This window comes from Myodes glareolus, chromosome 27, assembly GCF_982192425.1.
Source record: "Myodes glareolus chromosome 27, mMyoGla1.1, whole genome shotgun sequence".
NCBI classification, from domain to species: domain Eukaryota; kingdom Metazoa; phylum Chordata; class Mammalia; order Rodentia; family Cricetidae; genus Myodes; species Myodes glareolus.
The window spans coordinates 16166281-16238369 of NC_142052.1; the positions used below are offsets into that span (position 1 = coordinate 16166281).

A 72089-nucleotide genomic window follows, 5' to 3' on the forward strand; every position below is an offset into this window, starting at 1 on the left:
GAGATCAAGGGGATTCGAATTAGAAAGGAAGAAGTTAAACTTTCGTTATTTGCAGATGATATGATAGTGTACATAAGCGACCCCAAAAACTCTACCAAAGAACTCCTACAGCTAATAAACACTTTTAGTAATATGGCAGGGTACAAGATCAACTCCAAAAACCCAATTGCCCTCCTATACACAAAGGATAAAGAAGCAGGGAGGGAAATCAGAGAAACTTCACCTTTCACGATAGCCACAAATAACATAAAATATCTTCGGATAACTCTAACCAAGGAAGTGAAAGACCTATTTGACAAGAACTTTAAGTCTTTGAAGAAAGAAATTGAGGAGGATACCAGAAAATGGAAAGATCTCCCCTGCTCTTGGATTGGGAGAACCAACATAGTAAAAATGGCAATTCTACCAAAAGCAATCTATAGATTCAATGCAATCCCCATCAAAATCGCATCAAAATTCTTCACAGACCTTGAGAGAACAATAATCAAGTTTATATGGCAAAACAAAAAACCCAGGATAGCCAAAACAACCTTATACAATAAAGGAACTTCTGGAGACATTACCATCCCTGACTTCAAACTCTATTACAGAGCTACAGTATTGAAAACAGCTTGGTATTGGCATAAGAACAGAGAAGTCGACCCATGGAATCGAATAGAAGACCCGGATATTAACCCACAAACCTATGAACACCTGATTTTTGACAAGGGAGCTAAAGGTATACAATGGAAGAAGGAAAGCATCTTTCACAAATGGTGCTGGCATAACTGTAGAAGAATGAAAGTAGATCCATATCTATCACCATGCACAAAACTCAAGTCCAAATGGATTAAAGATCTCAACATTAATCTGACCACTTTGAACCAGATAGAGGAGAAAGTGGGAAGTAGTCTACAAGACATAGGCACAGGAGACCACTTCCTAGGTAGAGCCCCAGTAGCACAGACAATAAGAGAATCAATGAATAAATGGGACCTCCTGAAACTGAGAAGCTTCTGTAAAGCAAAGGACACTGTCAGTAAGACAAAAAGGCTACCTTCTGACTGGGAGAAGATCTTCACCAACCCCTCATCAGACAAAGGTCTAATCTCCAAAATATACAAAGAACTCAAGAAACTAGACACTAAAACTCTAATTAACCCAATTAAAAAATGGGGTACTGAACTGAACAGAGAATTCTCAACAGAAGAACTTCGAATGGCCAAAAGACACTTAAGGTCATGCTCAACCTCCTTAGCGATCAGGGAAATGCAAATCAAAACAACTTTGAGATACCATCTTACACCTGTCAGAATAGCTAAACTCAAAAACACCAATGATAGCCTATGCTGGAGAGGATGTGGAGTGAGGGGAACACTCATCCATTGTTGGTGGGAATGCAGACTTGTGCAGCCACTGTGGAAATCAGTGTGGCGGTTTCTCAGGAAACTGGGAGTCAACCTACCTCAGGACCCAGCAATTCCACTGTTGGGAATATACCCAAGAGATGCCCTATCATACTACAAAAGTATTTGTTCAACTATGTTCATAGCAGCACTATTTGTAATAGCCAGAACCTGGAAACAACCTAGGTGCCCCTCAATAGAAGAATGGTTAAAGAAGGTGTGGAACATATACACATTAGAGTTTTACTCAGCGGTAAAAAACAATGACATCTTGAATTTTGCATGCAAATGGAAGGAAATAGAAAACGCTTTACTGAGTGAGGTAACCCAGACCCAAAAAGAGGAATATGGTATGTACTCACTCATAAGTGGATTCTAGCCATAATTAAAGGACGTTGAGCCTGTAATTCGTGATCCTAGAGAAGCTAAATAAGAAGGTGAACCTGAAGAAAATCATATAGTTATCCTCCTGGATATTGGAAGTAGGCAAGATTGCCAGGCAAACTTGAGTGAACGAGGCGTGGGGGGTGGAAGTAAGGGGAGGTGGTTAGAGAGAAGGGAGAAGGGGAGGATTAAGGATAGCTTGGGGGAATGGGATGGGAGAGGGAGGACGGATGGATATGGGAGCAGGGAAGTATATATCTCAACTAAGGGAGCCATTTCAGGGCTTGCAAGAGACTTGATTCTAGAGGGCTTCCCAGGTCCAAGGAGAGGTCCCCAGATGTTTCCTGGGCAGCAGAGGAGAGGGTACCTGAACTGGCCTTGTCCCATAGCCATACTGATGAATATTTTGTATATCACCATAGAACCTTCATCTGGCAATGGAAGGAGATAGAGATAGAGACCCACGTTGGAACACTGGACTTAACTCCCTAGGTCCAAATGAGAAGCAGAAGGAGGGAGAACGTGAGCAAGGAAGGCAGGATCAGAGAGAACCTTCATCCATTGATTGATGGAGAATGAGACAGAGACTCACACTGGAGCACTGGACTGAGCCCCCAATGTTCAAATGAGGAGCAGAAAGAGGGAGAACATGACCAAGGAAGTCAGGACCGCGAGGGGTGCGTTCACCCACTGGTACAAGGGTACTGATCTAATGAGAGCTCACCAAGGCCAGCTGGACGGGGACTGAACAAGCATGTGATCAAAAGGGATTCTCTGAATGTGACTGACACGGGGGCTGTCTGAGAAGCCATTGATAATGGCACTGGGACTTGTTTTGTCTGCATGTACTGGCTTTTTGGGATCCTAGTCTGTTTGGATGCTCACCTTCCTAGACCTGGAGGGAGGGGGGAGGAAGTTGAATTTCCCACAGGGCAGGAAACCCTGACTTCTCTTAGGACTAGAGAGGGAGGAGGAGAGGGAGTGGGAGGGGGAAGGAGAGGGACTGTGGGGAGTGGGAGGGTATAGGGAGGAGGGGAGGAAGTGGAAATTTTTATAAAAAAAAAAAGCCACTCCTGCAAAAACATCCGACACTGTTGATCCAGATGCAGCAGCAGCTCCCCTGCCATACCAGCTTGTCCTGATCCCAGTGGAAGAACTACAGGAAATCTCTAGCTGCTGAGGGAGGGAGAGACCATTTTCTTTAGAAACAATCCTGATTGGTTGTCCATGTCCAAGTGGTCAGTTTATACCAATAAGGCAACACTTACTAGACTCAGTAGGATGTGTTTATGTGTGTATGTGTGTGTATATATATGTATGCACACACACTTACATGAATAATAATTATAAATGGGGACATGAATTTGAAGGAACACATGGAAAAGTTGGGATTGGGAAGGAGGGGTGGGTATGATAAAAATACATTGCACTAATGACCAAAAACCAACCCGAGTGTAGATGTGCCCACCTATAATCTCAGCACTCAGGAGATAAAGAAATGAGATTTAGAAGGTTATGATTGTGCTCAGATACATGTCAAGTTTGAGGGCATCCTGGGAAATATGAGTCTACCTAAAAAAGGAATGCTTACCGTTTTTAGTAGAGTTTATTTGAAAGGAATGAAAGTAAGTTGTTGTTTTTTTTTTTTAGCTAACATGCAATTTTGCCATTTCCAAGAGGAACACACATTGGGGGGCAGAGAGACAGAGAAAGAGATAGATGCAGAGAGAGTGGGAGGGCAAGAACAAGAGGGCAAGGATTATGAGATTCTGTGAACACTGAGATTGATGATGGTTTAGGATTCTATTTGCCAGGGCTAGTTCTTGGAATTTGAAAATAGCTCTCTTATAGAAGAATCTAAGCTTTGGATAATAACAAAACTTCACTGAAGTGACAACTTGGATGGATTTCATGTGCTTCCAATGCCACGTTGAGAAGGGTTCTGACTCTTAAGTTCAGCTCAGGAGGGAGGAGTGCTGATTAATCACATCTGTCTTCCACAGGACAGTGGGGGGAAGTGTGATACATGAGTCATGACTTATTAGTGTCTGAAAATCTCTTGGTAATTTGTTTATTGATGTGTTTACTTTCACCCTACTATCAGGGTATAGTTCCAAGATCATGTGGGCCCTGTCACCTTTTTTCCTCCTAAGATTGATTGATTGTGTGTGTGTGTGTCTGTGTGTCTGTGTGTGAATATAGGTGTTGATGAAGGGCAGAGGCATCATATCTTCTGGAGCTGCAGTACAGGAATGTGAGCCATCCCACATGGGATCTGGAATTAAAACTTGAATCCTTTGCAAAAAGAGCAAGTGTTCTTAAACTGCTGAGCCATCTCTCTAGTCCCATTCACTCTTCTCTTTAAGGATCTATCTTTAGAACATGGAACAATATCTAGGTTCACAACATACTGATTTTTTTTCTGAATATACTTTTCTTTTCAAAAACATTTATTTGTGTGTGTGTGTGTGTGTGTGTGTGTGTGTGTGTGTGTGTGTATGTGTAGGTGGTGGCCAAGATTGTAGAACTCTTAGAAAGGGAAAGGAGGAGAAAATGAGAAGGTATTTAATGGAATACTTCTGAAATGAAGGCAGAAGCAGTGTGAGAAGAGGTGGGTACTAAAGGGAGGAGGAGGGGAAGCTAAAGGGGATGGGGAAAATGGGATAGGAGTTGGGGATGAGAATGAAAGTTGTCAAGAGAATGTCATAGTGAAATCTGTTATGCTGTATGATCACTTAAAAAAAACTAATGGATGGGGTTGGGTATTTAGCTTAGGAGTAGAGTGCAATGCCCCAGGTTCCATCCTCAGCTCTGGAAAAAAAGAAAGAAAAAGAAAAGAATGAGACAGAAATAAAGAAGGATAATGGTTTGACTTTTTAGCATTTACCACAGTGATCAGTGACATTCTTCTCATTTTACTTCAAAAAAATTTATTTTTATTTCTGTATTTGTGTCTGATTTTCCAAGACAGGACTTCACTGTTTAGCTCTGGATGTGCTGGAACTTGCTTTGTAGGCTGGCTTCGAATTCACAGTGATCCACTTGCTTCTGCCTTCTGAGTGTTGGAATTAAAGGCGTGCACCACCTCTGCTCGGCTCTCATTTTACTTTTTAAGACATTACTATAATGGAGAGAGAGAACCCTGCACCTTACCTGGGTAAAATAGTAGAGCTGGCTCTGGTGTTGTGAGTGTGTGTGACCTGGATCTGAGAACCTGAGAGCAGAAGAACAGGTCTCCCGCCTTGCTGCAGGCTGCTTTGAGTGAGATAGCTGAGGCAATGCTGAAGCTGGCCGGCTAACCATCCCAGCTACCATCCAGATCCAGAGTAAGGGATATGAGTTGACTCACTCCAACATCCATCTCATCTATGACCTGTTGGAGAAGGTGAAGGGAATGAATCTACAGATCCTAAACAGCGGACTCACCATGACACAGTACAACAACAGAATATTCAAGAGGCGCCCCAGTGAGAGACCATTCTGTGTGCCTTAGCAGAAGCCAGTGACTTTGAGCCAGACCAATGATTCATTGTAATGAACACTTGCTACTAAAGATTAATGAACGAAAAAGTAAACTGTTCTTTTTTGTTTTTTAAATTTGTTTTCTTTAGTATTTGTTTTTTCTTTTAAGTTTTGTTTTGGAGGAAGATTGGTAAGGGCAGAGGGTGTGTTTGGGGGACAGGGGGTTGAAACGCATGATGTAAAATCCACAAAAAATCAATATAAGTTAAAAAGACATTGCTATGGACCCATAAATTTTTGTTGTTCCTTTGATTTAATTTCTTTTTTTAAAAAAGATTTATTTATTTATTATGTCTACATGTTTGCCTGCCCAACAGAAGAAGGCATTAGATTTCATTATAGTTGATTGTGAGCCACCATGTGGTTGCTGGGAAATGAACTCAGGACCTCTGCAAGACCAGCCAGTGCTCTTAACTTCTGAGCCATCTCTCCAGCCCCTGATTTTATTTTTTCCAGGACAGTATTTCTCTGTATAGCCCTGGTTGTCCTGGAACTCAGTCTGTAGACCAGGCTGGCCTTGAACTCAGAGATCTGCCTGCCTCTGCCTCCTGAGTGCTGGGATTAAAGACATGTGCCACCACTGCCTGACTGACCCATGGGTCTTTAAAAAATTGAGACATCAGTTTACATCGATATTCCTTTTACTGTGCAGCTGATTCCATCTTGGGAGAGTGAGAATTTGATAGGTTCTTTAATTTCTAGAGTAAAAGATTATTTTGTATATTTCTCTCCCAAATCTTAGAGTCACCATGTTTTCAACAAGCTGTGGTTGCTTTTAGTAGAAAGTGGGATTTGAGTAACAAAACCCAAATGCTTGAAATGGAGAATTGTGGCTCACTTAGTCATTGTTTCTCGGTTCTTTCAGAAGACATGTTAGGAGGTACATGCTTTAAAGTTCATACTCATATTTCCATGTCAAATTCAGGTTTATTCCTGCTTTTATCTTTTTCTCATTGACACAGTTTTGGTAACATATATACATTATACTCCTACATATATGTGAATGTTTCAGATTAATAAAATGGATACTGAATTTTAAAGACACACCAGTGGTGGTGCATACCTTAATTCCGGTATACCAGAGACAGAGGCAGGCAGATCCCTGTGAGTTCAAGGCCAGCCTGTCCTACAGAACAAGTTCCAGAACAGAGGAACCCTGTCTCTGAAAATAAAAAAAAAGAAATCTGTTTAACAATAACATTTAGTATCCAGACTCTCTGTGTGTCTTTTCATCTTTATGTGGCTTTATTTTAAACTCTATTTTTTTTTACTTTTAATTTTTAGCTTTTTGAGACAGGGTTTCTCTGTATATCTTTGGTTGTCCTGGAACTCACCCTGTAGACCAGGCTGTCCTTGAACTCACAGAGATCTGCCTGCTTCTGCCTACCAAGTTCTGGGATAAAAGGTGTGTGACACCACACCAAGCTACTGTCTTTCTTTCTCTTTTATTTTAAAGACTTTATCATTTTTCTTTTCTTTCCCAAGTCTACATATATTTTTAAATATGTTGTAAACCATTTAGAGGTTTTCTTCACTTAAATCTATCTTTATTTCTCTTTTTCTGACCACATGAGTCTTTAATTTGCTAAGCGATATGACTAGGATTAAAACTGTGGCTTTGACAGCTGGATCCACCCCATTCCTTAGTTTTCTGAGAGTCTAGCCGCATTGCAGAAGTACTGGCTGGAGCCATGTTTATTGCCACAACTCTATGGAGTATCAAGGTCCCTATCACCATCAAAAAGCATGCAGTTGTCTATTCATCAACACCATTTAAGTGTTTCATGGCAGTGCTTCTTAAAAGAGCTGCAAGTTTTGGCAGCTAAAGCTGAGTCAGGAAGCTTCTCCTAAATGAGACCCATTTGCCTCTAGCAAGCAAAGCGAGCCCACCTGAGAAAATGCTGCTATCAAGAAGCCATGCTTAACTCTGTTCTTTTGTGTCTAGAATTACTTCCCAAGTTCTCTCAGGTTTTCTGTGGATGTAGTTCTCCACGTTGGCGCCATTCTGTTGACGGAGGTTTCTGTCCCGCCTGGTCTCATAGCTGTTCATCCCAAAGAACAACAGAGATCTACATTAATTATAACCTAGTTGGCCTAGTATCTCAGGCTTTTATTATTAACTCTTATAACTTATATTAGCCCATAATTCTTGTCTGTGTTAGCCATGTGGCTTGGTACCTTTTATTAGTAAAACCTTCTCATCTTGCTCTCTCTGCATGTGGGTGACAACTGCAGGTCACACAGAAGAGCCTCAAAAGCAGCCACCACAAAGACCAGGCATAGACCACAACTCTGAAGCACCATCAGCAGGACCTTCCCACAGATCTGCTTCTCTCACTGTGGTCTGCATGGCAACTGAAGCAGCTCCTTTCCTTGAGAACTTTGGTACAAGAAGAAGAAGATAATATCAGTTGCAAAAGGGTCAGAGCTCATAAAGCTGCAAGCCTTGCATCATTATATGAGTTTAGATTTAAACGTATATAACATAAAAAGGGGGAAGAAGAGGTGAAGGGAAAGGAGGAGGCAAAAGAAGACAGCAGAGAATGGGGTGAACCTGATCAAGGTGCCATTGTGTACATATTGAAAATGCTACCAACTAACCACACTTGCCAGCACATGCCTATGATCCTAGAATTTGAGAGGCAGAGCAAGGAGGATTAGGAATTTAATGGCAGCCTGAGTTACAGATTAAGTAGTAAGGCTAAACTAAGGAAGTAGGAAGTCTAAACTAAGACCCTACCTCAAAAACTAATAACTCAAAACAAACAAAAATCTCCAATAAAAGTCAAAACTCACAAGTGAAAAATATTATTAGAAAAGAAAAAAATATGAAAACTGTTTGAGTAGTTGGTCTACCTTGCTTCTCCACCAAGGACCCCAGGCAGTAAAGGAAGCAGGATACTTTTGGATCTCTTATCTTCATGACGCCAGGATGCTGACGTGTCCATGTTTGCTGCAGGAGAAAAACTTGAAATCTGTGTAGGCTTTGTCACAGGAGCCCCAAACCCCCATGCTATCATCACTTATCTTGATAAGACCCAGGATGTCTTAAACAATAGCACCTTTTGTGTCTAAAGGTGAGGAAACCAGAAAGGACAGAGAACCTGGGATGGAGGGCTTCAGAAAAGACAGAGATGTGGAATGGGGGCGGGAGCTTCAGAAAGGATGGAGGTGATCTGTGTGACCACCATAACCAACACAGCATCTAGCCAAGTGAAGAAAGAAAGAAGTCTGGTTCAACATGAGTCAGTGTTCGTTCAGAGTCTGACACCCGAAAGTTTATTTTAAGTATATTTAAGTACAGCACAATTTGGAAAAAGTTTTCTGGTGATAATTAACTCAGTCCCATGTGCACAATAAAGTTTAAGGTATAACTTCACCAAAAAAATCCGTTTAAAGATAAAATGTGCCACAAAATGGAAATTAAGAATGTATATATAAGTAAGATGTCTTGTTCTGCTAACTAATGTGCTATGGTGAGCTTTACAGCAACCACACAGACTGGAAGATTCTGGGGTTTCCTTTACCCTTTCAAAATTATTTGCATTTTCATTTTTTTAAATGAAGGGGTACTATATGATTTGTGTGAGTTTCCTAGGTCAGCTATAACAAAGTGACTCAAAAAAAATTCTTGTCTCATACTTATGAAGGGAAGAGCTTTGGGGGAATTCTCAGTCTGTACACTAGAGGGGAGAGATCTTCTTTTGCCTTTTCCAGCTTTTGAAGTCTAAGGCTTTAAAATTCTGTTTCGGTTTTACAATTTTCATGTAGTCTTGCATGTGTGTGTATATGTTTGTGCGTGTTTGAATGCATTATTGTGCATGTATTTATGTAGGTGGGTGTACATGAGCATGCAATTATATAAGTATGCATGTGCTTATGGGAGCCAGAGGTTAATATTGAGTATCTTCTTTGATTTTTCTCTACCTTAATTTTTGAGACAGTCTGACACTGACTGAACCTGGCTCTCACTGACTCAGCTACACTGGCCGGCAAGTGCAGGCATGTGCTGCCACACCTAGCCTTTTACAGGTAAATTCTGGAGGATTGAAATTGATTCCTAATGCTTGTTTGGCAAGTACTTTACTGACTGAACCATCTCCTAGCTGTGTACTTCCTTTTGTATACATTTGTGTTTGTGGCCAATTTCCCAATTTCATGTGGATATCAGTTAGGGTAGATTAGAGCCCACCCAAGCAACTTCATCTTAACTTCATTATATCTTCAAAGACCTTACTTCTAAGTTAGGCCACATTATTTTTTGTTTTTTTTTCTATTTTTTATTGATTTTTATTGAGTTTTACATTTTTTTCCTGCTCCCCTCCCTGCCTCTCCCCTCAACTTTGATACTCTCCCAAAGTCTCCATGCTCCCAATTTACTCAGGAGATCTTGTCTTTTTCTACTTTCCATGTAGATTAGATCTATGTATATCTCTCTTAAGGTCCTCATTGTTGTCTAGGTTCTCTGGGATTGTGATTTGTAGGCTGGTTTTCTTTGCTTTACAATCTGTTTTTTTTTTTTATTTTACATACCAATCCCAGTTTCTTTTCCTTCCCCTTCTCTTGCTCCCCCTAACTTCTAGCTCCCTCACCACCCATCCACTCCTCAGAGAGGGTAAGGCCTCCCATGGAAGTCAACAAAGTCCATCATAACACACTGAGGCAAGACCAAGGCCCTCACCACTGTATCTAGGTTGAGCAAGGTATCCCTCCATAGGGAATGGGCTCCAAATAATCAGTTCATGCACTAGGAATAAATCATGATCTCACTGCCAGTGGCCCCGCAAACCACTCATCCACATTCAGATAGCCTAGTTTGGTCCTATGCAGGTTCCCCAGCTCTCAGTCCAGAGTCAGCTCAGGTCAGCTGTTTTTGTGGGTTTCCCCATCACGGTCTTGACCCCTTTGCTCATATTATTGCTCCTCCCCCTCTTCGACTGGACTCCAGAAGTTTGGCCCAGTGCATATTTGTGGATCTCTGCATCTGCTTCCATTAGTTACTGGATGAAGGTTCTATGATGACAATTAAGGTAGTCATCAATCTGATTTCAGGGGAAGGCCAGTTCAGGCACCCTTTTCACTATTGCTTAGAGTGTAAGGCCACATTTTTAAGTATTGGGTTATAGGATATCAACATATTTTTGGGGAGGGAGTACATATTTTAATCCATAATACCTTGAAACTTTGGACTCATTGTTTCAAACCCAACACTTGGCCACACTTGCTTGTTAGCTATCAATCAGCTTTTAAACTAATCAACCCTGAACCTTGACGTAGGACAATACGCTTTATGGAGGTCAGAAGGAATCAGAAGACACTGATCAGGCACCTGGATCTCTATGATACCATAAAAGAGGACAGACAGTGAACTGGGTCATAAAACAGTGATTTGTGAGTAAGGTATGAGTCGGATGATCCACCTCTGAGTAATGCAGAGTGAAGTAGATTTCCAAGATACAGTTCAGTTTTATGCAGCACAAATTTCATTCTCACATTCGATCAAATCTCACCAATAATGGCTTAAATACAAGATAATTTAGTCTCTCTGTTAGTTTTAATCTTTTAAATTTTTAAAAATTTTTTTTTATTTTTTTGGTTTTTTTGAGACAGGGTTTCACTGTAGTTTTAAAGCCTGTCCTGGAACTAGCTCTTATAGCCCAGGCTGACCTTGAACTCACAGAGATCCGCCTGCCTCTGCCTCCCGAGTTACAGGTGTGCACCACCACCTTAGTCTCTGTGTTAGAAATGGCTGATGGTAATGCTGCCGAACTTTTCCTCTTTGGTCACGTCTTGAACCTGCTGCAGCTCAGCTTACTCCCTTAACAGCCTGGTTTGATTCTCTTCTTTTTGGTTCTGATCTGGTTTACTTCAAGCTGAAGGTTAGATGGTGGGACTAAGGAAGCAAAACTCAACTATTTCTGTTGCATATAAACAAATTAAACTTTAATAAGAGAGAAAGTATACCTTTATTGACCAGCTATCAAGGAAAAGCCACACATATTTTAAAATGAATCTTAAAAGTATAGAGAATAAAAGTGATTGAGAAAAAGGAAAAGGGAATCATGAAATACTTATTTAAAAACTCAGAAAAATGGACAAAGCATGAAAAGAAAATGAATACAGTACAGGTTTTCCTCATAAGTCCAACACTAAAATGGGCATTTTTATTGTGCATTACCAGAAATACAGATATAAATGTGTTTTTTACAACTTTGGTATTCTACTGAATATTGGGTTTATAGCCCACTCTTTTAATCTGATGACATATTATAAATACATTCTCATGATTAAGGACTTTTCTACAGTATCATTTAATTTCATAGTAAAAATTGCATTTCTTTGAAGGGCTACACCGAAAGAAATTGAATGAATTCCCTCATAAAAGACATCCTCCTAGTGTTTTTGTTCAAAGGTTTTGTGTTATAGTCAATGGTGCTATGAATAGGGTTGCAGCTAATCTTTGGGCTGGTTCATGCTTGCTTATTTCCACAGCATAAATCCCCAGCAGTAAAGCAGTGAGTTTAATTTATGCACAATTGACAGCCTGTCCTCTGGATAGACTGGATCAATACCTACTCCCCAGTAGTATTTGAGGCATGTTTGACAACAGGACATAGGAGGAGAAAACAAATCCTTCCCAGATTTAAAATGTGATAGCTCTATGCTTGCCTAGTGTACTCAAATCAATTGGTTAAATTCCTTGAATTGCAAAAAAAAAACCCAGATATTTTTATTTGTATTTGTATAATCATTGTGTTACCTCCAATTGATCAAAGGAGTAAATATAGTGTATAAAATTATCAAGGAAAATAAGCCCTATTATGTGGTTTCCAATTAGGAGTAGGTAACTAACACAACTACCCCTGCATTTGGAAAAAAAGAAAAATTCTCTTGAAATGTTGTCATAAATCTGCTGGCCAGTCATAGTTTTAGTTTTGAAATTGCTTCCTTATGCTCTTTAACAACCTCACTTTCTTTCTTTCTTTCTTTTTTTAATTTTCAAGACAGGGTTTCTCTCTGTAGCTCAGGTGGTCCTGGAACACATTCTGTAGATTAGACTGGTCTCGAACTCAGAGATCCTCCTGCCTTTGCTTCTGGAGTGCTGGGACTAAAGGCCTGGCTGCCAACTTCACATTTAATGTGACTGCATTCTTTAGAAATAAGTACTCTTTGATGTTGCAATCTTGAATTCCTTATATTTTCACAAATAATGGCAATATTTTCTCAAAGTTTACATGTTATTTTAACTTATTTATAGATTTTGTTTGTTTTGAAGGGGTCTATGTTGCCCAGACTGGCCTTCAACTTACGGTGCTCATGGGATTTCCCTACTCCCTGGCTCTCAAGTATCTGGGACTTCAGTGGTTCATGGATTTTTTTATTTTAATGAAGAAATTTGAAAAATTGTTTTTCACAGGCCTGGAGAGGTGGCTCAGACAGTAAGAGCATATACTGCTTTTGCACATGACCCGAGTTCAGTTCCCAGGGCCATGTCAGGTAGTTAACAACTGTCTATGACTTCAGCCCCGAGGTGATCCAAAGCTTCTAGCCTCTGTGGAAGCCTGAACGTATGTGCACCCTACCACACACATAATAGACAAATCTTAAAGATAAAAATTATGTGTATTTACTTACGTGTGCATGTGCATATGTATATATACATGCATTTATACTATACAAAGAGGTCATAGGGCAATTTGTGAGAGTCAGTTCTCTCTTTTCATTCCCCTAGGCAGATCCTGGGGATTGGACTCAGGACATCAAGTTTGGGGAAAAATTGCCATCTCACTGGTCCAGATAATTTTTTAAATGGCTTTTATTTTTATATCCACTGACTGTCTTTATTCTGGATGCTGCCTTGACAGGGATTTTGAGTGGGGCTGTAAATGTAGATCAGTGGTAAAGCACATGAGGTCCTGTTCTCTTTCTCTAGTAGTCCCCCCCCCCCCCCCCCCCCCCCCGCTTCACACAGCTTCCTGTGTTTGTCCTCTGCTGCTGCTCTGATTTGACTGTGGAGCCAGGCTGCATTGTTGGGGGTAGGGAAACAGCTACGAATGACTCCAGCTCCCATCCATGGCCTCCTTGGACTGTGCTATTCCTCTTCTTTTAGGGAGAGGCAGACAGTTTTCCCTTTTATTTCCTATAATCTTTCTCCCATCAAAATATGTAAAGGCATAAAGCCTATCTTCTCAATTGATTAGTATTAAGAGATGTCGCAAAGGGCCTTTTAAAAAGAGGTGTGGACAGTAAAGGTCTTACATTCTAAAAACTAAGATATTAAGGGACTATATGGAAATCTGGGAGATGGGCTGGAGAAAGGCTCACTGGTTAAGAGCATTTGCTGATATTGCAGAGGACCCAGGTGCCTAGCACTCATGTCAGGCAGCTCACAATTGCTTATGCTCTAGTTACAGGGGATCTGAGCCATCTTTTGGCCTCCATGAGCACACATGTGTGCATTCACATGTGCACAGGGAGGAGAGAGAGAGAGAGAGAGAGAGAGAGAGAGAGAGAGAGAGAGAGAGAGAGAGAGACTTTTTTAAAATTTTTTTGTTTTTTGTTTTTTGAGACAGGGTTTCTCTGTAGTTTTGGAACCTGTCCTGGAACTAGCTCTTGTCGACCAGGCTGACCTTGAACTCACAGCAGTCACCCTGCCTCTGCCTCCCTAGTGCTAGGATTAAAAGCATGTGCCACCATCACCCGGCAAGACTTTTCTTTTTTTAATGCTGAGAGAGAGCAGGGGAAAGTCAGAGGATCTGAAGCCTATTAACTGTGGTGATATATACCTACCTACAATCCCATCATTTTAGAAGATGAAAGCAGGAGAATCAGGAACTCAAGGTCGTCTTTCAATATAGGAAGTTCAGAATTGGCCTGGGCTACAAGGTATTATCTAAAGAAGGTTTTTGGGTTAGGGGATGCCTTTAATCACAGCACTTAGAAAGTAGAGGCACGCAGATCTCTGAGTTCAAGGCCAGCCTAGTCTATATAGCAAGTTCTAAGTCAGTGAGAGGTAGCTAGTAAGATCCTGATCAAAAATAAAAAAATAGAACCGAAAGTCTCATAGAAATATATGAGTTGGCTTTAGGATCTTTTCCATTCCAAAACCTCATTGCTAGTCAAGCATTAAAGGTTTCTGTGAAGAAGAGTCCATCCATGTGTGGTGGTGGTACATGCTTTAATCCTCAGCATTTGGAGGCAGAGGCAAGTGGTTTCACTTTGAGTGGGATTTGATTCCAGCCTGGTCTACATAGTGAACTCCAGATGAGTTGAGACTACATAGTAAGACCAGTCTCAAAAACAATAAAACCCCAAACAACAACAACAACAACGAGAGTCCAATAAACCCTAAGATTCTTAGGGTTTTATCTGAATGTTTAAAAAACTTTTTTTTCACACCTCTGACAGAAGCAAAGGGAAGTCTCTTAGTTCAAGGCCACTTTGGACTACACAAGATTTAAACTGTCTAAAAGAGAAACAGAGCTCACACAAAGATGATCCCAGCACTTGGGATCACGTGCTTTTAATCCCAGCACTAGGGAGGTGGAGACAGCAGTGATATGATTGAGGAGAGAGAGGAATACAAGGTGGGAGGAGACAGGAGCTTAGTGTAGTCTGAGTTTTGGTGAAGACAATTGCAGTCTGAGGATGCAGTCTGAGGATGCAATCTGAGGATGCTGTCTGAGGACAGGATTGCCTCTTTGGTCTGAACATTGGTAGAGGTAAAAGGTCTCTCTAGTGGCTGGTCGCACTGCCTTTCTGATCCTTCAACTTTCAGTCCTTAATATCTGGGTGTTTATTAAGAACAACTAAAATTCATGCTACAGTTAACAGTGCCCACTAGTTCAGCCACTGTGAGGAGAAGACACCCACAGCAATAACCCTTCTACAGATGTAAATGCTAGACACCGGGCCCAGCTCCTTGTCCTAGGCAGTCACTTCAATGAGCAATAATCCTGCTAGTGGAAGTCTCTCCTTTTCCTGGAAGTTCCCAGGAATTCCATTCCAACATGGTTTAAAATATTTTAGTCAAATTTACCAATCTCTTCCTATGATACCATTTTCAATTATTAGTCTTAAACTTTCTTTTATGGGTCTAAAATTATTTACATATGCTTCTAATACTTTTATGGTTTTTCTCATATATTTTTTTCCTTAACCTATTTGAGTATAATTTTGAAAACATGAAGTCTTAACCTAGTATAACAAGTTGTCCTGCTAGTCTGCTTTTTTTCCCACTGGAAATTAGATACTAGATACTAGAGCTAGAAATTAGATACTAGAATCTATATTTATATATTTTGATTCAATTAGTCCTAAGATCTATTATTTCACCATGCTGTTTTAAATGCTATAACTTATCACATTTAAAAATACATGTGAGTAGCCAGGTATTGGTAGTGCACACCTTTAATACTAGCACTCAGAAGGTAGATGTAGGCAGATGTCTGTGAGTTTAAGACCAGCCGGGCTACAGAGATAGTTCCAGGACAGCTGGGGCTACACAGAGAAAACTTGTCTTGAAATTAACCAAATAATCAACCAAACAAAGGCCTGTGTGACCCTTGAGTGGAAATGATACACATCAACTCATTCATCTTCAAATGCCAGAGAAAAAGCAATAACATGCTGGTTGTAGTGCCTCACACTCCTTCTATCCCAGCACCTGGAAGGCTAAAGCCAGCTTGGGATACCTACCAGCCAAACAAACTATAATAACAAACCTCCAACAATGATTTTTTTTAATGTTAGCCTTAAAATTTGTGTTTTGTTAAATAGCCATGCTTGTTTGAAAGGTTCTGCTTCTTCTCTACTTAGACATAATGGTCATTAAACAACAACAGGAAGGCTAGATGATAGTAGAAAACACTCTGACTAGGGAGAGCGTCTAGGTTTGAAACCTGACTTTGTTATTTGTTAGCTGTGAGCTGCTGGCACAATGATGAACCTTTAAGATTCCTAGTTCAGCCACTGATAAAGATGGAGCAACAGTAACGTCATGCCTTTTTCCCAGGTCAGTGAAAAGGATTAGAAAGGAAAAATATGTTTACTAACACAGAGACTATCACCATTAGCAGAAGGGTTGAAAAAAATGTCAGGTTGACTTCAGTTCTGGTCCAGGGTCAATTGTGGTATCATTTACATATACATCATCTCATTTGACTCATAGACGTCTTGAGTCACCAATGATCATATGACTTCTGTGGTATTGAATTAGATAATGATTTAATAAACTATGATGATACAATGGATATTAAATGGCGAACTTAAACAACATTGTTTTTAAACTAAACTCATTATTAAAACCTTTGCTGCATTCTTAAATATGAAATAATCTTCAATAATGGTTTGGGGCAGAAATATTTTTAAACTTCTGAACCTTTAACCTTTTAGTATATAGAAATAGGAATACGTGGTGCACAATTATTGCCTAGTCTATAAAACAACCCTTCCCTCAGTATGCAATATATTTATATTCTAACTTAACCAGTTTCAATTGAGTTAATAGAATTTGATTTCTATTACATTATGCACGACTTTTAATTAGAAAATAAGAATTTAACTTTTTTCTTAGAGTCAAGTGACAAACTAAACTGATATTAAACTGCTAGTCTGTATATATAACAACTTTAGAGAAAAATATGTAAGACAGTATAACTTACCATTAGCCTTAAAACTCTTTGGAGCCTTTCAGACTTGAATTAGAAGCTGGGAAAGTTCCCGTTCCCTAACCTCTTTCAGTTCCAGCCTCTCATGTGTAACATAGAAGTAGCACTGGTGTCCACAAAGAAAACTGTTACGAGGGGAATTAATATTAGCCAAGCATTAAGTATGGCAAGTATTCACTAAATTATTGTGACTAATAGGGAATGGCAATATTAGAGAATCATTTGGTAAGAAAGAATTTTAAACAAATTAAAGAAGTAACAAAGTATCAAAGAGTAAACTCATAACAAATGTAGTTTTATTCTAAGCAGACAGATAATAGTTTTGGTTGTTTGTTTTAATGTGAATATATGTTTGGGTAGAAAGAGAATATTATTTGAAAATATTTTCTTGGTTTGTGGATGTAGCTCAGTGCTAGAGCACTTGTATAACATCCCATGGTTTTGATTCCCACAATTAAAAAAAGTAATAACAGAGATATTACTACACTGTGCTAGAACTAGAAATAATGAAAAACAAGCTTAAAAACAAAATCTTATTACAAATATCCATATATTCATTGACAGATAAGACTTAATGAATCAGAGTGCAGAGGTTTGGGATGTTTAAAAGTCAAAAAGCAAGATCTTTTGATTTATATACAAAGACTTTGTATATAGATCCCTCTTTCAATGTTTTCAGAAACTGTCAGCTGAACTATTTAGGATATTGAATTCCCTGGATATTCTTCAAGCTATTACTTCTATATTTAAGCCTTATGTGAGAAGAAGATGTAGTTGAAGTTAAGAGGATCTCTTGATTTTAAAAATCTCTGGAGAATTTGGCAGGGGCCAAATATTGATGTCTGCATTATTGTTTTTAGTGGCCTAAAACATGTTCAGTTTAATTAGGCCTTAGAACTGATGTACATGGAGCTATTGAAATGATCTAACTCCACAACACAAAGCATACTTCCTCGGTTTTGTTTCCTGTGTTATCTGCTTTGTGTCTCAAAAATCAGCAAATTTCTTAGCCATGTGAATATGCAATTCTTTTCTTAGATAAAGAGAAATACTTTGCTCATGTGATTTGAAAAGGTTCCCTTTCCTGGTTGTTTTCAGAGTGGGAGGCATTCCATTCTGAAGGTCAGAGAAGTCATGACACATTATGGGTAAGCTCATCTCTTACTTCACAGTGAGTTCAGAAGAGAATGATGCATGCAGCAAAGTAAGCCACGGTCATGATGTTCTGTGGCAGAACATTTGGGTTTCCCTACAGGTGGAATCAGTATGAAGTGAGTCATTAGTCATCACATTTTCTGGAAGAGTCAGAAGAGAAAAAGTTTAGAGTGAAATTGAATACAGACTTATAATTCACTTCTGTCATTCACAAGGGAGGATGATGTTCTGCATTAAACTTGCTCACCAAAAAGGTTCACAATAGTCTGGTTCTTATGCCAAGTGCCAACTAGAAAAGAATACAAAGAGAACACAGGGTTCTTTGAAATCTTTATTGAATTTTACTTATGTTAGGAATGTGTAAAGATGCTTTGTTCAAACATGTCCTTTGTGTATGATTAAAAAATCTGATGTAGAAGGGCATGGGGACAGTGCTGGTAATGAGCAATGTGAAGAGCTAAGTAGTTAAAGGAAAGGAACTCAGGGAAATTATGAGTGTTGTAGATGACTGGGTGAGGAAAAAAGGAGTAGAAATCTCCTTACCTGGGAAACTGAGTCCCACTTCACACTGATCTGCATAAAGGCAAAAGATAATTTAACTCACCATGGATTTGATGGATTCCCATTCAACAGATTCCCCAGTTGGAGATGGTTCAAAGAGCAAGAATATGATGATAGAAAATACCCTGCAAATGCTATTGTGTTTGTTAATGGGAAACAACCTGTAAATTCAAATTTTCAACAGTGGTCATATTTCAATACAAAAATCTACTTCTTTGAAGGTTAAAAAGTTATTTGAATTGAGTGTTAACTCAATGTTCAAGGTTCCCATGTTAGAAATGCAGATGTGTCGGGAGAAACGATTGAGGGAAATGTTAACCTGATTTTTAGTTTGTTCACTGTTTTGGATCAAAACTTGTTTTCACATCCGAAGAACTAACACTGCAAACAGGACATAACACATTAGAAATTTGAAATTAAGGGTTTTTACTAATTACCAATAAACATTTCTGAAAATTTCTTTCCAGGTAGGTCAGAGGGGCAGGGTGCTTAGATTCAGGTACCTTCAGTCAATGCCTGTTGCAGGGCAATGGTGAGAGCTTGTATTTGAAGATTTCCAGACTCTTCCATCTTTTCTATGATAATATGATTGCTAATGTAACATTCCTGGCTTTCATAGTCTGGAGAGAAATGGCCAGCCTGGGAAATCTACCAAATTGTGAGGATGAAGAAGAATGAATAATCTGGAGAGAAGGCTTTCCAACTCTTTGTGCTATCTAACTTGAAAGTTTGACACCTTCCCCATTTGCATTTATATATAGAATATCTGGAAATTCTTCATGTTCTTTACAGAGTCACTCATAGGAAGATACAAAATCCATTTGGGATAGAAATTGGGTTAAAAACAAAATAAAATCAAAAAAGTCTTTCCTCTTCCATAGTCTCCTCTCCTTTTCCCTATTCTTCTCAGAAACAGCTATTTAGTTGAGGGTCCCTTGAATTTGTGCATAGGCTCCTTCCTGTGTCTCGGTCCAAGTTGCCAGGTGTATGCCTAGTTAACAAGTCTATATTCCAGTGTTTGCTGCACACCAGTCAGTGTGGATAGTGTTGGGGGAGAAGCTTTCTTGACTATTTTATAGCTGATGGTTGCTTACTGCATGTAGGTTCAAAACTCCAAACTCAAAAGTCTTCTAGACATAGCATTCCTGAGATTAGCTCTTGTGAGTGATGGTTAGGGAGCCACCCTTGGTCTTTGAGACATCACCCTCCATTCAAGTAAAGAGGGTTCCAGCAAATGGATTTTACCAAGTGGGATGCAGTCCCAAATTTACACAGCTCTCAGAACCTCAGCTTGCAGCTTCTCATTTTTTCTCTCACATCCTCCCTCATTTCTCATCAACCAAGGGTTCAGCCTTCTACTTTTCTTCCAATATTTCTGACCAAAGGCCAGATATCTCAATATTCAAAATGCTTCCCTGATCTCCAGAGGCAAACCTCTTCTAAATAAAGATGACTATTGGCCACAAAATTATCTGCAGAAATGAGCCTGTTTAGGCTTGAAGGTTTTAGCCCTTGGATCACTACTGGGCAGGGCTTGGTATACTTTTGATGGTACACAGAAAAACAAGGTCTCTGGAGTTTATCCATCAAGAATCTCAAATTCTCTATTGAGTTTTTCACTATAGTGAGGAGAATCGACCTCAACTCATGTGATTTTGGGGTGTTGGGCCCAGAGTAACTTCTGAGGGTACCCAGGCTCAGTGAAGAAGACTGGCACAAGGCCAGTGAACTGACACACTTCAAGGCTTGCTTATTTTTCCTGTTTGTGGTTTCTTCCTTTAGCAGATCTTGAAGTCAACAAAACTCCCCACATGGTGGCTCTCTTGACTAAAGTTGGGCATTGAGCAGTGAATTTTAAACAAGTAGTCTTGGAGATTTAAAAATATTTTTCCAGATTGAACTCATTTCAGAATTCAAGTGGGAGGCAAAAATAAGGATTTTAATGTGGTTCACCTTTGACTTGCAGAGAGGTAGAAGTCAGGAAAAGCCAATGTAGGCAATAGCTCTGGGCCAGTTTGTTAAGAAAGGCTGCTCTGCTGGATTATTCATCTTATTCACTGCAGGCTCTTTGTGTAAGGGAAGGCAGCCACCAAGCATGTAATATAGGCACGTAGACACTCCTGCAGACAGATGTAATACAACACAGAGAGAAATGAAACGTCTCCCACGTAGAAGTAGTTTGTTGAAAGTAGGCTATCTAAAGCTAGAAGGAATCTAAGAGGAAACAGGTAGCTTTGGATCATTCATAGCCAGACAATAAGGAAAAAGTTTGATTCTTGGAGGAAGAAATAAATCTCAAAAAGTGGAAATAGCATTAAAGAGGAGTGATTCATTTTTGTCCTATGCCTTTGAAAAAGTATACAGGACCAATGGCATATTTAAACATCAATCCCAAATCACACTAACAGAAAACACTCCTGCTTAATTGTAATTTCCTCTAATTTTTGTGTGTATAAGATCCAAATAGTTAAAATGCACACTAATGGTTATTGATGCTTCTATTCCTTTTGAAAAGAAAGACACTCAAGATCTTTGTGGACCAGAAAGTTACTAATCTGGAATTACTCAGGGGCTTAGAAAGTTCCCAGTGAATGTGGTGTTTCCTTATTGCTTTCTTCTTCCCATTTTATTTTTTAGTTAAAAATATTAACTATTCCCAGGGAAGTGTTCCTGGTAGCAATCTTCATCAAGAAAACTTGGGCTAGGAATCCTCCTGCCTTCCCAGTCTATATTTCCCTAAACAGAATTCAACTTGTGAGAGAAGTGTAGGACACCCATTTCTCACTCTCACATTCTTAAAATTTCAGTTCTTGCAGAAAACACAACACCGTGGTTTCATTTTTTAAAATCAGTAAGAGCCACAAAGCCTGTGGAACTGTGCAAACAAGGAAGGTAGAAATCCAAATACCAGGACTAACTATAAAGAAAAAGCTCCACACTGAAATCTAAGGCAGAGATTAATAAGGTTCTGAGCATCGGGATATTTGTGGACACAGGATGCAAGGGGAGATGGATCTGAACAGCAGGGCGATTTAGACAATGAAATGTCATAGTAAGAACACCACTGTCAAACCTTCAAATTTAGAGACTGTGGTGAAAATTAAGCCAGTGGCAATTTTCAATGCTTGTAGCATCTGCGCCCAACAGTTCAGCACCCAGAGCCTGGACAGCGCCACAGACTTTGCTCCCAAGGCAGCCTTCCCGTCTCATCAATCTACTCAGAGACAGACTGTCAACACAGCCAGACTCATTAGATAGTTACTGAAAATCCTCTAAGACTTCCCTTTCAAACGCAAAACGACTTCCACATTTAATTGCCTATCTGAAAAAGCACAAGCAAGAAATTAAAGAGATCGAAATTAAATTTATTAATGGGAGAGCTTGATGGTATTTAATTCTAAAGATCAGACTTGTCCTTGATGGGGCTTGAGAAAAAAGTATAAAGAAGAGACACAATAAAAACATGACTTCACCATCCCATAAATTCCACGAATTCTTCACTTGTCTTTGAGAAATGGGTGAAAACCATCAAAATAATTGAACTTCTTAAAAATTGGATTGTGCAAGTGAAAGGTGTTTATGAGAAGCTGATGACTCCGGATCTTATCATCCTGGAGGACAGCACAGAATAGTTAATATGTTCCTTGAGGGACTAGGATGCTGACGTCTTTTACTGATACCGGATCATTACGTGACTGAGGAAAAAAAAAAGGAAGTCATATCATGAATAAAAATCGGAGCACTACATTGTAACCAAAATATTCTGTACTTGAAGGCAATTGCAGACAGATGTTGACAAAGAGGTGTCTCTTGAAACCATATACGGATAGATTTTTTTATTAACTGCATATATAAATACGAGCAGAAGGCCAGTCAGCTCTGTCAGCATCAGCAGAAGCCCCATCTTCAAACGCAGCCTGAGACCTCGGAACAGAGAAGGTGCCTCTGACTCTTGCAAGCTGCCGGATCATCTCCCACAGAGGCCGGCAGCCCGGGCTAGCCCTCTCCTTTCCCATTCTCCCTTCTTCCTTGACTTTCACTCTTTTTCTTACCCACTAGCTTCTTTCCCCAGGCGGACTTAAGGCCACTCTCCTCCCCCTCCCTTTGGCTGCTCGCCTACTCTGTCTTCTACATCTCTCTTCTCGCCCACTTCCTTCAGTGTCACGCTCCTTCCTAATTCTGTGCGTCTACAAAGTTTTGAGCGGAATTTTAGCCTCGGCAAACAAGTCCCCCCAGCTCCTCCAGCTAATTCCTGCGGCTTCTCTCCAGACACCAGCGCCAGACAGTGAGTGATGCCTCTTGGGTTGTGATTCCAGCCCGGAAACTCGAAGGAGCCCTTTGCCCTCCGTCCTACTTGGCAGCCAACACTCTCATAGCAGCGGTAAGAGTCAAGTAGTAGGGGGGAGGGGGGCTTTTACCATACCATACTAACCGATTCATTTACTATAGGCTCCCTCCCGCGTGCTGGCAGCAATATCAGTGTACGAGTTAGCTTTCTTTAGTTCAAGGTCTGGCTAGTTACTGGGTGCACATACACAGCTATTTTTTTTTTTTCCGAATTATACCAAGGGAGAAGTGGCCAGACGCACCAGGGTGGCTAAGTGGCGTTCAACACAAGGAGCCGCAGCTTCTCTTGCTCCCCCAGCTCCCAGGAGTTTTTTTAGGTTAGAAGGTGGAAAACCAGGGGCAATCTCACTTACTGCGTGCCCTCTTTTCCCTCCTGCTTTGTAGAATGACCATGTGTAGCGGAGTGAGGCTGGCCTTGCTGGTCTACGGGATAATAATGCAGAGCAGCGTCTCCTGCTCACCTGCCGCCGCTGGACTCCGTTTTCCTGGGATCAGGTAGGTGCTAGCCTAGGCTGAGCTAGATTTTTCTGTCGCCAGACACCACCTCCCGGTCGCCTCCCTACAGTTCTGGATCACGCGCTGCTAAGCATAGCTTCCTGCGCAGACAGGGCATTTCTACTGCCTTTGACTAGGTACCAGGTCCCTAGCTGAGTCTGGGGGGTGGGGGCTGGTCAAGGAAGCTGTAGTACAGCGAGCCTCACTCCTTCCTCATCAGTGGAGCCCAGGAACCCACATAAAGGGAGTGAGTTTCCGACCCTTATAGAAACCCTCCTCCAACTTGTCCAAAGGAAGGGTCAAGGTGCCTCTCTCCGCTTGGCTTCTTTTACCTTTTCTTAGGTAGAGTTGGAGAACTTCCGCTCCCAGAGCAAAGCCTGGGGCTAAGAGTGAAGCTCGCTCCACTTTGCTTTGTTACTGCCCATTCTGGACTATTGGGGCGGGGTCTCTCGTTCCTCCGCCCTTCCTGTTGTCTCATTCGAATTCTTTTCCACTGGAACAGCTTTCTTTCAAATGAATCCGTTTCAACTAGAGTTTGAGCCCTAAACGTCTTAGGGGTGGGGGTCTTGCCCAGCCAAGGTTAAGGAAAAGCGACTTGAGAGACGGAAAACACAAGAAGGAAACAGCGAGGGAGGGGGAAGAAACGGATGTTAAGGAGAGAAAACCAGCAGGCTGGAGGGGTTGGGAGAACAACCTAGCCCACTTGAGGATGCAGAAAACCGGGCTTTTTGTCTTGGCATCTGCTTCTAATCGTGCGGCGCTGCCCGGGCTCCCTACTTCAGCCCCAGAGCCCACTACTTGTATGCGGGACAGTGGAAATGCGTGGGTCCGCCTTACATGGGTGCGGGGTGGCACTCAGGACAGTCAGGAGCACGCGGAGACGAGCTGATTCTTGTAGCCGCGCCCAAGAACCTCTGCCTTTGCCGGGCATCTGCCCATTGATGTACTGGCAGACAGAAGAAATCCTCTCTTCTTTATGAGGACGCCTGCATGTGGGCGCCCAGAAGAGCAGTGGGTGGCTAGAAAGATCCTGGTTCAGGGTTCGGGGGCATACTGGGAGATGGGAGCTTGGATGTGCGCGGTGCGTAGGATCTCACCCGACTCTGGCCTCTCCAGGGAGGGCAGAAAGGTAATACGACTGGATTCTGCCTGGACAATGTTTTTAGTCCCTATTGCATTCCGCGTATCTCCAAGAGCCAAAAGCCACTCGGCTTTGCATTTTTTTGTCCTCCTCTGCCCGTCCTCTGTAAGGCATGAAGGTGATATGTGAGGAGCCTGAGATCCCCCGAATACCTAGGGAATGTCAGTCCCCAGTCGACCCCTTCCCTTGCGTTCTGGGGTTGAGATGGAATCCAGCCTCCGCTTTATTGCTAATAGACCAGCAGGAACTCTTTGTTTAATGGACTCGAAAGCCCTCTTCCTTTCCCCTCGGTCTATTCTCAAAGTTCCGTGTGCCTAGCACTTTTCCTGGGTGATAGGCACTGGAGCGCTCCGCCACACCGCAGAATGAGCCAAACTAGCTAAGTTTAGGGGCATTTATTATTCATGTTCCTAGCAGATTCTCTCCAGCCCAAAATAGAAGCCGGAGGTTCTCTGTGACCTACATCAGCGCAGGGAAGGGCTCCCCTGGGTTGGACGGCTTGGATGGGGGTGGCTGCTGCCAGAGGTGGCCTCCTGAATCCTATCTACCCACTCACCCTCCTTCCATTCTGCTCTGGGTCTGTCTAACTCATATCATGTCTTGGCTCATATCATCTTTTAGGATCTTTCTGGTGCGTTCTAAATGCTACTTGGTGGGGAGAGGGCCGGCTTTTCACTTGACCAGGTATTGGGGTCTACACGGTTGTTCAGTTCTCTTGGGATCATTGATCCGCCTGAAGAGACATGAGCGAATTTCCTTCTGAAGTAGGAACTTCTGCAGCGGTGTAGTTTCCTTACCTCGTCCCTAGGACTAATCTAGAAGAAAGGACAATTCTTCATGGGAGGCCATAACAAAGAAAGAAAATAAATTCTTGGGACCTGGCAGAACTAGGGGGAGAGGTACTTTTAATGACCCTCCTTCTGGCTATCCCACAGACCAGAAGATGAGGCTTACGACCAGGACGGGAACCCGCTGCAGGACTTCTACGACTGGGACCCCCCGGGCGTAGGGAGCCCCGCCTCCGCGCTGCGTGACGCCTACGCCCTCTACTATCCAGCCGACAGGAGGTATAACCCGCCCGACTTCCGCCTGACCTGACGGGGGAGACCCGGTAGTTGCTCTAAAACTAGGGGCCTTCCTATGAAAGTCCAAGTCTCCTTTCTATCTGGGAGAATCCAGAAAATTAGCAGACAGATTCCTGTGAACCTGAGGCCGCACCTAGGACTGAAAACTGCGGCCTGAGAGGTGTCCCTGTGTGTGCAACTCCGTAGATGGGACGCTCTCAGGTCAGAGAGGTCACCCCAGGGGCCAGGACTAAATCCTATCTTAGATTTACCCCCGGGAACTTCCGATAGTAACTTCAGGTCCTGTGTCTCTAGTGGTTGTCCCGTAATCCTCCTCGAAAGCCCAGCAAGTGGGGACCTTGGTTGTCACTTGAAAAACCGAGTCAGTGATTGACCCAGGTCTCATACTTTGTCTCCCATTAGAGATGTCGCCCACGAGATCCTTAACGAAGCCTACCGCAAAGTCTTGGACCAGTTGTCCTCCAGGAAGTACCTGCAGTCGGTCGTGACCAGGGGCGTGGGGTAAGAGTTTGTGACAGAGTTAATCCGTGGGTGATGAGCGCTTCAGGATGAGAGCGCGTAGGGAGGGCGGGGCAAATCGTGAACGTTTCTGCGCTCCAGAGCGCGTGTGCGCAGGAGGGTGTGTCTGCGTCCCGGCATCTAGGTGGAAACTATCAGCCTCGGGCGGAGATCTAGAAGTTGGGCTTTTAAACTTACCTTAAGAGCCAGAGACCCCGTGAGAGAGAAAGAGGGTAGAAAAATTGGGGTTTGAATCCTTGTTGAATGAGAAACAAGTTAAATCAGATAGCCCCCTTACCAGTCGTTCAAAACCCTCGAGGTTCGTGGAAGTGCTTGCCATACTTTGGCATCACGTTTACTATGAAGGCAAACCTAAGGAACAAAGCCTCCAGTTTAGATACTTGAAAGAAATCGTTTTTGCTCCGGCCAGACAAACCAAGAGCTAAGGTTTTGCATGTGTCAGCAGAAGGCAACATTTAAATAAAGCCCACGGGGAAGCCGATTAAATTTTAACCATGAATAATTCATGCGGTGAAAAATATTGCCTACAGTCTGTCGCTTTATATCACTATCAGGTTTTTTTTTTTTCAACTTAACGTAGGCAAAGAGAGAGGCGTATCCATGTTTGCCTAGATTTGTGGAATCGATAATTTAGCAGAAGCCAGTGAGGCATTTAGCAACCTTTGTATGTCCGGTAGTGGAAAGGTACAAGTCCGTACAATTTAGCTAGAAACAGTGATAATGTAATCTTGAGAAGCAACCTTTGGAGAAGAGATTAAAGAGCGAGCACTCTCCGGACGCCCGGGATACTTTAGAAATATCTAGAAAGATTTGAAAGGATCCCAGTCGTAGAAGTCCTGCAGCGTGTTTTCACGGCTAGGAAACTGTGGGTGGGAAGGAGGGTCCCCCGGGTCTCCTTCACAGTGTTCCCGTCAGCTGGGGTGCGCCAGAGTAGGGCTGCGCAGGAAAGTTCAGAGTCCCGTAGGCTGCCGCCTGGGGTTAGGGCACACTTGTTTCTTCCGCACACACTCAACGTATCTCCCGCCCCGCCCCCTCTCCTTGCAGCGAGAATCCAGGCGGCGGCGTAGCCGACGACCGGGCACCCCTTACCAAGCGCCACTCGGACGGCATCTTCACCGATAGCTACAGCCGTTACCGAAAACAAATGGCTGTCAAGAAATACTTGGCGGCCGTGCTAGGGAAAAGGTATAAACAGAGGGTTAAAAACAAAGGACGCCGAATAGCGTACTTGTAGCGATGAATTGCCAGCTACGGTGTGTATAACATGAAAATTCGTTTTCCAAATTGACTGACCAGTCATCGCTCATGTGTTCTTTCCAAACATGTATTTATGTATGAAGTAAAGCCATTAAATGACTATTTTGATAATAATATTGTTTTTTCTTTTTACGAAGCACTAGAGAATGCACAGATATACTTTGTGGACCAATTATTGATATATATTATAAATATATATTAAGAGTATATATATAAGTATAAGAGAGAGCAATTCTTAAGCGTGCACAAGGATTGAAAATTCGCCTGAGCTGTTTATGTTTTTATATAAAATGAATAGAAAAAATAGACAATCATTGTTTTGAATATTACTCCTATTTTTGTAAACTGGAATTAAAGGATAGTATTTTTATCCACAACAGGCCTGAAGATACCAAAAATGGCCATTTGCTACTGTACAAAAAACAAGGATGCCCTGCTCCAGGGGAATTCTGAGCTGATGACTGGGGAAATTGCTGAAGGGCTTCCTTTCCCTGTGAGTCTCTGGGGCAGGCTGCTTGAACCCCAGCCTAACTCACTCAAGGGGGCTTTGTCCCACTGGCTGCGGGCAATTCCAACACTTTGGCTTTCTTTGATTCTCCTTTTATGTGTATTTGTCTCTCCTCAGACTCTCAGCCCAGAAGGAAATTCTAATTAAACAACAGCTCGATCCAAATTGTGCTTCTCCCCAGAATTTACGTCATTCCCTGGGAGAAAAGTTGAGGAATTGTACAGAGATCGGCTTGGAGAGAAAGCTCTCTTTTCTGTACTTCCTGATTCTCCAGGGAACCGACTATCCCAAGGTTAGGGCAATTGGAACAAAGTGAAAGAAATAGAGGCGGATTGGAGGAGGCAGAACGTGGGTGGCAGAGGAAGACTTTGCAGAGGGACTGGTTTGAGAACTGCCCCAGGTCTGAGAATCTGAGGGCAAGTCCACTCCCTTTGTAGGTTCCACTGCCTGACAAATTGGGTGCTGGATATTGAAATCGAGTGCAAAGTACAATGTGTTTTTCTCCAGTGCTGTCTGTGCTTCTCATTTTGTGAAATGACCAGGATCCCCCTCTTGGAATCCTATTCTGTAGAAGCCACCCCTGTTCTTTGTGGTTTTTCTGGAGAACTCTCCTTTCTATCCCTACCCTCCTGTATTGTTTAAGAATCATTTGCCATTTTCACTTCTCTTAAGTTTGTGAATGCTACTCATTTTTTGTTGTTTGATGCAAGCAGTGACTGTGAAGTTTAGGAACCCCTGTGTAGCTACCATGAAGTAATTATGCACTAAATATGAACCTTTTGTTTCTTGTTTATTGAGTTTGTAGGTAAAATGTATTTTTCTACATTATGGCTTATTGCTTAGTAAAATTGTTTCATAAAACCAATCTTTGTCATATTAGAATGTGTAGTGTTCCAATATTGCTCAGTTTGACTAACTGATAAATCATTTAAACCCCATCTTCATATGTATGAGTACTATCTTATATCTCTGGTCAAGAGTGGGGTAAGCAGGGTCCCATACCCACTTTTGTATCCTGTCTTGGCTAAAGAAAGCATGTCTGTTTCTTGTCAATTTCTTGAACTTATGTGGAGTAATCTTTATAAACAAAAGAACCTTCACCCAGTAACCAGATCAAGCAACAACAAACCAGCAAGTCTCCAAATTTTAGGTACAAATTTTTAAAACAAAACAAAACAAAAACAAACAAACAAACAAACAAACCCTCAGAAAAAAAACCCCATTAGTTTGTAAAGTTTAAAGAACTTTTCCTTTTTTTTGTACAGATTTGGTTAGTATGAAGTCAGGCATCTAAGAAAACAGAACTGTATTTGCATTCCCAGGCGGGTGGATGGATGCTGCCCCGTGACCACATTGCAAACAGAGAAAGCAGGCATTTGATCTCAGCCTGTGTCCGGCTACAGGATCAATCTTTATTTCTGCAGTCTCCTCAGGCAATGTGACCCGGGATGCAGTTTGCAGCTTTAGTGCCTTTCTTTGCCTTTTAAATCGCCACGAATCACAGATGGCTATTTAGTGGCCCTACAATGCTGCAACACATCGGCTTGCGTTTTAGTCTTAATTATTTGTTTCTTGGATAATGGGCAGACTTTTCTGTATTTGTGTCAGCTGCTAGTGGTGAAACAAGGCTCTAGTGAACCTTTTCTTTATGAAGTCTAACTTAGTGTTCACGTGGCTAGTGGCAAGCATTTTACAGTGATCACCTAATTTAACCTTTTGTATACTTTTCAGAAATGCCAAGAGCCTTATTAACCTGGAGCAGATTTATGATATAGTGGTGATATAGGTAGATGTTAGTCTTGAAACTCTTATTTTGTGTGCAACTGATTATAAAAACATATTAACCAAGCATTATTACACATATAATATCTATAATTAGGTCTTTGATAACTGTTATACAAAGCGTGTAAAATTTGTATGAATAAATTTTTGTAAACAATTCACTTTGGTCTAATGTTTGGAGAAAAACACATTCAGGAAATAATAATTTTTAAATCTTTTAAAGTACTATATTTCTTTAACAGCCATAAGATTTTTTTCATGTCTGGAATACTTATCAGCCTAAACATTCATGCATTTCATAAATTGTACTCTAACATCTGTTTGATGAGGTACTGGACTCAACAAAAAATCTTTAAAATAACTGGTCAGATGGAGAAGCCTAAGAAAACACTAAACCCATGAATAGATAAGGATGCTAGAACATTTGTAAGCTACATAGATTAGTTTCTGTCAGCTGGTATGTCCATATATGGCTTAGTATACAGAAAGTTACCAGGCAGTGGTGACATATCATATTGCAGTGTTAGGTACATTTGTAAAGTTATTATTTAGCTTTTAAAAAAGTAGCTGTATACTAGCTAGGTCTTAATGAAATTTTGTATAAAAATGATGTAAATAATCAGTTTGGGGATTGCAGAATGTATTTGGAGATATGAGTTATTGTTCACTAGAATGTTTTCAGTGGAAGGATCAAGGACATGTTAACAAGAGCTTTAAAAGAAAATACCTTGAAGCCTAAAGAAAAATAGTAAGGTTATCTGAGGATAATATAGGCTACTAACCCTGGAATTTGCATCACTAAGAAGGCCCCAATTATCTTGTTACAAAAGTGCAACTACATGTCAGTCAAGCTCTTTGACCAGCATACCTACCCATTTCAGATGTTTAATCTGTATTAGTAAGAGTTAAAGGAAAGTCTTCATATGAAAATCCCATACATTTTCAAGGGTATTTTTGGTATCCTTGTCTATTTCTGAGTTAAAAATACTTTGAGAATCATTAATCATAGTTCATACAATTTAATGTAAAATATCATATTTTCATTCTAAAATTACTAAAATTAGTTGGACTCAATTTAAAAACTCACTAAATATGTCACAGTAGTACTTAAAGGCTAGTAAAATTTCAAAAATTATTGTTAGAGCATAGCCCAGCATTTTAGAACCATATATGGAAGAGCCCAAATCTAGAAATTAGATATATGGAGAAAATAAGAAAAGAATATAACATAGTTAGTTCATATCAGATTTTACTAGCTAAGGAAAATTTTTTCCTTCATTTGTAATTTTCCTCTTTCTATGTCACAGTGTAGTAAATGAGAAAAATGGAGAAAGACAATTTGTTTTGATGAGGGATAATATAATGATTTGTCAAAGAAGTAAAGAAAAGCCCTAAACTTGGCTGACATCAAGTGAAATTCAGATATGCAAATTCTCTTGGTGTATTTTTTTATACGGGATAAAAGAAATGATAGGCATTAATATGAAGACTTAAGACAATTGAGTTTTCAAGGGTCTAAAATACGTGCCTTGCTGCTGTAAGGACTGGGACCATAGAGATCCCATATAATACAGTTTAAACACCTGAAATGGGTAATATAGATTAAACACCTGAAACTGGTCAAAGAGCTTGACTGACATGTAGTTGCACTTTTGTAAAAGATAATTGGGGCCTTCTTAGTGATGAAAATTCTAGGGTTACACCAGAATCAATGAGCCTACATTTTAAATAAAAATGCTACACTGATGTGTGTTAAGTTTATGACCACTTAGATTTAGAATTTAATGACATATATAGATAGGAACATATATTTTCAAGTTAGCTATTTTTTATATTAAATAATCATCAGGTTATGCTCCTTGCATACAGTAATCAGTAAAAGTCACATCTGCTTTTCCACCCTCCAAGAATAGACATTAGGCTTTTGGAGAAGTACAATAGCTCCTTTAAGTCGTTTAGACCACTAATTAGTATGATTTTATGTGAGTATTCTGGTTGCCTGCCCCCTACCACATTTATAGGTAGTTCCTGAAGGAGAGTGATTTTCTAAATAGAATTCTAGAACCTTCAATCTCATGGTTAGAAGATCAGTGCTATACAGAGAGCCTTGTTGTAGCTACCTGGTACTAATTATGGGACCAAGAAATCAACTTCCAGTTGTATTGCATCTCAATTTGGTTGTAACAGTTTTAAACCTCTGAACTGTTCGCAAGATGACATCACCTGGAAGTGTCACTGTGGCCTCAATCAACCGTTTATGCCAGTACAGTATTAGAAGTCACAGCTTAGCTAGTAGCATACATGTTCCCCTTGCTGCTGACCTTGCTGCTACGCTGGATCCCTACATCAACTTGCAGTCTATCTTTGGGACCTGGATAATTCTCCTTCAATCAGTTTTAGCTCTTTTGTATCCTGTCCTTTGAATGAGCCAGCACTGTCACAGAATTCCAAGTTGTTCCAGTTGCTTTTCTATGACTCTTTTGTGACCCTCTTTCACATGAGAATTTTTTAGCATATAGTTATAAAAATAGGTATATACACCAAACACTTACCATAACAAATCATACATCTATTTTTGAATAATTTTACGATTTATAATAGATGAAAAGCAAATTTGCATACTAATGATCTTATTTTTATTAGTATTTGCATACTAATGTACTTATTTTTACATAAATAATTGACTATTGACTGAATATTTGATACTGAAGAATATCTTCAACCTTTATCAGAGTTAATTGATAATTTATAGTCAATGATACCGAGGATGCTGTTTGCATGAATACATATTATAAAATCTCAGAAGTATGTTTAGGGTCATTTTAGATATTTCTGGAAATTAAATTCTCATATTGTGCCAAAATTTATATATTGATTCTTTAAAATGAAACTCAAGTCAACAATTAAACCACCAATCTTAAAAATCAAGTTCAACATAGTAGAAAGTCTAAACTGATACCTATTGAGGAGTGAGTAGGGAATACTAAAATTCTTTGTTTCTCACAATTAAACTATTACGGTTGTATAAAAACATAACATATTTTGTGTATAGCAACAACACTGAGTTCAAAACATAAAATAGTCTTGAGTCTGACATGAGATGGTTCAGACAGTAATTATCGGCATTGTGTCCAGTGTTGTAGTACGCAGAATACAAAGTGTAAATATTGTGTGTTCAGAACAAAAGTTGCCATGAAGTCATATGAAAACTTCTGATTCATTTTGCGTTTGAGTTTGAAATACTTTTTTTGTTTTTTTTTTGTTTTTTTTTTTTGGGGGGACCTTTTACTGTTGTTAGATTTATTCTGGACATGTTCAGTTACATGACACATTGTGAGATTGCAACACACAGTTTGAGAAGTTGTCCTTAGAAGGACAGCTTCACAATCTTTGAAATGAGAATGTATTTTTCTCTATTCTTGTAATCTCTCTTGGCCTGTTATAATTCTTCTACCTGTTCAATGTCAATCAACTGTAAAGTCCAAGGACTCAAGTTTCCTTCCTTCCTCTGTATCCTCCTTTGTGTGCCCCCACCTCTCTTGTTGGCCTTAGACACAAACCCCCTTGCCTCAACATCCAAGTCCTTTCACACTACAGCAGATTCATCAAATGCCATGAGATAGTAAACCTGCCTTGGATAGAAGAAAAGAAGTATCTTGAGATTCAAACAGGGAACTAAACTGTCCTCAAATTGATAGTTATCATAGTAGTTATTTATGACTGATGGAGAAACTTCCTTGTCAACTAGAATGTAATTTAAAATATGATTTGGTAGATAAGAAAATTGAGATTATAGAACAATTTTTATTTCCTTTATGTTTTTTTTCTACCAACAGTTTAGTATTCTAGCAGGTGACACCATCTTCTTCAAGTTACATTCTTGCTGAGTAATACAGAACTCTAACTCAGGAAGGGGTAGTCTGTGTGCAGCACAAAAGTAATAAGATAATAGCATGTCGTTGTGCCTGATTCCTTTTTGCTTAAACACCCCTAATTTTGGTTGATTAACAACACATTCTCTATACAGGACATGAGTTTATGAGATATTAACTGACTTCTAGATACAGCCAATCAGGATAATTGAATCCCTTAATAACAAGTCATACCTCTTATGTGATTCATTTTAGGATAGTGCGATTAAAGAAGACTTTTTTTCTGAATACGTCCAGGAAGAATGTTATTTCTTTCCCCTAAATAGTTGGTATATAATGTCACACCATACAAGAAGGCAGCCTCAGCTACGGAAAGATGGCTCAGTGGTTACGAGTACCACTCATAGAAGACCCCAACTATAGACTTTTGATTGGGCTTACATTACCATCCATGAATTCCTCCATTGAAGCAGGCCTCTGTCCAACTAGAAAGCAATTGGAAGTCATGTCACTATTACACTAGTGTGCACATTTTCCAGGCAGATTGATAGAGCAGTAAGTCCATAACTGATAAACTGCTGCTGATTCTCCTAAGCAGTCTTCATTTAGTCTTTGCAAACTATGAATGTTAATATGGAGCAAGCTTCCAGATGCATTTCAGCTTGATTTCTCTTTTCCCAAATGGAAAATATGTGGCATCTTGAGCTGCAGGGTCTTGCTGTCAGCTGGTAACCAAGAGAAGTGGCTACAACTTATAGTGTTTTGGGAGTCTCTAGTGTATCCCTGACCAATGACCTTCAGGGAAGCAACCCTATCCCTGAATTTTCATTTAATAGTATATCTTCTAGAAAGCATTCTCCAGCCATGCAGGGTATCTTTATTCAAAGTTACTTAAAATCATTAATTTGTAAACTACAGCAATTCTTTGAGAACATGTCATAAAGGCTCTAAACTCTTCACTGAACAATTTTTTGGAGTCATGTTCTCATGTGGTCCAGGCTGACCACAAACCTGCCATGTAGTTGAGTGGTAACAACATAGGCATGTTCCTGATCTCTATAGTCCCCAGTTCTTGTCCCCCGTTCCCTTCTTCTTCTTCTTCTTCTTCTTCTTCTTCTTCTTCTTCTTCTTCTTCTTCTTCTTCTTCTTCTTCTTCTTCTTCTTCTTCTTCTTCTTCTTCTTCTTCTTTTACTTCTTCTTCTTCTTCTCCTCCTTCTCCTCCTCCTTCTTCTTCCCTGGTTGTTGCCACTATTCTCTGCCATACTACTCAATCTATACACTTCAGAGTTTCTTCCCTTCCCTCCATTCATGTAGTAGGCCTTTCTGTTTCAGGGATTTTCCAGCCCCATTCCTTCAGAACCTCACACCTGACATAATCACTTTGACTAAAGTCCAGTAAGCCTTTTCACCTATGTAGGCTAAACTTGATTGTTCAATTGTTGCACAGCTACCAAAGCCTTTGAAAGTTTTTTTCAAGATCTTTGAGATGACCCTGAGGAAATCCTTCAGATACCTGAGATGGGGGCTTGGTGAAATGAGCATTGGTCACCAGCATATTCTACAATATTCTATCACTGTGATAATTGATAGGATCAATTTTTACCAACAGATTTCAGAAGATATTAGGGTAGAAGAACTTTGATAAGCATGGTTTTCCAGGTCCCTGTTGTTCCCTGGGGAATAGTGGGCTAAGGCGAAATAGCAATGCTAATATGCCATTCAGGGGTAAGTTTTTTCAGGTAGAGGGAAGACCAAACCTAATGGATTTCTAATTCTTTTTTTTTTTCATCTACAATGTTGTTCTGACTGGTTTTGTGTGTGAACTTGACACAAGCTGGAGTCATCAGAGAGGAAGGAGTCTTAGTTGAGGAAATGCCTCCATGAGAACCAGCTGTAAGGAATTTTCTCAATTAGTGATCAGTGGAGGTGATCCATTAGCCTATGGTGGGTGATGCCATCCCTGGGTTGGTGGTCCTGGATTTTATAAGACAGCAGGCTAAGCAGGCCATGGGAAGCAAAGCAGTAAGCAGCTCTCCTTTATGGCCTCTGCATCAGTTCCCAACTTCAGGATCCTGCCCTGTTTGAGCAGCTGTCCTGACTTTCTTTGGTGGTAAACAGCAATGTGGAAGTGTAAGCAGAATAAACCCTTGTCTCCCCAACTTGCTTTATGGCCATGTTGTTTTGTCACAGCAATAGAAACCCGAAGACAAATGTCGTAAACACCTAGTTTAGTTCTTTTGCTGTTTATAGGATTAAAAAAATCTTTTATTCATAATCCGCCTGTGTCTTACTTCCTGACTTTTTTGTGTTATTATGTTTTGCTCTATTGTATACAGATTATCTAGTAATAGTCAGAGCATACTGCTGTACAGCAGACTTATAGAAAATTTTCATCTTACATATTTGAAAGTTTATACCCTTTGAAGATTTCCACAACAGCCACCATTCTATAGTCTACTTTGATGAATTTGACTACTTTGGAGACCTTGTATAAATGAAATCATGTATTGCTTGTCCTTCTGCCACTGGCTTATTTCACTAAGCATGATGTCTTCAAAGTTCATCCATGTTGCAGCATATGATGTCCCTTTTACAGGTGTCTTTTCTGTAGACCAGGCTGGCCTTGAACTCACAGACATCTGCTACCTCTGCCTCCCGAGTGCTGGGATTAAAGGCATGAGGCACCATCATCCAGCTGACCACATGTTTTTTTTTTAAATAAACTTTTTCTTTAATTAATTTATTTCCAGCCAGATCACAGTTTCCCCTTCTTTCTTCCCCTCCTCCCAATCCCTCTCCAAACCTCCTCCATCCAACCCTCATTTGTCTTTTGAAAAGGGCAGGCCTCCCAAGTATATCAGCTAGCCCTGGCATATCAAATTGCAGTAAGGCTAGGCACACTCTCTCCTATTAAGGCTAGATGAAGTATCTCAATCAGAGGGAAGAGTCCCAAAAGCAGGTAACAGAGTCAGAGCCAACCCTTGCTTCCACTGTTAGGAGTCCCACAGGAAGACCAAGCTCCACAACTGTAACTGTAACATGTGCAAGGACCTAGGTCAGTCCTATGATTGGCAGTTAAGTCTCTGTGAGTCTCTACGAGCACAGGTTAGTTGATTTCTGTGGGTTTTCTTGTGGTGTCCTTGGCACCTCTGGCTCCTACAATCCTTCCTGCCCCTCTTCCACAGGATTCCCCAAGCTCCACCTAATGTTTGGCTGTGGGTCTCTGTATCTCTTTCCATCAGTTGCTGGGTGAAGCCTTTCTGATGACAATTGAGCTAGGAAACAATCTATGAGTATAGTCATTTCATTGACTGTTTTCTAATTGCCAGCGATGTTTGGCTCTATCATAGGACTCTGGGCTGTTTAACCTATGGGTTTTGACCATCCAGGCAGCGTCAGAATTGGATTCCCTCTTATTGTATGTATTTCAAGCTAGAATAGTCATTCATTGATTGGCGACTCCCATAATTTCTGTGCCACTTTTAACTGAGCACACTTGAAGGCTGGGCAAATTATAAGTCAAAAGTTATGTGGATGGCTTGTGATCCCAGTCCCTCCACTGGAGGTCTGGCCTTGCTACAGAAGATGACTGATTCATGCTCCATATTCCTCATTGTTAGGAGTCTTAGCTAGAATCACGCTCATAGATTCCTGGGAGTTTTCATTGCACTAGGTTTCTTGCTGGTTCCAGAGATGGCCCCTGATTCTAACTGTGTCTCCTTGTACTCTCTCACTCCATCCTCCACAACCTGAGCCCTCCTGGGTTCCCATAACGACTCCCCATTCAGATCTCCACCCCCATCCACCTGTAATATCTGTTCTATTTCCCATTCACAGTGCGGTTCATGTATCCCCCTTGAGTTCTCCTTGCTACTTAGCATCTTTGGGTCTGTAGATTTTTGCATGATTATCTTTTACATTATAACTAATATCCACTTAAAGGTGAGTAATACTATATTTGCCTTTCTATGATCACATGTCCATAATCCATCCATCTATTGATGGGCATACTAGTGAATGACTGTGTCTGTGTCTTGACTCATGTGTACGACGCTATAATGAGCATGGTGTTTTAACAACCAATAATGGTACACCCTTTCAGAAATGGATTTCAAGTGTTAAATTAACATAGTCAAACAATTTTTCATGATTTTGAAAACCACCCTTTATTGAAATGTTTACTTTGGCACCTGGTAATGTTAGTATCAGGCTAACATTCCACAGAACACATTCTTGGAGTGTCTGAGATGGTTAAGGCCCTATGCTGAGACAACTGCGCATGAGGCTACCTCTCTAGTATGAATAGGGCTGCATTTCATCAACAGAGTGAATAAAGCTATTGCTGTAGAGAGGAAGTTTTGTTTTTGAGTAAGTACTTGCCAGTATGGTCCCCTGCTCCTCTAGGTGTAGGTAGAAGCCTGGGGGCCGTCAGCTACAAGAACTTCATTATGTGAGAGGGGTTCAGTTACAGTGTGCGAGCGATGCCTGGAACAACACTACGGGTCTCTGGGCTAATTCTGGAATCTGTTTTCTTCTTTGCTTCAGATGCTGTTGTAGTTTACTTCTCATCCTTTAATAGATAATTTATCTTACCATCTTCACTTTTTTTTTTTAGGGAAAAAAAGTGGGAAATTCATGTTGCAGTAGATTCAGGAACTAAGGGCTAAGATTAATATGCACATGGAAAGGGAGAGCCAGAGAGACCCAGCTAGGGTTAGTGGCCTAAGTGATCTATTTACTTTTACTTTACAATATTAATAATATATTTTATTTAGTCTAATGTATCTAAAACATTGTTTTAATGTATATTAAACATAAATTATTCTTTATTTTATTTTTATTATGTGTATCATCATGGGTATGCATGTAAATGCAGCACTCAAGGCATCAGATGCGGGTGCTGGAAATAGAACTCACTCAGGCACTCTTCAAGAGCAGCATGCACTTTTACCTGCTGAGACACCTCTCCAGCCTCATTAAAAATTAGTGTATTTATCTTTGGAAACATTTTTATTAGAAATTATTGTATAAAACTGTGGGCTTTGTTGTGACACTTTCATATGTGCATATAGTGAAGTTTTCTCATAACCCTTACTAAGCTTCTCTTACTTCCTCTCTTCACCTTCTTCTTCTCTAGTCAACTCTCTTGTACTTTCTGGTCTCTTTTTCCTCCTTGATTCCACATATGAGAGAAACACCCTACTCCTGGCTTGTTTTGCTTAGCACAGCAATCTCAGTTCTCTCCGTTAGATAAAAAGGCTTACAAAAATATACAATTTCATTCTTTATGGATGAATAAGACTCAAGTTTTCTTTATTCAGTGATTTCTTACTGGATACCTATGCTGACTATATAACTTGGTTGTGAATGGTTTTGTAGTAAGCACAGGTATGTAGGAAGCTGTGTGGTGTGTTGACTTTGATTCCTTCAGGCTTACATCCAGGAATGCTAGAACTGGATAATGCAGAAACTTTGAGTTTAGGGTTCTGAGGGACCTCCAATCTGATTTCTATATTAGCAGCAATGATTTCTTTTTCCACCAGCAGTGTATAAAAATTGTCTTTCCCCACATCCTTGCCAGCATTTGTCATTTGTCTTCTTTTCTAAATTTTTTGCTTTTGTACACACATTCATATTCCCTTATGAGTTTGGACAGTTCTTATTTTTCTAAGTCAATGGGATGTCTCAAGAAGTTATTTGAGAACCTGAAAGCGTATGGAATGACCTATTCTTTTATCCTTTACAGACTCAACCTTCTCTGCTGTGTTGTGGGGGTAGTTGCTTAAGAGCAGATCTTTCAGCGACCCCCCCCCCCCCATGCCTCATATTCGGAGTCTGGTGATTATTTTATTTTTTTATTTTTTTTATTTTTTAAATTTCCGCTGCTCTTTGAACTAACATATTTCTGGATGCTTGAGTGCAGGGTACGAAATACACAGAGCAATTTGTGCTAACTCTGAGGTAGGCTGGAAGTGTAGCTCGTTGACAAAGCATGTATACATGTATACAGAGCAGTTTAAGTGTCCTGCTCTATCCCCAGAGTTGTGTAGAAAGGGGAAACAAATACCAGTAACAGCAGCAGACAGCATGGAACCAGAAACAGAAATCAAGGGAAAAACAAGTGTCAACTATGCCCTCTACAATTCTAACAGCAGGAGTGATGGGGGAAGAAATGACATAAACCAAATGTTTTAGAAGATGTAAAGGAAAGACAAAGAGAGAGAGAGAGAGAGAGAGAGAGAGAGAGAGAGAGAGAGAGAGAGAGAGAGAGAAATTAAGAGAATTGGGAAAATAATAAAAGAAAAGTGCATTCAAAAAGTAAAAAGGGGTCTAGAGAGATGGTTCAGCTCTCAAGAGTAGATACTGTTCTTACAGAGGACTCAATTTCCATTCTCAGTACTTGTGTTGGAAATGCTCAAAACTGCCAGCTCCAGGGGGATCCAACTCTCTCTCTCTCTCTCTCTCTCTCTCTCTCTCTCTCTCTCTCTCTCTCTCTCTTATGGGTTCCCTAGACATCTGTATTCATGGATGCACATACTGAGCCTCCCCATCCCCACCTGCCATGGCCAACACATACTCTTAATTAAAAATAAAGCTTGCAATTACAAAGGGGAAAAAGTGAAAAGGAACAAAGTGGGAAAAACATGTACTTTTTAGAGCAAATGATCTAAAAATCATATAAATTAACCTCCGTGTGTGTGTGTGTGTGTGTGTGTGTGTCCTAAGAATTGAACTCAGGCTATCAGATTTGGTGGCAAGTACCTATACTTGCTGATCATCTATCTGATCCTCCTTACTTTCTTTGTCTGTTGCTTACTAGTCATTGGTGGGAGTGATTTGACTCCAGACTCTTTGGAATGGTGTTCAGCTTCTCTGCTCACTAATCCAAGACAGCATGGAGCCAAAATCTTCCCTTGAGTAGAGTTTACCCTGACAGATTTGCTGTATTATTCTGAGTTTTACTATGTGTTTGCATCCCAGCTTCTCCTTTGAAACTCATATGGAGCATAGGGCAACAAGCTGTAGTAGATAGAGGGGACAGAATAGTTCTCATTTTTTTTTATTGATTTTTATTGAGCTCTACATTTTTCTCTGATTCCCTCCCAGCCTCTCCTTTCCCCTTCAACCCTCTCCCAAGGTCCTCTTGCTCCCAATTTACTCAGGAAATCTTGTCTTTTTCTACTTCCTATGTAGATTAGATCTATGCATGTCTCTCTTAGTGTCCTCATTGTTGTCTAGGTTCTCTGGGATTGTGATATGTGGGCTGGTTTTCTTTGCTTTATGTTTAAAAAACCACTTATGAGTGAGCACATGTGGTAACTTTTCTGCCTTGTCTGGGTTACCTCACTCAAAATGATGCTTTCTAGCTCCATCCATTTGCCTGCAAAATTCAAGATGTTATTTTTTTCTGCTGTGTAGGACTTCATTGTGTAATTGTACCACATTTTTCTTATCCATTCTTTAGTCGAGGGGCATTTAGATTGTTTTCAGGTTCTGGCTATGACAAAAAAGGCTGCTGTGAATATAGTTGAGCACATGTTCTTGTGGCACAATTGAGCACCCTTTGGATATATACCCAAAAGTGATATTACTGGGTCTTGAGGAAGGTTGTTCTTTAATTTTCTGAGAAATTGCCTTACTGACATCCCAAGGGGTTGTACCAGCTTGCATTCCCACCACCAATGCAGAAGTGTTCCCTTTACCCTACAACCTCTCCAGCATAAGTTGCCATCAGTGTTTTTGATCTTGGCCATTCTTACAGGTGTAGGATAGAATCTCAGAGTTCCTTTTATTTGCATTTCTCTGATGACTAAGGATGTTGAACATTTCCTAATGTATCTTTCAATCAGTTTAGATTCCTCTGTGGAAAATTCTCCGTTTAGGTCTGTACTCCATTTTGTTTTATTGGATTATTTGTTCTTTTGTTGACCAATTTCTTGAGTTCTTTGTATATTTTGGAGATCAGACCTCTGTCTGATGTGGGGTTAGTGAAGATCTTTTCCCATTCTGTAGGCTGTCATTTTGTCTTGCTGACCATGTCCTTTGCTTTACAGAAGCTTTTCAGTTTCTGGAGGTCCCATTTATTAATTGTTTCTCTCAGTGTCTGACTTGTATGACAAGAACTTTAAATTTTTGAAGAAAGAAATTGAAGAAGACAACATAAAATGGAAAGATCTCCTATGCTCTTGGGTAAATAGAATTAACATAGTTAAAATGGCAATCTTACCAAAACCAATCTACAGATTCAATGCAATGCCCATCGAAATCCCAGCAAAATTCTTTATAGACCTCGAAAGAACAGTACTAAACTTTGTATGGAAAAGCAAAAAACCCTGGAATAGCCGAAACAATTCTGTACAATAAACGAACTTCTAGAAGCATCACAATCCCTGACTTCAAACTCTACTACAGAGCTACAGTATTGAAAACAGCCTGGTATTGACATAAGAACAGACAGAAGGACCAATGGAACCGAATCAAAGACCCAGATATTAATCCACACACCTTCGAACACCTGAGTTTTGACAAAATGCAAAAAATATCAAATGGAGAAAAGAAAGTATATTTAACAAATGGTGCTGGCATAACTGGATATCAACATGCAGAAGAATGAAAATAGGCCCATATCTATCACCATGCACAAAACTCAAGTCCAAATGGATCAAAGACCTCAACATAAAGCCAGCCACACTGAACCTTATAGAAGAGAAAGTGGGAAGTACTCCTGAACACATCGGCACAGCAGACCACTTCCTAAATAGAACCCCATTGTTTTTAACCATTTAGAATTTTCTGAGGTTTAGTCCTACATTCAATCTCATGTATCTTCTGAGTCTCCAGACCCTCTTTAACTACCTGCCTGACCTATGAGTCTTAAATCAACTTCCGCTTTGCTTTAAATCTCTTACTCCATCTCACTACTTATATTTTTCTGTGAGCTTGCTTCTAGGCCACACTAAGTAACAATGTAGATGCTGAACCAGAGAGCATGACACTATTTTCTATGAGTTTCAAGAAAAATGGAAACTGGCAAGCTTGGGCTTAGCTTTCCTAAGGCAATTCTTCATTAAACACCAGGCTTTTATGCTGAAAAACAACAGCAAGTGTTTTCTTAATGCCACACACATGCAGTTCCCTGATCAACTGACTTAAGTTTGCTTTTCTGTTCTGCATCTTTTCTTGCACCATTTTCCCCTTTATATCTCTTTCCCTCTTTCTCCTTCTGCCTCTTTTCTCTCTCTATCACACCCTTGGGTCCCATTGACAATCCCTTCTCTCCCTCTGTTCAAATTACTGGAGTCTCTGATTCTTTCCAAGTTTGTATGTGTCCAACATTAGACTTTAGTATGTTCCCCCCATTGTTTCTCAACAAGAAGCTGCTTTCTGTCCATTTGCATTCCCAGACATGATTATCTGGGAGGTGCTGCTCGAATCAAATCCTGTCTTGGCTCATACCCCGTAGTCAATTTTTCCATCAAGACTCAAGTATTTTTGGCTTTCATAGTTTGGGTGATTTTGCTTATCCAATTTTTAGCTGATGAATTAGGCTAATATTTACCTTTAGAAGAACAGATGGAGGGTGTAAATCATCTAAAATGGATTTTGTGTCCATAGCCACCTCATCAATGTATAAATATATTGTGAATTCCTTGTGAGTTGAATGTTTCTTCTGTTTTAGGCTTTTATGATTCCCTCAGCAATCTGTGATAACAAGAAGTGGCCACTCTCACCATGTTTTATACTTGAAGTCCCACGGATCTCTCTTCTCCAATGGTACTGTTTAGAGAGGGTCAGGACAGGGTTATGTGTGAGAATACTCAGCATAAGCCACTAGAGGCATAATGGGGTGGCAGGAGACAAGTAGTGCATATGCTGAATGCCAGTTATGTGGTATTGTAATGTATTAGTGATAGTTTGGTGATTGCATTGTGTCGTCTTCTTTGAAAAGCTAGGAAGCCAGTGTTTTATTTTTCTGTTTCTCAGAGTATTGCATCACACATATGGTATTGGTCTTGACATCTTCAAGTAAATGTGGTAAAACTGGAAGGAACAACAGATGAGCAATGGAATTGATGAAAGGCATGCAAACAAAGACTCTTGTTTTTTGCTTTGTCAGAAGAACTGAACTGCTTTAGTGGGGGAACTTGAAAGGGTTTTTAATGGGCTTTAAAATACTAAATAATTATTTAAGTGGTGTATATGATCCGTTTTTGAGCATCCCTGTGGAAGCTGATGGAAAAACATTTAAAGTAGGTACATATGTATCACCAGGCTTTTTACCTTTATTTCATCTCACACCTCTTATTTTCTCTCCATGTCTCCTGGGGTCTCCTCTGTGCCTTGATTTATCTCCTATTACTTCCTCTCTCTGCCCAGAAGTCCCACCTATACCTCTTGCCTAGCTATTGGCCATTCATCTCTTTATTATTAAATTAATTACAGCAATGTATCTTCAAACAGTGTACAAATATTCCACAACACTTCCTTTCATGATGACTACAACTGTAAGTTGAAATAAGTCTTTTTCTCTTCTAGCTGCTTTTGGTAATTATGTTTCCCACAGGACATATATCTTTCTTACCTATGTTATTATTTGTCTATCTTAAATTTATCCTTATTTTCTATGTGTTTTAGGATATATCAGCTCCTCTGATAAATGCAACCTGGCAGATCATCTCTCTTTGGTCAGCTTTGGGGTAGTTAGTGGAAACTCAGAGGTAGAGAATAACTATGGCTTGTTTGTATAGGGGAGTCTAGAGTCATTTGGTGTAATCACTTCTTGGGTTCACAAATATAGACCAAAATGTATATTAAAAAGTACACATTACTGGATTTTGAAGACTTTGTTTTATAATGTGGTTCTGATTTTTACCAGCTAAGTGGCCATCCATCACTAAATTTGCAAAATAGCACATTCTTTCTCTATAAACTGAGAACTTAAATTACAATACTTAACTCACTGAAATTCTTTGAGTTCTAATAGGATTGTAATATTGTCTGCAAACTATAAATTCATATGTGGTAAGTTTTGGTTGCTGGCTAGTTAGCCTCATGCTCACAGTTGCTGGGTTTTACCTGTTACTTGCTCCCTGATGTTCAGTACAGGTTGCTGAGCTTTCTAGATTTCCAACTCTCCCCTTCCATGTCAGATTCAGTTTTGTTTTTTAAAGTCTCTCTGTAGGTAATACTCCCTTGTATCATTCCTTCAGGGTCCCAATTACAAAGAAGTGAAGTAAGCAGTGGTGGACTGGTCAGATAAACTAAGTTTTCCTGTTACTTAGATTTTAAGTGGGTAAGTGACCTGATCCAGCTAACATACATGAGCTTATTAAGAATACTCGGAAAGACAAGGTAATGTTGGCAATGATTGTATCCAAAGGTTTCAATGGAAGCCATGGGGTTTTTCTGGTGAACAGACCCTATTACTTCTGAGTTCCCATTGGGCAGTGTGTGAATGCATGTCTCACTGTGAATGGCAATGTCTAGGGAGAAACCAGGGACAGAAGCAAAACAGGTCTTCCTGTCTTCCCCCAGAGACACATACACACTCTCTGAGATAGTCAGTTCGTAAAGGTTAGGCTTAGGGCAAGTCAGAATCTTAACATTTGTCAATAAAATAGCGCTGCTTCTTAAAATAACTTTAAGATGTTTCTGTGCAAGTAACTTTCTATGGACATTTGCATCTATATATTTATATATCTGAAGTTTATCTTTGTGTAGAAGGTATATCTTTAGCTTAGGTATAGACATAAGCAAATACTCAGTAACATGCCCAAATATAAGTCATGAAACAAAATGGCAGAAGTCACATAACTTACAATATTTATGTCTCAAGGGTGGCTAAACTTAGCTGCAACATCTAATTTGCAGTGACGTCTTTCTTTAACGAGTTTTATAAGAGGGATGATTTAAGTCAGGGAGCAGCAGTGACTCATTCACATGGTGCCCAGTAGCTGAGCTAAGTTTAGAACACAAGGGATGTTAGTGCCTTCTGAAGCTCAGGTTTTTACTGTTAAGTCATTTTGCTCTTCCACACTGTTTTTGATTTTTAAAAAGAATCATTCACTTAGGTAAAACCAGAAACTTGTAATGAAATAGTAAAATACTCACTTTCCTTATTTAATTAGTTAACTTTAAATACCTGTTTTAGGTTCTATTTTTGGGTTTCATTCAATTTGGAGCTTATTTTGGTTTTTGCATGGTTCATAGCTTGAGATTTTATGAAGTTCAGTTTTGCCTTTAAGTTATAATTAAGGTAAAGTCCATTAGCAATTATATATGGGAATGCAGAGACAAATTTAAAGAGTAAGACATTTTTTTGCCTATAAGGAAGGAATAATGAGATGACTAATAGCACGCTGTTCAGCTTTCATTCCAAAATCATTAATTTAATACCTGAGCTAGGTTGGTACTAGAGCTACCAGAAAAAGAAAGATTATTTTCCAGGAGCCCATATATTTCTTGGAAGAATATGTAAATGTAAATAGATGATTATGAGGCAGGAAGAGCATTTTTAAAATTTATTTATTTCTTAAAAATTTCCACCTCTTACCTGCCTCCCTTTTCCCTCCCCCTCCCCACCTCCTCCTCCCCACCTCCCTCTCTAGTCTTAAGAGCAGTCAGGGCTCCCTTCCCCGTGGGAAGTCCAAGGTCCTCCCCCCTCCATACAGGTCTATAAAGGTGAGCATTCAAACAAACCAGGCTCCCACAAAGTCAGTCCATGCAGTAGAATAAAATCCCAGGGTCATTGTCCTTGGCTTCTCAGTCAGCCACGTTCAGAGTGTCCATTTTGATCACATGCTCCGTCACTCCCAGTCCAGGTGGCCTTGGTGAGCTCCCATTAGATCAGTCCCACCGTCTCAGTGGGTGGACACTCCCCTTGTGATCCTGACTTCCTTGCTCACGTCCTCCCTGCTTCTGCTCCTCATTTGGACCTAGAGAGCTAAGTTCAATGCTCCAATGTGAGTCTCTGTCTCTATCTCCATCCATCGCCAGAAGAAGGTTCTATGGTGATATGCAAAATATTCATCAGTATGGTTATGGGCCAAGGCCAGTTCAGGCACCCTCTCCTCTGCTGCCCAGGAAACTATCTGGGGACCTCTCCTTGGACCTGGGAACCCCTCTTGAATCAAGTCTCTTGCAAGCCCTAAAATGGCTCCCTTAGTTGAGATATATACTTCCCTGCTCCCATATCCATCCTTCCTCCCTCTCCCATCCCATTACCCCAAGCCATCCCCAGTCCTCCCTTTCTCCCTTCTCTCTAACCATCTCCCCTTACTTCCACCCTCCACCCCTCGTTCACTCAAGTTTGCCTGGCAATCTTGTCTACTTCCAATATCCAGGAGGATAACTATATGATTTTCTTCAGGTTCACCTTCTTATTTAGCTTCTCTAGGATCACGAATTATAGGCTCAACGTCCTTTAATTATGGCTAGAATTCACTTATGAGTGAGTACATACCGTATTCCTCTTTTTGGGTCTGGGTTACCTCACTCAGTAAAGCGTTTTCTATTTCCTTCCATTTGCATGCAAAATTCAAGATGTCATTGTTTTTTACCGCTGAGTAAAACTCTAATGTGTATATGTTCCACACCTTCTTTAACCATTCTTCTATTGAGGGGCACCTAGGTTGTTTCCAGGTTCTGGCTATTACAAATAGTGCTGCTATGAACATAGCTGAACAAATGCTTTTTGTAGTATGATAGGGCATCTCTTGGGTATATTCCCAATAGGGGAATTGCTGGGTCCTGAGGGAGGTTGACTCCCAGTTTCCTGAGAAACCGCCACACTGATTTCCACAGTGGCTGCACGAGTTGCATTCCCATTCCACATCCTCTCCAGCGTAGGTTATAATTGGTGTTTTTGAGTTTAGCTATTCTGACAGGTGTAAGATGGTGTCTCAAAGTTGTTTTGATTTGCATTTCCCTGATTACTAAGGAGGTTGAGCATGACCTTAAGTGTCTTTTGGCCATTCGAAGTTCTTCTGTTGAGAATTCTCTGTTCAGTTCAGTACCCCATTTTTTAATTGGGTTAATTAAAGTTTTAGTGCCTAGTTTCTTGAGTTCTTTGTATATTTTGGAGATTAGACCTTTGTCTGGTGAGGGGTTGGTGAAGATCTTCTTCTAGTCAGAAAATAGCCTTTTTGTCTTACTGACAGTTTTCTTTGCTTTACAGAAGCTTCTCAGTTTCAGCAGGTCCCACTTATTCATTGATTCTCTTATTGTCTGTGCTACTGTGGTTCTACCTAGGAAGTGGTCTCCTGTGCCCATGTCTAGTAGACTACTTCCCACTTTTTCTTCTATCAGATTCTAAGTGATCAGATTAATGTTGATGTCTTTAATCTATTTGGACTTGAGTTTTGTGCATGGTGATAGATATGGATCTACTTTCATTCTTCTCCAGGTTGACATCCAGTTATGTCAGCACCATTTGTTAAAGATGCTTTCTTTCTTCCATTGTATACCTTTAGCTCCCTTGTCGAAAATCAGGTGTTCATAGGTTTGTGGGTTAATATCCGGGTCTTCTATTCGATTCCATAGGTCGACTTCTCTGTTCTTATGCCAATACCAAGCTGTTTTCAATACTGTTGCTCTGTAATAGAGTTTGAAGTCAGGGATGGTAATGCCTCCAGAAGTTCCTTTATTGTATAAGATTGTTTTGGCTATCCTGGGTTTTTTGTTTTGCCATATAAACTTGATTATTGTTCTCTCAAGGTCTGTGAAGAATTTTGATGGGATTTTGACGGGGATTGCATTGAATCTATAGATTGCTCTTGGTAGAATTGCCATTTTTACTATGTTGATCCTCCCAATCCAAGAGCAAGGGAGATCTTTCCATTTTCTGGTATCCTCCTCAATTTCTTTCTTCAAAGACTTAAAGTTCTTGTCAAATAGGTCTTTCACTTCCTTGGACAGAGTTATCCCAAGATATTTTATGCTATTTTTGGCTATCGTGAAAGGTGAAGTTTCTCTGATTTCCCTCCCTGCTCCTTTATCCTTTGTGTATAGGAGGGCAACTGATTTTTTGGAGTTGATCTTGTATCCTGCCACATTACTAAAGGTGTTTATCAGCTGTAGGAGTTCTTTGGTAGAGTTTTTGGGGTCGCTCATGTATACTATCATATCATCTGCAAATAAGGAGTGTTTAACTTCTTCCTTTCCAATTCGAATCCCCTTGATCCCCTTATGTTGTCGTATTGCTATTGCTAGAACTTCTAGCACTATATTGAAGAGGTATGGGGAGAGTGGACAGCCTTCTCTTGTTCCTGATTTCAATGGAATGGCTTTGAGTTTCTCTCCGTTCAGTTTGATGTTAGCTGTCGGCTTGCTGTAAATAGCTTTTATTATATTTAGGTATGATCCCTGTATCCCCAATCTCTCCAACACCTTTATCATAAAGGGGTGTTGAATTTTGTCAAATGCTTTTTCAGCATCCAATGAAATGATCATATGGTTTTTTTCTTTCAGTTTATTTATATGATGGATTACATTGATAGATTTGCGTATGTTGAACCCACCCTGCATCTCTGGGATGAAGCCTACTTGATCATAATGGATAATTTTTCTAATGTGTTCTTGGATTCAGTTTGCCAGTATTTTGTTGAGAATTTTTGTGTCGATGTTCATGAGTGAGATTGACCTCTTTCTTGGTTGTGTCTTTGTGTGGTTTTGATATCAGGGTAACTGTAGCTTCATAAAAAGAGTTTGGCAATGACTCTTCTGTTTCTATATTGTGAAATAAACTAAGGAGTATAGGTATTAGCTCTTCCTGTAAGTTCTGGTAGAATTCTGCATTGAAACCATCTGGCCCTGGGCTTTTTTTGGTAGGGAGATTTTTGATAACAGCTTCTAATTCTTTGCGACTGACAGGTCTATTTAGATTGTTCACCTGGTCTTGGTTCATCTTAGGTACGTAGTATTTATCTAAAAAGATGTCCATTTCTTTTACATTTTTCAATTTTGTGACATACAAGCTTTTGTAGTAAGATCTAATGATTCTCTGAATTTCCTCTGTGTCTGTGGTTATGTCCCCCTTTTCATTTCTGATCTTATTAATTTGCGTGTTTTCTCTCTGCTGTTTCATTAGTTTGGCTAGGGGTTTGTCAATCTTGTTGATTGTAACATGAGGGAGCCTACTTGTTTGTGTTTTCTGTGCCTCCCAGTACCCCACAGCTGTTTAGTCCCAGAGAAAATCAACCACAGAGAACTCCGTAAGTTATAATGCTGATCGGCCCATTAGGTCAGGCTACTTATTTGCTGACTCTCACATCTTGATTAACCCATTATTCTGATCTATTTTAGCCATGTGGCTCAGTGCTTTTTTCAGTGGGGCAGCTTACATCCTGCTGCTTCAGTGATCTGGGCATGCGTGGGAGGAATCAACTTCCTCCTCCCCAGAATTCTCCTGCTCTCCTTGCATCATTTCTACTTCCTGTCTGGTTTCCCCACCTACACCTCCTGCCTGGCCAATCAGCGTTTATTTAAAACATGATTGAGAGAATACAGACAATTCTCCCGCACCACTTCCCCCTCTTTTTTTTTTTTTTAAAAAAAAAACAAAGGTAAACATCCATAGTCCATTTTTTGGGAATGTGGGCGTAGTATTCCAGGCTACTTCCAGCTGATGGGGGCGCTGATAATCTTATGGGGACCTAAAGAAAATTTAGAGTTATGATCAAGTCCTGACTGAAGTATCCTGTGAGTCTTGATCATCTCAGGCAGCAGTCTTGAATCTGTTCTGAATGAAGACCTCAGACATCTGGGCCATCTGTTCCTACCAGAGATTGCTCAGGTGGTCTCCCTTGGTCAAAGATGATTTTTCTTAACTCTGAATAAATCCAGAGCCTCTCATTTTCTGTGGAAACAAAAGCAAAATCTCTTCTCCAAAGTAACATGCCTTTTGACATCAATTTTGAAGCCAAGGTATTTTCAAAATACCTATCTTGGGTTAATTCTGCAGCATTTATAAGCAAATACCTTTTAGCAGCTGTTGCTCCTTCCTGAGCATTCAAACAATTTAAAGAGAGCATAATAGCGTACAGTATCAAGATTCTCTGTATATTTTCCAGCTTTACGTGACTTTATTTTAACCTCTATTTCTTTTATTTTTACTTTTACTTTTTGAGACAGGTTCTCTGTATATTTTTGTCCTGGAATAACTCTGTAGACCGGGCTGTCCTTGAACTCCCAGAGATCCGTCTGTCTCTGTCTCCCAGGCTACTCATTCTTTCTTTTTTTTTTTCCTCTGAGAACTTTAACCTATAGCCTGTATATATTTTTAACACAATGTAAGCCATTTAGAGGTTTTTTTACTCTTTGAATCTCTCTTTACTGTATATCTCTCTTTTTCTGAGCACATGGAAATTTGCTAAGGAATATGAAGAAAACAACAGTCAAAAGCTCTTGAGGCGTTTCAAGGTCCTTGCCAGGAAGCAAGCTGCAACAGTGTTTCCATAGTCCGGACTGCCTGCTTGAAAGAGTTAGAGTTTTCCCTAGCAGGACGGCCAGAAAGCCGACATTTTAAAACAGCACAGCTTTTTTCCTGCTATGGCTGAAAACCAAAATGTTTTACTCTAGTCTTTCCCAAGCTTTCATAGGCTTTCTGTGATGCAGTTATCCATGTTGGGCGCCATTCTGTAACATGAGTGGGGCCTGTTTGTTTGTGTTTTCTGTGCCTCCCAGTACCCCACAGCTGTTTAGTTCCAGAGAAAATCAACCACAGAACTCCATAAGTTATAATGCTGATAGGCCCATTAGGTCAGGCTACTTATTAGCTAACTCTTACATCTTGATTAACCCATTATTCTGATCTATTTTAGCCATGTGGCTCAGTACCTTTTTCAGTGGGGCAGCTTACATCCTGCTGCTTCAGTGGTCTGGGCAGGAGTGGGAGGATTCAACTTCCTCCTCCCCAGAATTCTCCTGCTCTCCTTGCATCATTTCCACTTCCTGTCTGGTTTCCCCACCTACACCTCCTGCCTGGCCAATCAGCGTTTATTTAAAACATGATTGAGAGAATACAGACAATTCTCCCGCACCAGTTGATTTTCTCCAAGAACCAGCTTTTTATTTCATTAATTTTTTGGATTGTTTTCTGTGTTTCTGTTTTGTTGATTTCAGTTCTCAGTTTGATTATTTCCAGTCTTCTACTCCTCCTGTGTGAGTCTGCTTCTTTTTTTTTCCAGAGCTTTCAGGTGTGCTGTTAATTCTCCAATGTGTGCTTTTTCCATTTTCTTTTATTGGGCACTTAGTGCTATGAACTTTCCTCTTAGCACTGCTTTCATAGTGTCCCATAGGTTTGAGTATGTTGTGCCTTTATTTTCATTAAATTCAAGGAAGACTTTAATTTCTTTCTTTATTTCTTCCTTGACCCAAGGGTGATTAAGTAGCTGACTGTTCAGCTTCCATGAGTTTGTAGGCTTCCTGGGGGTAGGATTGTCATTGAATTCTAACTTTAATCCATGGTGTTCTGACAAGACACAGGTGGTTACTAATATTTTTATGTATCTGTGGAAGTTTGCTTTGTTACCGAGTATGTGGTCAATTTTCGAGAAGGTTCCATGAGATGCAGAGAAGAAGGTAAATTCTTTCCTATTTGGGTGGAATGTTCTATAGATGTCTGTTAAGTCCATTTGATTCAATACCTCCAATAATTCTCTTATTTCTCTGTTAGGTTTCTGTCTGATTGACCTGTCCATTGGTGAGAGAGGTGTGTTGAAGTCTCCTACTATTAGTGTGTGTGGTTTGATGGCTGTCTTGAGTTCTAGAAGTGTTTCTTTTCCATAAATGGGTGCCTTCATATTCGGGGCATAGATATTCAGGATTGAGACTTCCTCCTGATGAATTGTTCCTGTTATGAGTATAAAATGTCCATCTCCATCTCTTCTGATTGATTTTAGTTTGAAGTCAATTTTGTTAGAAATTTGAATGGCCATACCCACTTGTTTCTTAAGTCCGTTTGCTTGAAAAACTGTTTCCCAACCCTTTACTCTGAGTAGATGTCTGCCTTTGTGGTTGAGGTGTGTTTCTTGTAAAAAGCAGAATGTTAGATCCTGTTTTCGTATCCAATCTCTTAGTCTGTGCCTTTTTATAGGTGAATTGAGTCCATTGATATTAAGGGATATTAATGACCAGTGGTTGTTGACTCCGGTTATTTATTTATTTATTTATTTATTTTTGTGTAGTAGAGTTTGTGTGTTTCCCTTCTTTGAGTTGTGCTTGTAAAGGGTCGCTAGATGTCTGAGTTATTGTAGGCAGTGTTGGCAATGTTGGATTTCTTGGGCTGTGATTTTCCTTCTAATACTTTCTGTTAGGCTGGATTTGTGGCTATGTATTGTTTAAATTTGTTTTTATCCTGGAATATTTTGTTTTCTCCATTGATAGTGAACAATAGCTTGGCTGGGCGTAGTAGTCTGGGCTTGCATCCATGGTCTCTTAGTTTCTGCAGTACCTCTATCCAGGACCTTCTGGCTTTCATGGTTTCCATAGAGAAGTTCGGTGTAAGTCTGATAGGTTTACTTTCACAAGTTACTTGACCTTTTTCCTTTGCAGCTCGTAATATTCTTTCTTTAATCTGTATGTTTTGTGTTTTGATTATTATATGACGAGAGGATTTTTTTTTTTGATCTAGTCTATTCGGTGTTCTGTATGCTTCTTGAACCTTCATAGGAATATTGTTCTTTAGGTTGGGAAAGTTTTCTTCTATAATTTTGTTGAATATATTTTCTGTGCCTTTGATCTGCAATTCTTCTCCTTCTTCTATTCCTATTTTTCTTAGGTTTGGTCTTTTTATTTTGTCCCAGATTTCTTGAATGTTTTGTGATGAGAATTTGTTGGATTTGCTGTTTTCTTTGATCAGAGCATTTATTTTCTCTATGGCATCTTCAGAATCTGAGATTCATTCTTCTATCTCTTGTATTCTATTGGTTATGCTTTTTTCTGTATTCTCTGTTTGTTTATCTATATTTTCCATATCCAGCTGGCCCTCGGTTTGTGTTTTCTTCATTGCCTCCATTTCAGTTTTCAATTCTTGAACTGTTTCCATTACCTGTTTGATTGTTTTTTTCTTGATTTCCCAGGGTGTCGTTTATGGATTTACTCATTTCTTCAAACTTTTTGTTATACTTCTCTTCCATTTCTTCCCCCCCTTCCATTTCTTTAAGGGAGTTATTCATATCCTGTTTAAGGGACTCTATTGCTTTCATAATGACACTGTTTTCCACTTCTTCTGGATTAGGGTGTTCAAGTCCTTCTGTTGTAGGGTCGCTGTGATCTGGTATTTTCATGTTGTTTTTCAGACTGTTGGAGGAATTCTTGCCTTGGTGTCTGCCCATCTCTTCCTTCAAATGCTCTCCAACGGATCTTCTGGTACAGGGTCAGGTTCCCTTTTTGGCCAGAGACCTTGCCCTCTGATGGATCTTCTGCTACACTATCAGTGCCTCTTGCTGGCCAGGAATCTCGCTGACTAAAGGCCTACCTTGCTGCAGGCAGGCTATTAAAACAAAGGAACTCCCTCCTGTCCAGTTGCACTCACCACCCCATCCTGGTACCCACACAAGCTGAGCTGGGGGATTTTATGTCCCAGAGGAAGGGAGGGAGGAAGGGAAGGGGTTCCTGGGTGAAAGCTTGGATGGAATAGGAGGAGAGAGGGCTTAGCAGGGTGAAGCAGCCCCTGCAGAATGACCAGGGAGATAAGTGTGTTGGGGAAAGTCTGTGTTCCCTTGCTGGACTTCTGCAGCAGCTCAGGAGCACACTTACCCCTCCATTGGATCTTCTGCCACAGGATCAGTGCCCCTTGTTGGCCAGAAATCTCCCTGAGTAAAGGCCTACCTTGCCGAAGGCAGGCTATTAAAACAAAGGAATTCCCTCCTGCCCGGTTGCACTCACCACCTCATCCCAAATGGTTTGAGCTGGGGGATTTTATGTCCCCGAGGAAGGGAAAGAGGAAAGGAAGGGGTTCCTGGGTAAAAGCTGGGATGGGATAGGAGGACAGAGGGCTTAGCAGGGTGAAGCAGCCCCTCCAGAATGACCAGGGAGATAAGGGTGTCGGGGAAACTCTGTGTTCCCTTGCTGGGCTTCTGCTGTGGGTCAGGAGCACACTTACCCCTCCGCTGGAGCTTCTGCTAAAGCCAGGAAGAGAATTTTAATAGGAAAGATAAGGCTATAAAAATGATTGTGGGTAGAGGTATTGATACATAGGGGAAATCAAGCAAACTGTTCAGCTAGTGAGGTCATGGTCATTGGAGAAGAACCTACAACCATTAATTTACTAAGCCAGCATAATCTCTAACAACAATTTCTAACATTTGTTCTCATACCTGCAGGTAAGTACAATCTTCACCCCTCATCAAAGAAAGTTCTCTTTGCAGCATATAGAGCTGACTATAGAAAACACAATTTATTAAAATGCAGAGTTGTGGACTCCAATCCCCATGGATATGTTTATAAGACAGTCCCACCCTAAGGCTCAGAGAACATCTCAGAAGAAGGGGCAGAGAGATTGAGTCAGAGGATCAGAGAGTTTTCTGTGAGATTGTGTCTCTTAGTAATGTGAGAAGCTATGCCCATAAAGTCTTACCAACACCACTGCCCAGGTGTGAGCTGAATAAGGATGACACTAATGGTCATGCCAAGGTCAATGAAGAAAAAGCCTATAAATCCTAAACCCTACACAAAGAACTGCAGACAACTGTGGAAAGCTTGGCATGGAAGGTTGTCTTCCCCAGAAACTGGTTGTTCAGTGCCAAATAGTCAGCCCTGAAAACATATATGCAAGTAACATTATATAGACTGAGTTGGTTATATTTAGGAATCTATCTATCTATCTATCTATCTATCTATCTATCTGTCTGTCTGTCTGTCTGTCTGTCTGTCTGTCTATCTAGCTATATACATGAAATGACAATTAATGCAAAAAGTGACCATGAGTTGTTGAAGGAAAGCAAAAGAGCAGAGAGGGGTAGATGGGAGGGTTTGGAGAAAGAAAGTGAAGGAAGAGATATTGTAATTATATTATCATCTTGAAAATTAAAAAAACAAGCAAAAAAGAACAGAAGAGGTTGGGATATGTTGATGGTAGAGGGGAGCAGAAGTGGGTTTTATGGAGACAGGCTAAGGTTGGTGGCTGTTTGAGGCAGTCACTAATATGTGCCAGCACTAGGCAACAAGCTATGTGAGGAGCAGTCAATACTGAATCTCAATACAGTAATGCTTCCTTCAACTGGATTGCTTAAAGGGAATCTGGATGGGAATTATAGGAGGAAGTTTAAAGTTCATAAACTTTTAAAATCCTTTCAACTGACTCTCGAGATTTTCCACAGGTAAGGACTGATGTACTCTTGTTAACTTCTCAGGTGAAAGATATGTTAAGATTTAGGGCCAAGTACTTCTTTTCACATCTGATGTATTACAATTCAGGGCAATGTCTTTAAAGTTAATTCTGAAATTATCTGAAGGAAACTGAAAAATTTTTAATGGATAGAGTGCACTTCAGACAAGAAAATCAGATTGTCAACACCGGGGAGGTTTCAAAAAGCAGCACATTAAAGCTCTCCAGGTGGTGCCTGCCTGTATATAGGTTAGACTGAGCATCAATGGTGTGGGGCAAAGTGTAGCCTCTGGGTAAGCATCAGATTTCCCCTTGGGTCAGAGACACATGCCTGATTCAATTTGCTATCTACTTATCAGAAATTCTGGAGCAGAGACTAAACCAATTGAATTTTAACAAGTTTTCTAGGTAGCGATACTGTTAGATTGAAGGTACATGTATTTCAGAAATTTCACCTTCCTAATAATAACTCAGCAACCCTGAGTTTCACTGATTTTTCTACCTATGACTTCTGCTTCTCATAATAGGGTACAGGAGGTACAGAAAAGGACATCTATAAGACACGTTTCTACTTCATATAGAATGAAATCTGCATATACACCTTTTAAGTAGCCCAACCTAGGTGTTAAGCAAAAAGTAAGGCAGGAGGAATGCTTGACAGTGGCTTTGCATGTGAAAATCCCTGCTATAACCCAGAGTGATGATGAGGAAAACATGTAGGAGGAGATAAGGAGAGAAGCAGGGAGAGACCCCAGAGATCTCAGAAAAGGGTGACTACTTAGCCAAAGGAATAAGATTAGACTTTGAAATGAATGACTGTCTTTGTTTCTACTCCCTATGCAATCTGCTGGCTAAAGATGAAGTAGAAGACAGATCTTAAGGATGTATCTGTATCTGCTATATTCACAGTTGCTGGTTCTTAGAATAAAATGTAGTTTGAAGGTTTATTTCTTGTCTTCATTGTTGGGTTTGTAGTGACAAGAAGCATATACTGTTGTATTCTTGTTACAGTATGTCTTAGTTAGGGTTTCTATTGCTGTGAAGAGACAGAGTGACCATAGCAACTCTTATAAATTGGGATGCCTTGCTACCAGTTCAGAGGTTCAGTCCATTATTATCTAAGCAGTTGCTGGACATGGTGCTGGAGAAGTAGGTGAGAGTTCCACATCTTGCAGACAACAGGAAGTAGCCTGAGCATAGAAGACCTCAAAACCTGCCCCCACAGTGATACACTTCCTCCAATAAGGCCTCACCTCCCATCCCTTTTGGGGGGAATTTTCTTTCAAACCACCACACCAAAGAAAGGTTATTTTTTCCATGGTTCTCTAGGTAACAGTCAACAGTACTCCCTTTTTCTGCCTGGTCTTGTTGGAATTTTCAAAAAGACCTTTACTGAGGAGAAGTGAAAAGGATACAGTTTTGTTCAAAGGTACAAGACAAATGATTATTTAGAATAGTGATAACTAAAAGTTAACTGAAGTCTTTCCATTGCTCTTTTAACAAATAAATGTGCATTCCACTCCAGAGACCCAAAGGTGAATTAGAAACATCTCTAATGTGAAGTGGCTCAGGGTTTCAGGGCAAGACAGACACAAGAAAAGTTTACAATCACACACTAAGAGAAGATATTAGAAATCTATTCTATAAAGAACAGGGGTAAGTCAGTTTTCATGGAACCTAAAACTTGTACTTTTTTTGTGGAATCCGTTTAAAGAAAAGAACACAAAAGATCTTATTTTTGTTTATGTGCAATGTATGTGTGTGTGGAATATATGTCATACATGGGAAGATGCCTGGAGAAGCAAGGGAGGGTGTCAAATCCTCTGAAGTTGTAAATACAAACTGTGAGTCACTTGCCATAGGTATTAGAAGCTGAACTTGAATTCTTTGCAAGAGCAATAAGTGCCCTCTTAACTGCTAGGCCATCTCTCTAGCCCCAAGAACACAAAATTATTATTATTATTGTATCAATAAACAAAAGTCCTTTATTTCTGTTTTTTTAAATTTTTTATTGCTTTATAAATAATATCATTCAAAATTTCCACTTCCTCCCCTCCTCCCATTTCCCTCCCACTCCTCTACTCACCCTCACTGCAGTCCTAAGAGAGTGCAATGTACCCTGCCCTGTGGGAAGTCCAAGGTCTTCTCCCTCCATCTAGGCCTAGGAAGGTGTGCATCCAAACAGACTAGGATCCCAAAAATCCAGTACATGTAGTAGAGATAAATCCCAGTGCCATTATCATTGGCTTCTTAGTCAGCCCCCATTGTCAGCCACATTCAGAGAGTTCAGTTTAATCACATGCTCGTTCAGTCCCAGTCCAGCTGGCTTTGATGAGCTCCTATTAGATCAGGCACACTGTCTCAGTAGGTGGACCAACCCCCGCGGTCTTGACTTCCTTGCTCATGTTCTTCCAAGAGATGTCCAATCATACTACAAAAGCATTTGTTCAACTATGTTCATAGCAGCATTATTTGTAATAGCCAGAATCTGGAAACAACCTAGATGCTCCTCAATAGAAGAATGGATAAAGAAAGGGTAGAATATATACACATTAGAGTACTACTCAGCAGTAAAAAACAATGACATCTTGAATTTTGCATGCAAGTGAATGGAAATAGAAAATATTATCCTGAGTGAGATAAGCCAGATCCAAAAAGAGGAATATGGCATGTACTCACTCATTAGTGGATTCTATCCATAAACAAAGGATATTGAGCCTATAGTTCGTGATCCTAGAGAAGCTAAATAATAAGGTGAACCCAAAGAAAAACATATATAGATCCTCCTGGAAATTGGAAGCAGATAAGATCTCCAGGAAAAAGTTGGGAGCATGGGGGTGGGGTTAGGATTGGGGGAAGGGATGGGGGAGAGAGAAGGGAGAAAGGGAGGATTGGGGAGAGCTTGGGGGAGTGGGATGGTTGAGATGGAGGAAGGACAGATATGGGAGCAGGGAAGAAGGTATCTTAATTAAGGGAGCCATTTAGGGGTTGGCAAGAGACTTGGCTCTAGAGGGCTTCACAGGTGTCCATGGGATGTTCCCAGCTAGGTCCTTGCCTTGTCCTATAATCACACTGATGACTATCTTGAATATCACCATAGAACCTTCATCTGGTGATGGATGGAGATAGAGACAGAGACCCACATTGGAGCACTGGGCTGAGCTCTTAAGGTCCAGTTGAAGAGCAGAAGGAGGGAGAATATGAGCACAAACTTATTTTTTAAAAAAGTTTTTAAATTGAAAACCTTGAAATGGAGACTAAGCTGAAGCCATTATCCTACTGGTGCCTGATTTAGGTGGCTCCTGTTCAGGGCTAAGCCTACTTTCATTTTTCTCATTACTATTTCTTCATTTAACACAGTGGCTGGCACTTAGAGATTAGTAAACTTGTTGAAAGAAGAAAGACTATTATTAAGGATGAAACACAAATCAGCATTGGTCTTGATCAACTTGAGGTACCCCCAACTTTAACTTTGAGTTGACATTGGTCTTGTATGGGTTTAGAAGGATGTCCTTCATAGCCCACTCTTTTTCTGTAAGGTAATTGCCTTAAGCCTGAAATGTGTATAATACTGGTATCATCTGGTTTTCTCATTCACTCCTAGTATCTGGATCATTGAGTGAGAAATTTGCATCCATGTTAGCTTTGAAAAAATCCTATCCTTAACGTTTTTGGGAGAATGATATTGACTTGTCTTTCATGGTACTAGAAGCCCAGATATTCAAATACACAAATCTATCTGAGCCACCACACTGTGTTATGTGAATAATAAAAACCCAGAGACAGATACTGGGATTCAACCTGAAAATCAGAAAACTGAAGCAGCCAAGCCATTTAAAAAGTCTACCAAGGCTGAGCAACCACAGACAAAGCAGACTAAGCCTCTCTCTCTCCTCACATTTTATATTCACCCTAGTGCTGGGATTAAAGGCGTGAGTCCTGTTACAGTAAAAATAAAATGTTGCAGATCCCCAAGGGGTGCAGCAAGAGAAATGCTGCAGGTCCCCAAGTGGTGGCAGTGGGCAATGGGCACAAGTCTACAGTGAGCCACGAAGGCAGCCGGGTCCCAGATAGGGAGCCATGTGGTGGGTGAGAGACCCCAAGAGGGATAGACATGCCACACAGCGTGAGGTTGAATATTTATTTAGTGGGTTATAGAAGGGAAGAGCAGAGGGAGAGGCAGAGAAAGAGAGAGAAATAAATGGGGGAAGGGATGGGGGAAGTGGGGAGAGTGGAGCGAAGCAGAAGTTACCTCTACAGGAGGGAAAGGAAGGGACCTCAGGCAGGAAGCAGAAGGAAGATCTGCCTACCTCACTAGGGCATGGGGGAGGGAGTGGGTGGAGCTTGTCTCTTAAAGGGACAGGATACACCATTACATTCTCATCTCTGTTTTTAAATTAAAAGGTGGGAGGTTAGGCACAGCAGGTTAAAGAAATTGGGGCAGCAAATTCTCAAGACTGCTTTCTGCTTATTTGTGGGCATCATCTGGGGGGGGGGCTGTGAAAGCTGGGTGCTGGTCACATCCTGAGATAGCTGGTCTCTTTGTTTCTGTCCGGTGTTTGTGGAATGGAAATGTCTAGTGTCTCTTACACCTCTTTGAGGTATTGGAAGAACAGAAGGCAAAGGTAAGATTAGGGGGAAAAATAGGAACAGAGAATTCTGACTTGTTTAAGGTGGATCTTTCAATTCGGCTCCCTGGAACTCACAAGAATTTTTTGGGTTTGTGAAAATTTAAACAGCAGCATATTTATATCTGAATAACTGTGACAGATTTTTTTTGCATAATGAAAGGTATCTTTAAGACTATGAAAGGCAGCGTGAGAGAAAATTTTGTTGAGTTGTATCTTATGGAAATGTGCTTGGTGAGGCTATCCTTTTAAATGACGAAAACTTTCAGCTGCAAAAATGCATCAGAGATCTTTGAGAAGGATAAAATTTTACTTGAGTTATTGATTAAAAAACGACAGAGAACTTACTTGGATTGCACCTAGAGGTACTCCTCAGGGTCCTCTGTCATTGCTGAGGGTCATATTTGCCTTTTGCTGTTTAGCACAGGTTCTGCTAGGCTCCAGAAGATCCTGTGGGCTAAGAAATCTGTAGGAAGACAAACCTACCTTGACCTGAGAAGCTCGGCTGTTGATTTCAGTGATTCTGTCCACTGTCTGGAGATCTTCAGTTTAAATGAAAGGCAGTTTTTCCCAGTGGTCAGTTCTTGGCAGTTTTAGAGAATTGCAAATGGATGCTATTTTATGCCCATTCTTGTTGTCTTCTGTCTTCTTTGGAGGAAGTAGAGTGCTGCTGCTAGGAGCCAACCTGTCTCTTTTTGTTATAAAAAGTTTTTAAATAATTAAGCATTTAAATGCTATATTCTCCAGATCTCTGAGCAGTTGAGGGCTGTTTACCAGGTATACAATGTACAGCTACAATGTAGAATCTGCCTGGATAACTGGGTCCAAGTTTGACTATAATGGCTCTCTACTGGGTAAAGCATGGTAGGATTAAGAGACTTAAAAGTACATACAGGTTTAAAACATGGGACTTGTTGCTTTGTAGTCTGGAATGAGATACAATAAACTGACAATTATAACATTTAATGGTAAACATAGGTATATTTAAGTTACATGTATGAACACTGTAGTCTGGAATGAGATACAATAAACTGACAATTATAACATTTAATGGTAAACATAGGTATATTTAAGTTACATGTATGAACACTGTAGTCTGGAATGAGATACAATGAACAGACAATCATAACATTTAACAGTAAACATAGGTGTATTTAAGTTACATGTATGCACACACACACACAAGTAGTGAACAGAAATTGGGCAAAGTTGATGAATGCTCTTGGTGGGCCCTACCAAAGGCATGCCACTGCATAAAACACACATGTAACAGAGTCAGCACTAGGGACCAGGCAGTAAATACCTCATTAAAGATGGCAGAACTTGGTCACCTGACCTGGCTCTCAGTTAAGATGGCAGTGAAATCACCTGATCTCAGTTAAATAATGATAAGGTCACCTGACCTCAGTCAAAATGACAGCGGTCACATATTGTATGGGAAAGCCACGATTTATGAGCTGCAGAGTTTTAAACATAATAACAAAGAGACCTAGAGGTGTGATCCACCCTGTTGATCTGCCCTGTTGCTGATTCCCTGTACCACAAGCCACAGTTGGGAGAAAAGGAATTGAAAACAGCTGCCTCGTGGATCTGACCAATCCACAGGACCAGCGGTAGTGATGGCAGGGACAGTTTGAGGAAAAGTGAAGCCAGTGGGACATGGGCAGAGCATTCACAGGTGGGTGGCTGATAGTCTGAGGGTTTATACCGTATCTGAAAATGTGAAAACCTGCAAAAACACCATAGGGCCTATAGAAGAGTGTTCTCTCTCTATAGGCGAGGTGTTAAAGCCTGACTGGCTCTGGTCCAGGCAACTAGGAAGCCAGAGAGGCTAGAGGCCACTCAAAGTGTTCTTCATGGTGGGGACCACTTACAAGTGGTCCAAAAGAAAAAGAAAAGTAAAAGAGAAAGACAAATTTGGGGGGATTCTGGGTCCCAAATTAAATGCACCACAGAGCGTGTGCAGTGCTAGTGCAGGAGGACCAACCCTGGGTTGTCTGGTCACTTTTTTAGCTATGAAAAGCAACCAGAGACGAATGTTAGCAAAGGGCTCAACTGTAGCCATGAATGCTGTGGTTGGGGGCTGGAAGGGGGAAACTCACCACTGAAGCTGCTGGTGTGTGTTCAGGCAGATAGAGCCTAGCCAAGTCATCTGCCACTGCCTTCTAAATCCTGGGATTAAAGGTGTGTGCCACAACTGCCTGACCTCTAGTGGCTTAGTTTTGCTCTTCTGATCTTTAGGCAAGCTTTATTTATTAAAAAAATAAAATTTCACTACATTTCCCCTTTTTTTCTCTAAAATAAAAGAAAGAGAGTATAACAAATATATAAAAAAACTATATACAGCAAGTGCAATTGTTGGGGTCCAGCTTTGAAAAGTATACCATGTACCAGGGTAGGGGCATGAAGATTAAAAATGTTAAGTAGGGGGAACAGAGATAAGAAAGATTCTCTAAGACATAGGATAGTAACTGGAGGGCAACTCAACAAGTACTGAATGCTGAATTCACCATTGTTTAATTTTTATATACATTTATTCCCTAATACAAAAAGGGGAAAAAGACAAAAGACTGCTCTAACATGCTACAAAGGACAATTAAAACAGTTACTTGCATCAAAACCCGAGACATCAAGTCATTAATTTTTGAGAAAAACATTCTGTTGTTTAGGCAAGAATCCTAAAAGCAGCCACTCCCAAGGCCAAACCTCCTAATTCAAAAGAAGGAGCAGAAAGTGCTTGAATTTCCTGACCATTGGTCAGAGGGGAGTGGATCTACCTGTAAGGGCCCTCTTAATGTCAAAAGGACCAAGTAACCATATCCTAGGTCAGGATGTGTATCCTTAGTTGTTGTCAACAACGTTGAGCAACCTTAAACTCACTGACCTTCAGACAGAGTAGAAATAGGCTCATTTTGGAGCCTCCATATATAATAACTATATACAATATATACAGGCAGTAAGCACATCAACATTGTCTAGTACATTTGTATTTGACAATTTCAGAGAAAATACTCCATATCTATCCTGTCTTGGTGAATCCAAAGTCTTCTACCTAGTTGACTTTCTATCATAACTTGCTTTCAGCCTCTGGTAAACAAGGAAAACTATAACTAACTATCTAGTCTTCAAATCCCTCAGAGACCAAAGAAAGAAATAATATTAGGAGAGTAAGCAGGAAGTGTGAGCAAGTAACTTCCAAAAAATGTGAGCAATAAAGGAAACAGATAACTGCCTAGACAGTCATCCAAAGTTTCTCTGCAACACTGAGGCACCCATCTTTAGCCTACATGCCTAGCATATCTGATAGACTTTTCTGTGAAGCAGGATATTCTGAAGGACTGTCTGTCCTTGTCTTGACAATGTTTGGCAGTCACTTTCTTTTGTGTCCTACTTGTTCGATTAGGACAGTATACTATCAGCCATCAAGGCAAGGGTATTTTTTTTTTTTGCCTAGTGATTTGCTTTTGCCACAAAGAAAGTAAACTTCATGTGGAGTTTCTTCTGTGCCCATTATATTCTCTGGAGTAGACTGGTGCTGCCAGGAGTAGACATGTCTTATTGTCAAAAAAATAAAATAAAAAAGAAGAACCTAGGTTATTAAAACACCTTAAAAGCCATATTATGTAGATTTCTTAAGTGTTTGAAGATAATCTGTTTATCTAAATTATGTTTGTTTGACCTTGAAAACATACTGAATGTGACTGTAAGTTCAATTATACTTTGTGATTAACTATTAACCTGCACTTTCTTATTATCCTAAACAGTTGGTAGTAATAATTTTCAAGGATGTGAAATTTGCATTACATTGTTAATTAGGTATAATTATTTAGGTATAATACCTTGAACAAGAATAGAAATGTAGGTACAGTATGTTCTAACAAAATTAATCTCAATATACAAAATTTGTATAGAATATACAAAAGCCCAATTCACTGTAAAACATTTAGAAGTAGTAGTTGCTTTATAAAAGTCAATTCAATAATCTACCTTTTTATCTTATCATATCAATATCCACCTTTTTCTTTTTAGAGTAGATTCAATAATATATTGTTTTATTCTATCATATCTATATTCCTCTTTTTTCTTTTCAAAACAAAATCTTGAATTTAATTTTGTTTGTTTAGCTTTTTTCCTGACCATTACCAATAATAACTTGTAACTAACCCCCTAAACAAAGACAAATATCCATAATCCATTGAATGATCAAACATCACTCACCCTACCTCTTGGGAACCTGGGTGTCATATTCTTAAATTTACTTCCCGCTGTCTGGTACTTTTAGGAGATTCTGAAAATAAAAATTTGGGTTAATTATCAAATTCTGGGAGAGATGGCTGAATTATTTTTGTCTGGTCTATACATAATGAGAAAGTAAAGGGCTTATCTTAAGTCCTAGCTAGAGAAGTCTGTAAGCCAGATCATCTCAGCTAGCCACCTCAAAATTATTCTGCACTGTTTGTCGTCCAAAGCTGATCCTTAGGTGGTGTTTTTCATCTTAGTGGTGTTATCATAGTACTGAAGGAGTCATTGTTTTGTGGCTCCATCCACCTTATGGAGACTTCAAAAGTCACTGTTAGGTGTGTTTATGGTTCACTGTAGAAAACTGATGGAGACTCAAACCTGAAATCATGTACAGGAAGGGAGACAAAACCTTTTTCTAGAATTAGTTAGTACTCTATATCACCATCAATATCATGTGGAATATATATATATCTTATAAATCTTTTAAGCAAAGCTGTCAATATAAAACCAAAGGATTATCACATTAGTAGAATAAAATAGTCTTTAAATATTTGTAATACCTTAATCTGTGTTATCCTCTCAGTACAGTTTGCATGCCACTGTACTATACGTGAGCCGGACAGGGGCCTGGAGATTGAAAGAACACACAAGAGACCTGGGTCATTGGAAAGGAGATCAGCCAAATGCCATTTATTCAACCTTGGGGAAATCCTTACTACCTAGCTGCTGCACAAGGAATTCCCCCCAGGCAGATGGGAAATTGCCACGCCCAAGATGGAGTAAACAATGCCCTACAGCTAATCACCAGGCAGGGTTGAGGGAGCACAGGAACAAACAGGATGTCCTCAAGATGAACCCCAGGAACAGGGGTAGACCTGGGCCCTACATGTCCCCCTTTTATATAAATTATATGACTAGGCTTGTCTTAGGTGGCATTGTACCCCTTACCCATCATGGGAAAGTGTCTAGGTCAAAACACATTTCCTGTCTTAGGTTGGGGCAGCCCCCCAAAAACCTTTCCCATCATTGGCTCACTAGTCACCCATCACTGAGTTCAGCCAGATTCATGCTGAAAGATTCTCTGGGGCAATAGCTAAGAGAACTTGCCAAGTGGTGATATTGACCTGAGCTTGCCTTTGGCTCTGGCACCATGAAATCATGAAGATGATGCTCCAACACGTATAAGCACTCCTTAAGGAGGCTGTGCCTGCTCAATCCTTAATAAGTCTGCCCAAATTGGAGCCCTTTAAGTAAGGTCTCAGTTCTGGTGGGAGGAGCCCTGATATAGTTAACTAGAATAATCTTAAGAGCCAATTGTGTACTCCAGGGTCCATGAATAACAGCAATAAACCTTTTACTGTATAACCTAGCAGTGGTCTTTAACCAAATCCAATTGCAAAATTAACTGTAATATTTATTTGTAAATTTAACTCAATATGAGTGGCCAAGGCATTTGCAACCTGCCCTGATAAGGTATCCATTGTGCTAGCAGAAGCAACTGACTGACTAATGGGAAATCAAGCAGCTGTAGCCACTCTGGCAGCCACAGCAATGGCTGCCATTATCATGGGATGGGTTGACAGAGGAACAATATTTGGCACTCGGACAACCTCAGGATCCCAGCAATTCTTCAGTTGACAAGCCAGTCAACTGATCTCTTGACTCTGCCCTGTCTTCAGACTTCTGGACAGGAAAATCCACAGCATGCACCAGACACTCAAGTACCCATATTGGACTGTAAGCATCCTGGGGGAAAACACAAACAGCTCCTCTTCCTCACATCAGTATGGGATCTGTACCACACCAAGTGCCATCTGCTAGATTCTTCCACTTGACATGAGGCATCCCGGAAAGAACTGGCTGCCAATGCCAGTCAGCAGCAGTATGAGACAGAGCATCAACAGTCAAAAAATTTAAAATGTATAAAATAAAAGATAAATGGTCTCTGGGGGTAGAACCATATTCCCCCTTTTTTGTTTTATGCAAATAGGCTTTGAGCATACAATGCGCTTGCTCCACTATAGCTTGTCCTTGAGTATTATTACTGCTCAATTATTAGTATTGAGCAGAAATATAAGGTATTTCTGCTTTATGAGAAATAGAAAACTCAGAGCAAAATTTAGCAAAGCCAGTGCTGGTAAAGGACGGCCCATTGTCAGTTTTTATAACTTTTGGAACTCCCATGTAAGCAAAAGCCCGGAGTCAGTGACTTCTAACATCCCATAATTTTTCTCCTGTATGGACTGAGGCAAAAATAAGATGAGAATATGTATCCATGGTTACGTGAACACATTGCATATGCCCAAAAGGACCATGAGTAACATCCATTTGCTGTAAATGATTAGAAGCAAGCCCATGAGGATTAACTCCCAAATGAGGAACAGCTAAAAGTTCTGTACAGTGAGAGCATTTTTTAAAATGATATCAGTAGCTTGCTCTTGAGATATCTTAAAATGAAATCATAAAGACCCAGCATTGAGATGAAAAAGATTATGAGCTTTTTCTGCGGCTTCATAAGGTTCTTGACTAACTGCACAAATTTGGTGAGTAAACTGATCAGCCAATGCATTCCCCTCACTCAAGGGACCAGGAAGGTCAGTATGAGCCTGCAAATGCCCTATGTAAATGGGAACAGATCGGGCCCAAAGCAAAGTTTGAATAGTCAATAACAGAGGCAATATAAGCTACAGTTTCCAAAGGTGCAAGAATTTTGCTTATATACTGACTGTCAGTAAAAAGGTTCTGCAACAGCTGATGTCCCAAGTGTTGATTGTTTTTCTTCTGTCCCATATCAGGTGGCTCTTCTGACATGAGACAGAACTTTTGAATTTCACTTTAATAAGCATGCTTGGGTTTAGAGAAGGAGAGAGCCACACTCCAACTCCAAAGCCAGCCTTAATCTTTAATTGAACAGGGACTATAAAAAGATCATTTGCATTTTATGTCTGTAGAGAACATTTTGAATAATTTGTGAAATTTTATCCAGTTGAAAATGTGATTTATTAATTAGCCAATTTACTCTTTTTCTTGAGACTTTTTTTCTGGATGATGTGTCCCTTTTCTTTAGATATCTCATTTGCCCAGTAGTCTTCAGATTCCTTAGTTGGACAACTTTATTCTTTTGAAAAGACAGAAACAAAACCCTTCCCCAACCTAATTTTGGGGAGATTCTCTTTTGGCACGTTATATCTGATCAAATGAAAAGCATTTGTTAGTTTTATTGGTTAATTCAGATTAAAAGGCCATGCTGTTTGATGAACTATCATCTTTTCTAATTAGGAGATGTCTCTTGTTGAAATCAAAACTTTATCAATTTTGATGGTTTCCATAGTTTTTCTTCTTCTATACAAACAAAAGCAAAACTCCTTCCCCAGTGTATTAAATGTCCTGGTTTCCATTCTGGTAGTATATCTTTAAAGTATAGTAGTCTATTTAATTCTGTAGTTTTTTCAACTATCCATTGTCTCTCTGCAGCTGTTATTTCTTTCTCATTAGCATTAGGGAAATTTAAGGTTAATAAAGCACTATGCAATTCATTTCTGTGGGTATTTTTCATCCCTTTCTATTTGTTTAACACATTTTTTATAGTTCAATTTGATCTTTCTATAACTGCCTGACTTGTAAGATTGTTTGGTATACCTGTAATATGCTTTATATTATAATAAGCAAAAAACTTTCATTTTCTTAGAGACATATTATTTTAGAGACAATTATCTGTCTTTATTTGTGCAGGTCTACCCATGATGGCCATAACTTCTACTAAATTTGTGACTATCAAATCATTTTTTGAACTCAAAGCAGTTTCTCATTGAAAACCTGAATAGGTATTGATGGTATGGTGTACCTATTTTAGTTTTCCAAATTCTACAAAATGAAACACATTCATCTGTCAGATTTTATTCCTTTGAGTACCCTTTAGGTTATTTCCCACAAGTAGTGGTCTTTGGTTGTATAAAGAATAAGAAGGACATTGCTTTATAATCTCTTTGGCTTGTTGCATATAATAGAAAAGTCCTTTTTGAACCTTTGCAACTGACATGGTTTTTTTTTGTGAAATTCTGAGGACTTCAGTACATTTCCAATCAATAATTGATCAATTTCTGCATTATCTTGTGCCTGAGAACCTGGCAGACGCATATGGGATTGTATGTGTGTTATATATATATATATGGGATAATGCCTATTCTTGATTATATCTTATACCTGAATGAATAATAAAGTCAATTCTGTATCATCTGGTATAAATTCAGTGGTTTCAATATACAAAACAACTCTTCATATTGTAAATTGGTAACTATGTTGAGAGGTTCTTTAAACTCTTTTAGTACCATGAGAATAACATATAATTCTGACTTTTGGATAGAATCATAAGGACTTTGTTCTACTTTACTTGAATTTTCTGATGTATAACCTTCCTTTCCTTTTTTTTTTGCATCAGAATAGAATGTAGGGGCTCCAGTTATTGGTGTACCCCATAGAATGTGAGAAAGGATCCAATTAGTTCTCTTTATGAGTCAATTTTTTTTAATTTTAGGGAGAGTTGCTGTTAATCTCTCCCAAAAATTACTAAAAACTCCTTACCAGGGCTCATTTTCTTCCCATAATTTGTTAATTTTATCATTAAAAGTACTATAATTTCTACCGGATCTATTCCTGCTAATTGACAGTCTCCATTTTCCTTTTATAATTAACTCAGAGATCTTTTCCATATAAGATTTTAATTTTTTCACTCAGCTTATGTGGTAAAAAGATCCATTCTAAGGTAATATCTTCCTTCTGCATTGAAATTCCTGTAGAGGAATATGTGGAGGTTAATATGACCAGAGTGTAGTGAAGATTTGGATCCACATACTCCACATGTGACTTCTGTAATTTCTCTTCAACCAAAGTCAATTCTTTCTCAGATTCTGCTGATAATTCCCTGGACCTATTTAAGTCCTTGCCATCATCTAAAGTTGTGTTTAAATTAGTCAGTTCCTTACGTTTTATCCCAATAGTGGGTCATAGCTGGAAAATATTTCCAAGCAATCTTTGGAAGTCATTAAGAGTCTGTAATCTATCTCTCCTAAATTGTACCTTTTGGGGTCTATTTTTTTGCAACCATGTTTTATAACCTGAACAATTGATGGAATGTCCTCTTCGTATGTTTTTCAGAAGCAGTTTTTAATCTCTAACAAGGTAAAATTTTCTTTACTTCTTCAAACATTCTTTCTAAAGTATCTACATTTGAATAAGATAACAAAATGTCAGCCATGTAATGGTAAACTATAGACTCAGAAAATTGTTTATGTACCATTTCCAATGGCTGACTTACAAAATATTGACACAGGGTGGAGTTATTTAATATTCCTCATGGGAGAACCTTCTGTTGATATCTTTTAGCAGGCTGAGAATTAGTATAAGTAGGCACTGTGAGATCTGATTTTTCTGTTTTTTTCTTGTGAAGGTATAGTGAAGAAATAATCTTTTGAATCAATACTATAAGAGGCCATCCTTTAGGCAATAGAGAAGGCAAAGGAATGTCAGACCATAGAGTGCCCATTGGCTGAATCACCTTATTAACATCTCTTAAATCTGTTACCATTCTCCATTTTCCAGATTTCTTTTTAACAAGAAATATTGGAGAATTCCAAGTTCTGGTTGATTCTTCAATATGCTGAGCATATAGTTGCTCATGTACCAGCCTTTCTAAAGTCTGAAGTTTCTCTGTTGTTAAAGGTCATTGCTTAACTCCATACAGGTTTGCCTGTTAACCATTGTAAAGGTATGGCTGTTGGTGCCTTTGAAATATCAGCAGTTGTTGTGCCCTGTTCTTGTACAACCTGAATGATTGGTAATTGTTCTTTACAAAATCTTCCATTTTTTCCCCAAAAACATAGATTACTTTATGGTTCATTTATAAGATTGGGGAGATGTTAATCTGAGTATTCCATTGCTGTAACAATTCATGTCCCCACAAGTTCATTGCTATGTTAGCTATATATGGCTTAAATATTCCTCTCTGTCCTAGCCCTATACATTTGACTCGTATCACATTCTGCTTTACCTGAATAAAGTTCCAGTCCCTTAAAACTGAATATTTACATCCTGAAGAGGCCAATTTGGATACCAAGATTCTGTTGAAATTATTGTTGCAGCCATACCTGTATCCACCAGACCTCCAGTGACAATGTCATTTATTCATATTTTTAATTTTGGTCTTACTTCATTTATAGAAGTTTGCCCAAATATTCACTTCATGGTTTCTCTCAAATCTTTTGTTCTCTCTCCTATAATTGTTCTATTATTCAGAGCAATGTCATTTCTTACCATAGACATTAAGTTATTTAATTGTTCTGTGAAGGAGTTTTCTCTATGATGGTAGGATATAACTGAATGGGATTTGGCATAGGAGCCTGCGAGAGGTCCTTCACTGAGTTTCCCAATGGCAAAGGGTTACCATGAATATTCTTCATTGATCTATATTCATTAGTCCTATGTCTGCTTTGCCACACCTTCCACATAATCCTGAAGGGAGGGGAATTTTGAATATATTATTCTTAGAAAAAACATTGTTTCTAGGAATGTCCCATATACAATCCCTTTTAAGGTGACCTTGTTTGCCACAGTTATAACATTTGACATTTTGATTTTTCCTCAAACCTCTGGAAATCACCTCTTCTATCCATGTATCATCATGATCATGAGATTCAATATTAATTGTATCTAGAATCCATTCCTTCAACAGTCTTTAACAGCCTAATTATCCTTTTCATAGAGAATTTACATTTTCAAAGTCCAGAGATTCAATTATTGTTTATCTATCTTTTGAATTTGAATTTTGAATTCACTGACGTCAATTTTTGTAAGAAATCTTTGCGCCCTGCATATCTTTAGTAAATGACTCGATTTTCTTTCCTATTTCTCTAATTCTGTCCCAAACATTCAAAGCTGCTGCACAGCATAAATCCAGGGTGTAGTCATTATATACAGCCTGCCTTTCTATAGTAACATAGTCTCTTTCTCCAAGAATTTGATATTGGAAGGCTTCCTTACATCTAGCTTTATTTCATTGTTCAATAATCTTAGCTTCTTCTCTGAATTAGGTACCGCTGTGATTGTGGACCAGTCTCTAAAGTACCATTATCCAAATCTTTCCAGTAATTAGGAATAGTTCTATTACAAACTGATCACAAGTTTTAACAGTTGTTTCACAAAAGATGAATGCATG

At 39.8% G+C, this 72089-nt stretch overlaps 1 protein-coding gene across 1 annotated transcript; it reads left to right on the forward strand.

Moving 5' to 3' along the window:
• Nucleotides 1–22383: 22383 nt before the first annotated feature.
• Adcyap1 (adenylate cyclase activating polypeptide 1) lies at nucleotides 22384–29967 on the forward strand. The gene is made up of 5 exons (XM_048433654.3): nucleotides 22384–23057; nucleotides 23408–23518; nucleotides 25595–25726; nucleotides 26147–26245; nucleotides 27308–29967. Exons 2-5 carry the CDS (start codon nucleotides 23409–23411, stop codon nucleotides 27495–27497), a joined length of 531 nt encoding a protein of 176 aa, XP_048289611.1. The 5' UTR covers nucleotides 22384–23057; nucleotide 23408; the 3' UTR covers nucleotides 27498–29967.
• The last annotated feature ends 42122 nt before the right edge of the window (nucleotides 29968–72089 follow it).

What these genes read in the sequence shown, in the direction of transcription:
- Adcyap1 (XM_048433654.3), top strand. Translation starts at nt 23,409, where the DNA reads ATGACCATGTGTAGCGGAGTGAGGCTGGCCTTGCTGGTCTACGGGATA. An exon ending in CTCCGTTTTCCTGGGATCAG is followed by an intron (nt 23,519 to 25,594) that starts GTAGGTGCTAGC and finishes GCTATCCCACAG; the next exon opens with ACCAGAAGATGAGGCTTACG. An exon ending in TACTATCCAGCCGACAGGAG is followed by an intron (nt 25,727 to 26,146) that starts GTATAACCCGCC and finishes GTCTCCCATTAG; the next exon opens with AGATGTCGCCCACGAGATCC.